Source organism: Peromyscus maniculatus, chromosome 10 (genome assembly GCF_049852395.1).
Source record: "Peromyscus maniculatus bairdii isolate BWxNUB_F1_BW_parent chromosome 10, HU_Pman_BW_mat_3.1, whole genome shotgun sequence".
NCBI classification, from domain to species: Eukaryota; Metazoa; Chordata; class Mammalia; order Rodentia; family Cricetidae; genus Peromyscus; species Peromyscus maniculatus.
Window position 1 is genome coordinate 48,788,060 of NC_134861.1, and position 71,816 is coordinate 48,859,875.

Sequence of the window (71,816 nt, forward strand, 5' to 3'; positions counted from 1 at the left end):
AACAGGAAAAGAAGAGATTTCTTCTGTCACTTAAATGTTCTCAAAAAGTTCTGTGAAGTCCGGAACACACCCTGGTTTCGGAAGATTGGCTTAACTTCCGAGACCTCCACAGCCCATTCTCTAGCATCTAGTCTCAAGCCCATCAGCTTGGCTCCCCAGTGTCTCAGCAGAGGGGCGGAGGGAAAAGATTATTTTCACTCACCATGTAGCCACAAGAGGGCACACTCGCTGGTCGCCTGGAACTGGAAAGGAAGCCCCGGTGGGTCAGTAAAAACTGACAAAAGAAAACTTGGCTTAAAAGGTGTCGACGGATCAACCTCCCCGCGGGCCCCCCCCCCCACACACACACACACCCTGCCCACCCTTCGCTTGCTATAAGCTGAATGCAATCAGCGAACACTTCAGTCTGCTCAGGCACCTTCTTGGGATTCGAGAAGTGCTAGCCTATTAAATCTAGGTCATTTGATGATGGGCATCCCCATATCCCCAGAGTTGCTCCCTACACTTTACAAGGTGAACGTCAGAGCAACAAGATTCAAGATGCCGAGAATAAGGAAAGTTAGAGCTGAGCCCTCACCCGGAACACAGACAATAGAGCCGGAACAACTGTTTACCTCTCCGAGATGCCGGTCTTCATTCCCGATTGTTTCTGAATAATGCCCCATCACCTCCCTTCCCCCGCGTTTGTCTAGATCTTTTCTATTCATATTTGAATTGATCCTCGCTCACTTTCCCTTTTTTATTATTATCATTTTGCCTGGGACTTTGGATCATTACAAGATTGCGGGTAATGACAGACTGTAATTAAGCTTAACACAGATTTTTCTTTTAGGAGAGAGAAGAATCCACCAACTGAAACTCAGATTGCCTGGGCTGTAATTTGTGGCGCTGTCACAAAGGGGTCCTTTTCCGCATGGTGCGCAGCGGTGATGAGCAAGCGCTGGGCCGAGGGTGTGCGCTTCTCTCGCACGCTCTGGAGCGAGCTGCAGGACTCGTAAATAGCTAAGTATAGCTTGAAGCTGATTACAGGCCCGATCCGCCTATTGTGCCTCATCACTTGTCATTGTTGAGGCGGCAATTGCCGCTCGACGTTTCTCTTTGTGGCTGGCTGCAGCCGGTTTCCAGGACAGGAGGAGCCTCGAGCTGGGGAGACTGGTTCTTCCAGCGGGATGGGCGTGGCGGGTGTTGGCAATGAGATTAAGAGCAGGCTCCCAGGCAGGACACCTGTTGCCCCAGAATTGCTGTTTATGCACGATCCCCATCCATGAGGATGGCCGTTGTCGCTGAGACCAGGCTAGCTGTGGAAACGTGGGCAGGCAGTGCAGTTTCTCTGGCTTGGTTTACTCATCTGTAGAAAGGGACCATAATATTTAATCTCTTACTCACAAAGGAGATTTGAAGACCTATGAAATGAGTATAAGAATACCTTAGGAGCAGGTATAGTCCCCTAAACACTTAAGGGTCCACCTTCACATAGGTATATACCCTCAAAACATAGACTAGGCATAGAAACCACCTGTGCACCTTATTGTAAGGAGTGCGTTTGTTCATGCACTCGTGTGGGCGTGGTTTCCGGACATAGCTATCTGTGGTTGTTATCAGTGACCACTGGCATCGCTGGGGCTCTTCCTGTAAATCAGGCACCCTTCTGAGCTCTTCTCCAGTACCAAAGAGAAGCCCCGAACAGGAGTAGTAACAGCCCGGGACAGGGCAATTCTTCATCTTCGGGACCTTCCCTGTTCTGGGTGCTGTGTGACTACCATGGACGGGTCTTTCTGGACCTTCAATATCTCTGCTGAAGTCAGGGAACAGCCTCACCTCCCTGCCCTTTTTAAACCCCCTTCCTGATAGGAGGGAGGATGGGAACTGTAAGGAAGTGGTAGCTGTCTGTGATGAGAATCTGTACCTCTGATGATCCTCGAGGATTGAGATGGCACACTGTACCCCATGAAAATACACAATTAGTGTGTCAATCAAAAATAAAAATATACTTAGAAATGTCCATTCCCATGGGGGGAGGATTAAAATACCCAGCTAAGAGCAAGTTTCCCAAGTACAGGTGGGGTGCCTGGTACAGCCTTGGTGGCCACAGGTGCCACTGAGTGCTGTAGAGGAGGTCACTCTTCCCATCAGGATGTGCTGCAGTATAAGTGGTGATGCTGGGCGTGGGCAAAAGTACTGTATTTGTTATTCTTTTTTTTTTTTCCTCTTTCAAATCAGGATCTCTGGTCCAGGTTAGCCTCAAACTCGCTATGTAGCTGAGGACAACCTTGGGCTTCTGTTCTTTCTGCCTCCAAGCCCCAAGCCCACCCCCAGTGTTAGATTATAGGAATAGACCACCATATTCAGTTTATGAGTGGCTGGGGATCCACCCAGGACCTTGGGCATGCTCTGTGAACACTCTACCAACGGAGTCACATCCCAGTCCATCTGTGTTAGTTACTGTTCTTGCTGCTGTGTGCAACTATCTGGCGAGAAGGAAAGATTTGTTTGGCTCATGTCTTGAAGCCATACTCCACCATGGCATTGAAGGCATGGCTTCAGGGGACACAGAAGGCGTCTTGCTAGATAGGAAGCAAAGAGAGGACAATAAACAGGGCTGACTATGAGCCTCAACCCATTCCGTGGACACTCACTTTCTCTAGCTAGGCTCCGCCTCCTAAATATTCCACCCCACCCCACACCCCTACCCCCTCAAAAAAACAGCACCACCAACTGACAATGAATGTTCAAATGTATAAGCCTGTTTGAGGGGGCATTTTTCCCTCCAAACCATGACAAGTGTCTCATTGCTACTTTGTATAAAATGATGAAAAGCTAATGCCTAAAGAAGACATTTAGATTCATTTCATCTTTTGTTTGTTTATTTGGTTATTCTGGGTTGGGTCTCACTAAGCAGCCCAAGTCAGTCCTCAATTCTGTCCTTCTTTTGGCTTCCCACGTGCTTCCCACCACATCCAGCTTCTTTGTCCTTTTTCACGTAGTTACCACAGCACGTGTTCAAGTGCACCCCTAGCTTGCTTTGGGGTCTGCATTCTGTTTTTATAGGACAGTGCTAGTCTAGACAGTGGGATGTGGTGAGGGGTTTTGAGCCAAAATAGCATCCAGCTGCTATGGCTCGCACACCGCTTTAGTCTCACCAGGATCCTTGCGCTCTTCAGTACTGACAGTCTTGGCTGTGTAGTGGATGGGCTTGTGCTGAACAACTCTTATTCTTAGATTACTCTAATTTTTGTCAACAGAAAGTCTAAGTGGAAATCAACTGGATGGGATGGGGGGCGCCCACAGGGAGGAGTGGTTATTAACGTAAGAAAAAGAAGGTGGTCATAGAGACACACATCTGCAACCCCAGCTCTTAGGATGCTAAGACAGGCAGATGGTGAGTCCCGGACCAGCCTGGACTCTCTGTCTCAAAAATAAAACAAGGGCTAGGCATGTGTCTCAGTGACAAAGAGTTTGCCTACCTGCGGAAGGACCTGTGTTTGAGTCCTGGCACTAAGGAATGGGGGAGGAGACTTAACTGCCAAGGGCATTTTGCCCTGTATTTTTCCTTTCTTTTCTTGCTTAGAATGCAGACACAAAGTCAAGAGGTAGCCTGGCGGTGGTAGTACATGCCTTTAACTCCAGCCCTTGGAATGCAGAAGCAGGTGGATCTCTGTGAGATGAGTTCGAGTCCAGCTGGTCCACAAAGTGAGTTCCAGGACTGCCAGGACTACACACACTCTCTCTGTCTGGAAAAACAAAACAAAGAAACAAAGACGGGTAGAGGTGATGCAGCCTCCTTGGAAACATGAGGGTAGCAGTCACAAAGGGCAGAATGAAGGAAGGAACTGGACTCTTGAGCAGCATCCTCAGGCCAGCATGGTCTATCTGGGGCTCTGGATCATGTGAGCAGAGGGAACATCACCTAGGGTTGGGCCACAGCAGCTGGGTTTCTCTTATGAGCTGCCTGTATTCCTGGCTGATGTCCTCATTTCACACGGAGTCAAGGCAATGAGTGTTTGGTATTTTCAGTTTTTCCCAAGCCTTTGAGCATCCTTGCTTTGCTGGAAAAATTCTGAGGTGAGCCCCCGTGTAGACTAACTCAGAATCTTCCATAGAAGCGGCCAGCCCCACCACCAAGCAGGAAGTTCTGCCAAGCACAGTGCTTAAAATCCTAGAAATGAACACCGGTCCATGCACCCCAAATGCTTCTTAATAAACCCCTTTCTGCTTAGCAGCTGAGTCTGCTCAGTTGCCCGCCCCCATGTTTTAGCCAGGGTTCTCTTCAGAACAGACCAAGGGATGGATACGTGTGTGTGTGTGTGTGTGTGTGTGTGTGTGTGTGTGTGTGTGAGAGAGAGAGAGAGAGAGAGAGAGAGAGAGAGAGAGAGAGAGAGAGAGAGAGAGAGAGAGAGAGAGAATTTATTAAGTGAGCTTTAAAACACTAACAATGGCCAAATTGCACCTGGGATTCTGAGAAGCTGGTACTCAGTCCTTGAGTAGTGGGAGTAGTCCCAGAAAAGCTGTTTCTCACAGTGATGAGCCAGTGTGTGTGTGTGTGTGTGTGTGTGTGTGTGTGTGTGTGTGTGTGTGTGTGTGTGTGTGAGACTGGCAGTCATTCAGCCTACAAGCACAGTACCACAGTAGTCCCAATCTGGCACCGGGAGTCCCAGGAGTTCCTGGAGAGCCACTGATCCCTCTTCCATGATGAAAGCCTAGAGATACTGGTTCTATTGTCAGTGGAGGAATCAGCAGCAGCAGCAGCAACTGGGCAAATTGAGCAAAGAAGAGGATGAGTGTCTGGGTTCTAACCTGAACGTGCCTTCTACAATTGGGGTGGGTCTTCCCACATCAATTAGGACAGTTCATCAGGTGAGGCTCCCTACTCAGGTGATTCTAATTGTGGCAAGTTGACATTAAAACCAACCGTAAGGCCTCTAGAGGTAGTGTGGACCTGTCAGGGACTTGGCTGGGGTCTGGCCACTCTCAGTGTCTTATTAGAATCCAGTTCCACTTAGAATGAAAGACCCATCTTAGTAGAGAATGGCCAGGTAAGGTACCTCCTTGCAGTAGACCTCTGTTACTTGGGTAAATTATGAAGCATCTCCAATGATATCTAACTACCTGTGCCAGAGGAACACACACCTGCTGGACACACACAGGGCATTGACAGATAATCACTTGGCAAACCATTCTTTTCAGCTTACCCTCTGCCTCCAGCCCAAGAACATTTGATAGAATTACACACAGGATTCCAATTCTGGTACCAACAGTCATGTGCCCTGCCGTCTTAGGCAGGTCATTTACCTTCCCTGAGCTTCTGTTTTCTCCTCTCCCAGGCTATTGTCAACAACACAAGAGCTGTGCCCGACGCCTCCATTCCCAGCTTCCTCTGCTGCTTCCCGTCTTGCTATGCACCATCCTTAGGAATTTTCGAGTAAAGCGTCTACCTTTCTGGTTTGCATCAGGCCCTGTAGATTATGTAAGCAATCCTGCTCCTCTATAAAATAGGAATGCTATTTACCTCAAAGATTCACAGTGAGAATTAAGTGAGAAAACATCTTGTATGTGCTTAGCCAAGTAAGTGGGAATGGAATGTTCTCTAGAAACGACAGCTGTTCGCTGCCAGCCGGGTTAATTCTCTCACAGTGTCTTTCCCAGCAGTCAAGCACTGCTCCTCATGGACCTCACTACCCCCAAGGCCAAATACACACTGAAGTGGGGGTGAATCCCACACCCACCGCAGCAGTGGGTAGATGGGAGTCCAGAAGCAACCTTGAAGTCCCTGAGCTGGGACCTCAGTCTGAGGCGCCCAAACACACACCTGTGGAGCTGCCCATGTGACGTGACACCGCAAGTGACCTTTGCTAGCAGACTCTGAGCTAAGGAACCCAGGCCATGGCCATGGGAATAGTAGAAATGCTACAATGTCAATCTGCTCCACCCCCATCCTCCATGAGCTGACTCTGTACAAGAGAATTTGGGGAATAGACACACCTGTCTAGAATGTTCCTTAAGTGCCACGCCCCACCTTCCTCCAGACAGCCATTTCCACAGTAACCAGATGCAGGGGGCCTTTGGCTAACTTTGGGTAGATATAACCAGCTGCATTGTGGATACAGCTCATACGTTATTCTTACATCCTGAGGTTGGTTACCATGCAAGGCACCCTGGGAGTTTGCCCATCCCAGATGTGGGGTAACTAAATATAGGGTGTGGTCGCCCCTGGCCACTAGGGAATGAAAGTTGATGACAAAATACTTCTCTTTCCATCACCTTACTGTGTAGCCTCCAGACTACCATAGTCACTCAGGAGTCCTAGGGACCAGCTGCATCTCAAGCATCAGCACACTGGTCACCTGCCAGCCTTCCCTCAGCAACTACAAATCCTATGGATCAGTAGGACATTCCTAGAATCCAGGCCTGTGCCCCTGTCTCTGCCTGCTCAGAGAGTCCCTCTGTCTCCCCTGAAAGGAAACCCATTTGCTATATAACAGTCAACTACCTCCACACATACTTTATTAAATCATTATTCTGTTAGGGTTTGAATGTAACATATTTCCTGCAGGCTGATGCTCTTGAACATTGGGTCCCCAGCTGGTGGCGATGTTCTGGGAGGTTGCCAAGCCTTCGGAAGGTGAAGTCTAGCTGGAGGAAGTGCATCCCTGGGCATAGGCCATTATAGCCCAGGTCTGTTTCCGGTTCCCACCCTGTTTCATTCAGATGAAAGGCCATGAGGTTTCTCAACTAAGCTCCACCGCCTTGAATGCCTTCCTGCTGTGATGGGCGGAACCCTCACACTGTGAGCCTCACCCTCTAAGTCCACACTCCTTTACATCACTTTCATCAAATGTTCAGTCACAGAGAAATAGAAGTTACTAGAACATGTTCTAACTGTGTTCTAAGGGGCCAAGGGAAATCGTCTATTTCTAAAATGAAACAAATCTTTCTTTCCTTTTCTTTTCTTTTTTTTTTTTTTCGAGACAGGGTTTCTCTGTGCAGTTTTGCGCCTTTCCTGGAACTCACTTGGTAGACCAGGCTGGCCTCGAACTCACAGAGATCCTCCTGCCTCTGCCTCCCAAGTGCTGGGACTAAAGGCGTGCGCCACCACCGCCCGGCAAAACAAATCTTTCTATTTGCATCTACCACAGCCGCAGTCTCCTAAATATCAAAGATGGCTATGAAGTCTCGACACCTTCCTGCGGACTTATCCTGAGAAGAGCTGACCCTGAGGAGGGTCAGGAGCCGCATCTGCCCTTTTGACCCCGTGGGCTATTTGACTCCTTCACTTTGAGTGGCTGGAGTGTGGCCTTGTGCCTGTGCTGTCTAAGGAGTTTTCCAGGTCTCTCTTGACACCGTCTTCCAATCTTCTGCCTTTGCTGGATGCTCATTTTCTCATTCTGGCCTCCCCGCCACTGTTAGATCAGTCACTGCTGGTGGGAATATTAATCTAATAGCTTTTCCTGAGCATGTACACCTGTCAGGGATGGACATGACACTCTCACTGGGAGACACCATGGTCCTGGGAGTAGACGACCATCTGGAACGATGGGATGGGTCAGGGAATAGCTGAGGACAGAAGAGGCCGTTAAACAGATTCCTTACAAACGTCATCCCACAGAGGGGCCAGCCGGAGTAGCTGCTTCCTACCTATCCCCCATTTGGGATGCCTGCTGCTCCCGTTACCACAGATGTACAATGAATGACCCTAAAAGCTTGGAGCTTAAAACCATAAGCATCTGATTTTCTTTCCATGTGTCTGTTGGCCCATAATTTCGGGAGGTACTCAGCTAGGTGTCCAGGTGGTGGATGGAGTTGCAAGAGCAGGAGACTGAAGTGGCCAAGCTGTGACATCTCTTGTCTCACAGAGATGCAGGGTCTCTCTCCAGAGATCTCCCTACTTGAGCTGGCTTGGACCTTCTCATAGCATGGAGTCATCAAGACACTGGCACTTCCCATATGGACACCAAGAGCTCCAGGAGCAAGCAGTCCAGAAAGGAGCTGCCACATCTTTTGTGGTGGACGTTCTTAGAGATGCCCCAGGAGTCTTACTTCCCCAACCTCTACCATGTGTACAACCTTTTGAAGTCTATGGTGCATATAATTCTCTAAAGTCTAGACCGTGCTCAACCCCCAAGGTCCACCCTGTGTGTGTCATCCCCTGATGTCTACATAGAAAACAGGAGGCAGTGTCATGCTTAGTCACCAGAGTGTGACTAACATGCCTTTAGTGATACAACTTTGGATGTCACAGAATCACTTCTGTAGCACTGTATTGGTGACAAGTGAGCCATAGGCCCACCCACCCTTCAATATGGGAAAGCAACGTATTACCACAGCTGGACAGGAGCATCCAGCCTGTGACATCTGCAGAATTGAATTTAAATTTGTGGCCCATTAGAAGTGGAGCTGGATCTCTTCATCCACGCCATCTTAATCTGCACTACAGGTCTCCCATTCTTCACATGGGGCTTCACGGGAAAACCACATGAGCACTTCTCAAGGGTGTCTGCCTGTCCCTTGGTAGAGTCCCCAAGTCACACAGGCAGGATCAACTGTGAAACAAGCTGCTCCAAGCACGCCCCCTGTCCTCCACGTAAAGTCTTCATAGGTAGGAATGTGACAGGCTCAGATCTGAGCCTGGAGGACACCCACTGAAGCTTCTAGAGTCTCATGTCCCAGGACCGTGAGCTGTACCAGGGACACATGGTTGGCAATGGAACTAGAGACCATTTCTTGAGAAAGGAAGTGTTCCGACAATCGGAGTGGGCTAGTAAGCAGGAAAAGAGCATTGGCTCCAAAATCACTGAGCCCCCAGGCTCATACCTCTTTATATGTCATTTACACAAGATGTCTCCCACCTCTGTACTCCTGGGGATTTTCTTGAGCTTGCTCTGTTTTATGTAGCCCGGGTGGGGGGAGGGTTCCTAGTCTTTTCTTGTCCACTGGCTTCTTTTCTGTTAATATTCCTGTTCCTCTCCCCAGTCTCCTGACTCACTTACTGCAGAAACCGTTGTGTATGTCAATGAATTTCCCTCATCCCCTACCTTTCCCACCGTCCCCTGGCTCCACTGGGCAAATGGGAAAGCCTGGGCACTGACTCGTGTGTGTCTCAGCCTCTTATGAAGTGGCTTCCAGCAGAGGTGCATCCAGCCAGTTCTCAGGACTAAGCCTGCTCTTAAAAAGTCCCTTCTGGTCCTCCACTGTTCCAGAGACCCAACAGAAAAACCCATTAGCTATGACACCGGCTCTTGAGTCCTCAGTAAGGAAGGACATTTAGGCCAAGCAGACTGAGCAGGGGCTGAGTTGTCTTCTGCAATACCCCCACCTAGTGGATCTGCTGGAACGCTTCTCCAAAGGGGAGCATGATTCCCAGTTGCCCCAGGGAAAGAAAGGAATAGTTACGGTCAAAGAAAGAGGCCACCGGGCAGCTGGAGTCTATGAGCAGCCTTCCTTGACCTCTTTAGCAAAAGTATAGACTTGACAGCAGGCCCTGTCCAGTTGAGACGTGTTATTCTAGACACCCTCAGTTTCGTTACCGCACTGAAGCTTGACTGGCTGCATCACAGAGCTTTTACAAAGACACAGAGGAGCACACAGCCGTGGGACGGTGAAGAAGAGGAGGGACCACCATGCCTTCTGATCCAGGAGATGGGGGATGAACAGGGAGGGAGGCAGGGGGAGCAGAGAGCAGCTGACTGAGGTCCTGGGTGTTGGAGGCATGCTTGGAGGTCAGGGGAAGGACGAACCAGGGATGCACAGCCTGGGCCGCACCATCTTACACATTCCTAGAGAACTTTCCTCCCCTCCATCCACACACCATACACACATACACACAGCCCCAGTATCCAGGGGGAAATTCCAGTGGGCTCTTTCAATACGGCAACATGAGGGGTTAGCCTCACTGTCAGAACTTCTGGCTCCAGGGAGCTCAGAATGTACACCTGTACCTTGGTGAGGTGAGTGAGGTGAGGTGACCAGCAGGGACTGAGAGGGTGGGGGAGGGGCCTGTCAGGAGAAAAGGCTGCTGCAGGGCCCTTCTTGCGATGGGTCAAGTGGTTGCTATGCAGAAATGTTCCGGTCCAACTGCAACAGCATCGGAGGCCATTGGACCCCCTTCCCAAATGTGCAGCCTCATATCAGCACGGTCCACCCATTCTCTCAGGTCAATCTTCAAATCGGGTGTTTAGAGTAAGAAGAGTGATGATGCTCATTTTGCACAGGAGGAAGCTGAGGTTAGACAGAACCAACTGGGGTCATGAGTCAGGTTAAACAAAGACAGGGCAGAGGACAACCAGGATCCAGAAAGCAGCAGGGTCCCTCCTGCTCCAAGGACCCTGAAGGAGTCCTGGAAAAACTGAAGACGGTGGGAATCTGGAAGACAATGCACTGGTAAGGCTCATTAAAATATCGGCTTAGTTTGGGGTTATTGGGTTAGTCTGAGAATACTGGATTGGCCTACATGTGGTTTCCTTGCTACTTAGTGTTGTAGGGTCCATAAGGAAATATTAGCACAGGCTGGACTTGGTGTAGCAGTAACTGCAGAGCATAAGAGATTGGGGCAGAAGGATTGAGAGAGCTCAGGAGCAGCCTGAGATCCATAGCAAGTTCCTGGCCAGCCTGGGCTACTTAGCAAAACACCATCTCAAAGAAGCAAGCAAGCAAACAGGCCAATCAGGGGAAGATGGGAAACTTAGCTTCTGGCACACTTGAGTGTGCGCCTGATTGACGGCTTAGCCCAGTCTACCCGAGGCACGTCTTGGTTTGAACTTGAAAGTCAGGCCATTCTGGGTCGGAATGCAGCTGAGATGTTTGTTACAAGATCCATGCACTCGTGGGGGCTTCATTTTCTTCACATCAAAGTGAGTAGAACAAGTGTATTTTACGTGTGGCAGAGACCAGCAAACATCTCTTATTATGGGCCAGAGAGTAAATACTGAAGGCTTGAAGTTCACAGGGCCTCACCTGCAGCTGATCCGCTCCACCACCAAGACAGGAAATAGCAGCAGACAATATTGAGTATGCCCTATGTGTGGTGATATTTTAATTGTACTGAAATGTGATTTTATTTGTATGTTAATAAATAAACTTGCCTAGGGGTCAGAGCTAAGAGCAAGCATAGCAGAAACTGGGTGGTGGTGGTGCACACCTTTAATCCCAGCTCTTGGGAGGCAGAGCTAGGCAGATCTCTGTGTGTTCAAGGATACAGCCAGCATGGAGACACATGCCTTTAATCTCAATACCAACCATAGAAGACCTGGAGGTCTGTCCAGACAGGCAGTGATGAGGAGGTCATGTGGTTGGGTTTACAACCAATGAGAAGGCAGAATAGAAAGTCTATAAAAAAGACAAACAGAAGGAAGTAGGTCTCTTGCTGAGGAAGATAGCAGCGGCAGTGAAGGGTAAGGTTTTTAGTTCTTAGCTATCGCTCTGACCTCTTGGGCTTTCATCTTTGCATTGGCTCTGTGTTTCTTATTTAATAAGACGGTTACATCTCCACCTATGTGCCAACAAAACTTTATTTACAAAAGCAGGCAGACAGAAAGCCAGATTTGCCTCAGTGGAGTAGTTTGCCAACCCCCGACTGTGGTAGAGAGCATCTGAAACATCACCCGTCAGGCACAAGTACCACTCCCCCTCGACAATCTAGAGAAGACCATGTGGACAGGGCAGCTCTGCTCCCACCGTCCCTTAGGGACCAGGCTTGCTCTCGGAATGCTGAGGACTATTCCAGAGCAGCAAGGCCGAGGCCAGTGAGGCTGTGGCCGTGTGAAGGGAGGCTGCAGGAGAAGACAGAGACAGCAGTTTTGCAGTGTGGTGGCTCCAGGATGAAAATCACGGAAGCGACATAGAAAGGAGCTGGTACTTGAAGGCCACCGTGGAGGTTTAGTGTCTGTGACTGATGGGAAATGGTAGCTTTGCCCTGAGCCACCTGGACTTGCTTTTTCTCAGGATCCCTCCACTCCGAGTGCAGAACAGACTGCGGGATGGAGTCAGGCAGGCAGCTGGGACCCACAAGGCTGCCAGAGAGGAGATACAGGAAAGACAGCAGTGACTGGGTGGGAAGAAGCAGGCAGATTCGGGACAGATTTTTTTAAATGCTTTTTCTTTTTTCCTTTTTCTGTCGAGAAGGTTCATGATTTTGCTCAGCTTATCAAAAAATTACCAGTCACTCAGCAGTCACATCTAGGATGTGACCAAAGCCCTCCAGAAACATTTCATCTCTGAGTGCCATTGTACAAATAGCTACACACACACACACACACACACACACACACACACACACACACACACACAGGAGCTGCGTGTCCTCTGTTAGGCACTGAAGGATACTGCTTAGCATAGTGTTTGACACACGAGACAACAGAAGTTTGCAGAGAGAGGAAGAGGTAAGGCAGGAATCCCTCTCCACAAATGTAAGAATCTAGGCAAGTACATTGTATAGCAACTCCCCAGAGTCAGCCGTAAAGCAAACCGTGTGTTACTCAAGATGTACACCTTTTACTGCAGGGTCCTATCAGTCAGGAAACGAGTTCCAAGGTAAGATGGAGGTGTGGCACAGCCTAGTCACTTCACCTTAAGGAGCCCCAGCCCCAGCATGGAAGCAGGTGAGGCTACTAAGGGATTCCAGTGGGTATCATGCACTTCACCTTGGGTGATAAAGACAAGACACAAGCAGGAAGTGACCAGGTCACGCCTGGGGAAAAACACATCATCTTGGTTTCCTCCCCAGGCCAGCGAAGGGCTCAAAAAGATCTCAAACCCATATGGCCCCATGACTCTTGGTCAGGCTTGGTCTCTCCCATGTCGCGGCATCAGAAGGAATGGAAGCTAAAGAGGACAAGAGAGTGACGCTGTGGACGGGAGAAATGACCAGTCTCAGGAAGCATCAGTCCTGCCTATCACCAGGCAAGGGCCACATCAAGGTCAGGTAGGACCCTTTTCCATACCACTCTGGGCAAATGTCATGAACTACCTGAGTCTCAACTTCTTCTTCAATCATATTGAAGTTGCTCATGTGAAACTTTACATAAAGTATAAACTGTCCACGCATGTAAGCTAACCGGAGGCCAGCATGGCTCTGCCAGGATGCCCTTGGGGCTTGTTGGGGAGGTGCAGGGCAAGGGTTAAAAGTGTGGACCATGGGGGAGGGTCCCAGGACTTAGATGAGTGAGGGAGAGAGAAAAAGGAAGAAGAGACACGGAAAAACTTCATTTATATTCCAGGGTGGTAGGAAGATGGCTCAGCCTTGCAAGTGTACTCGCTCCCCCAGCTTTAATTCCCAGCACCCAGGTAAAAAGTGGAGCCATGGCCATGCTGGAAAGTGGAGACCGGGGAATCCCCGGGGCTGGGTGGCCAGCCAGTCCTGCCTCACTAGTGAGCTCCACATTAGTGAGCTGTTGTTTGTCAGAAATTTCAATTTTACTTAGCAATCCGCATTGTATCTGGCATCTCTGTTCTCAGGGTGAAATGGTCGTGTTGTGTTCTGGCTACAAAGCTGAGTAAATTCCTTAGCCATTCCAGACCACATCACCCTAAGTTTGCCATTCTTTCACTGTGTGACCTTGGTGAAACCCTCCACCTCTCTATGACTCTACTTCCTCATCTGTAAATGAACAGATGGGGAGCGTCTGCCTCCCAGAAGACTCCTGAGTGAAGGTCAGGTCCACTCTGCTTGGCGCTCAGCACCTAACAAGGGCCCATCCCTCTCTGTACCCCCATGGCCAGAGGCCTGCCAGAGGGATAGTGGGAGCCTACCAGGCCCAGCTCGGCAGCCAGCAGTCCCTCCTGCCCCCCCCACCACCACCCCTACATCAGCTTTGCTGAATCTGCTCTCACTCACTTTCCCTTCCTCGGAGCGGTCAGGACTATAAATCATGGTCTGGGATTCCTGGGCTAGAAGGAGCCTGGGCCAGAACCTACATATGGGAGGTTCTGTTGGGGTTATTTACCGTGACAGAAGATGCAAATGCCTGGCCGTCCGAGGAGGGAGGGAAAGCCACCTCAGCAGTGTGTGCCACCGTAAATGCAGATGGCGAGGCCGTGGGGAGCTGCATTTTCAGTGAGGAGAGCAGACACGCCACTTGGCTGGACATACGCATCACCAGACACTCCTCACTTTCTATGGGAGAAGTGACCAGCTTCTTTCAGGACCCCGGATGACACTGTAGTTCACTGTCCTCAGGACGTTGCGTTGTGAAAATCTGATAGCAGTAAACGGGGGGGGGGGGGGGGGGGGGGGGGGGGAGATTGGTTCCCGTCTCTTTGCCTCGGCCGGGTTCCCATCGCAACCCTGGTCACCCGCACTGCAGACGCGCCCTTCCTTAGCAAACGAGTCTCCTTCCCTAACCTGCTTCAGAGGAAGAAGATCTTCTCCAACAGGGTAAAAATAGATTCCCTGGTCTCTGGGCAGAGCGTGCAAATGGAATCAGGAGATGGGGGCCAGGCTCTCGAGCTTCTCAGGGACACCAGAGTGTTGTCATGTCCTTAGAAGAGGACGTACTTGACAACTGACCTTGTTGGAAAAGGTTTTGCTCTTACCTCATAGGATTCCTTCATGGTGGAAGCCCAGCCGTGAGGACCCTGGCAGCCTCCTTGGGGCCTTGCTCTCTCCAGTTTCTACATGGTGAGCTGAGTGACTTAGGAGCAGGAAACTGGGCATGGAGATGCTTGCCTCAGCCCGGCCTCTCTGGTCTCCTGTACAAAGTAAGAATTTCTGTTAACCCATCAGCAAGTCTGCAGCGGGGCGAGCATTACAAATCCACAGTATGATCCTTCCTGCCCCAAAAGGTGCTGTTCAGGCATTTTCCCTGCTTTTCAAAAGGTGCAGCACTCAGGTGAATATGTGGGTTAGGACAAGGTGATCTCAAATCCCAGGGACTGACAGGGATGCTATTCTCTAAGGTCCAGAGAATGTTGTGTGGTAGCCAGACCTTCGGTTTCAAATGAGTGAGCTTAAGTACGTAGCACAGCAGTAGTCAAGAGGTGGGCAAACATCACCCAATCAGGTGCTTACAACATCCAATAGAGACGACTAGACTTGCCTGATTAAGAGAGAGCAAACGGAGGTGACACATGCCAGCCTGAGTTTAAGTAATTTACAGAAAATGCATATCTCAGTGGTGGGGCATGTATATGTTGGTTCCTAACCCGTCTCAAAGTAATGAGTCCATCTAGCAGTGACTTCACCCTATAAGACAATAAAAAGGGAATATATTACCCTTTGATTTGTTCCAAACTCAACAGTTTCAAAACAATAAGCACTCACCAGGCGGTGGTGGCGCACACCTTTAATCCCAGCACTCAGGAGGCAGAGGCAGGCAGATCTCTGTGAGTTCAAGGTCAGCCTGGTCTCCAAAGCGAGTTCCAGGACAGCCAAGACTACATAGAGAGAAACCATCTCAAACAAACAAAAAGCACTCAAATCTCACATTGTTTGTGAGCTAGGAATCATTCGGTGGCTTCATGGCACAGGGAGGTGATGTTCAAGGTGGCAGCCAGATCTGTGGTCATCCCAAGGCTTGGGAGAGGTTGTCAGGACTATACTAGCTGTTGATGTGAAGCCCCGTTTCTCCCATGGGCTCCTCAACAGACAGCTGGAGGGGCTCACGTAGCAGGCCTTCCTCAGAGAGAGTGATCCAGGAGATGAAAAGACAGTGCATTCTAAGACCTGTTCTTTTGAGAGGCAGAGGAAGGCGGATCACTGCGAGTTCTAGTCCAGCCTGATCCACATAGCACGTTCCAGGCCTGTCAGTGCCGCATCATGAGACCTTGTCTCAAACACAAACAGAAAATGCCTATTATACATGTTTAACCCTTCTGTTACATTTTTACCCTCGAAGTCTCCAAGCACAGCTCACACCCCAGGGTGAGAATTCAGGCCCCACCCCATGATGGGAGGGGCATGGAGACATTGCGAAAATGTTAAGTAGAATGGGATAGAGGGGGGGAAGCAAAGGCCAAGTGACAGCAGAAGTCAATACAGGAGTGTTAGCGGCCTTGGGGCACCCCCGCCCCCACCCCCTTTCACCTGCTGAGGGAGATGGACGTGGAGAAAGGAGAAGAGGTTGGGCATGAACAGTGTTGATGTACAGAGTTCGAAGAGGATGAAAACATGAGAGAGAGCGGGAGGCTTGGGCATGCCGGGATTGGAAGCGGCCCATGGAAGGCTGGACAATGGGCCTTCTTCTGTTGGGGACATGAGGAGAAGGACCAAAGCAGCTTGCCCATTGTGTGGTGTGTGGGCTGTTTCTTTAAGAGTTACACTCTCTTACTCGTCATCATCATCACATACACACACACACACACACACACACACACACACACACACACACACACACACACACGCTGTTTAGACTAGGGCTCTCTGTGTAGACCAGGCTGGCCTCAAACTCAGAGATCTGCCTGCCTCTGCCTCCTGTGGCTGGAATTAAGGCATGTGCCCCAGTGCCCTGCTTTTGTGTCCTTCTTACTACGACTCTTTGTAATCTCAGCACACTCCTAGCACTGGTCACACAGTGGGAACTCAGAATTAGCTAGAGAGAATCCAATGAACAAGAGAATTTCGTGTGACTTAGGATCTGATGTGCGGTATAATGTAAAGGGACCGGAAAGGGTGTAAAATTGAAATTTAAAAACAAATCTTATGGAATGGCCGTGTGTCCAGAATTCATGGAAAATTGAGAGGAAACGAATGTGGAAGAAGCCTTGGCTGGGACAAGCGTCCAGAGTGCAGCCCTTCCCCTGTTTTCATTGGAGCCAAAGGCTACAATGCCCTCTCTGAGCAAACAGGCTTGGCTGGAGTGGCGGCTACCTCACAGCAACCTGGGGCAGGAGACGGGCCTCTGAGCTCTGTGCTATCTTGAGGGGTGAGCGCAATGACGGTCTTGATGCAGTGAGCTAAACTTTCTCCTCCTGCCCTGAGGGAAAGCTGTCCTTTACTTCCTGTCTGGTGGAAGCCTCCTGGACTGGACACCCAGAGGTCTGGACAGGAAGTTCGGGAGCATCTGTAGAAGGCAGCAGTTGCTAGGCTACCTACAGAGGAAGCCTTTCTCCCTGAGCGGCCTCCCTGCCTGGTTTGCTGTCTGATTCCAGGCTGGACCAGAAGCTCACACTTAAGGAGAGACTGCCTGGAGCAGAGGCCAGGAGGTAGGGTTTGTTGGAGGCATTCAGGAACGCCTTGCTACCAATTTGTTGTTGATGTTGTTGTTGTTGTTTTAGTCATTTGTGCCCATTAGACCCTGGTTAGTAAAGGGATGTCCTGTCTGGGAAGCAGGTACAAGCCAATTGACCAGTGAAGCTGACACATTACTTGAGGCTCCAAGTCTTCCCCGACTTCAATTAGTGCTCTGAGAAATGGAGGAAGGAAGTATCCTTGCCTCTCTCGGGTTGCAGCACCTCAAAGAGCTCTTGCTATCCAAGACCAGCCACACCAGGGTGTTAGGATGCGCCTCTAGCTTCATGAGTTTCAGGATTGCAGGCTTGCAGATTTTTACTTCTTTTCTTCACAAACATGAAACAATGACTCAAGAGCAAAATCAGAATGCAAAGGACCAGCCCCTTATCCTGTGTCTACGGGTCAAAAACTCATTTCCTGTGGCCCACAGTGACCTTTCCCCTATGAATCGATTCCCTTATATGCACGGTTCCTGTTGCCCTGGGTCTGAGTGATGGCTGTTGATGGTTGGGGCCAGTCCTGATGAGTGGGGCATCCAATCTAGAAAGACATTTTAGGATGACTTCTCAGTTCCCATAAATTGTGTCCTTGGAGGGCCCCTCAAGGGGTGAGAACAGAATCCATGCCCTGCCTCAAAGCCAGAGAACCAGGCCAAAGTGATGGATATTCTCTTCTGGAGCTCCAGATGACCTGAAGAAGCCACCAGCTGTAGAGTTGAGGACCAACGGGGAAGGGGAAAGACATGGGTGGGCTCTAGATGCTGAAAGAGGCCTCCAGCCAATGGCCAGCAAGGAGGTGGGGATTCCTCCATCACAGTATAATAAACTCTACAAATAATGTGAACAAGCTGGCCCTCCAGGAAGTCTTGGGAGACCTTGAGCAAAGGCACCAGCTACGCCATGCCTGGGCTCCTGCCCCTGGGAATGGGATACAGTTGTAAAAATAGAAAGTCATGTGCCTGGGCAGTCATTAGTTGTCTAATTTTGACCTTAGTGGCTGTTTTTATTGCCCAACTAGTCACACGGCCCTCTATGGTGGATAATTGTACCTACCTGAGCAATTTATAAGGAGCCCATAACACATCAGAGCGCTCTGCACACAGTAGGTATTGCCACAGTTATGTGAATTAGGATCTTGACCTTTCCTTTGTCCAGATAAACCAATGGGTCTTAGGTTAAGGAACACGTGACAAGCATGGGCTGTAGACCTACTATGTGCTGGTTAGATTTTAGACATGCAGAGGACCGAGGTCCCTCCCTCAAGGAATTCAGAAAGATTTAGATACCCCCCCCCCTTCTATCAACACAGATAATCACAAGCTCCTCAGGGATTCCTAGAACTTGTAGGCCAAAAAAAAACAGGTTTCTGGGTCCCCAGATCAAGTAGACATATACTGCCAAGTTCTTCAGTGGTTTTTAGTGGCTTTTAAATGAATTCTTGGTTTCAAGTGAAAAAAAAAAAAAAAAAAAACAAAGGGCCCTCCCATGGCACCCATCTTCCATTTAAACAGCAAGGAAGCCACAAAGGTATTTCCACCCTCCCAAACCACCTCAGCTCTCCGCAGTACCCTTCAGCTGTGACTCAAGTGAACACGTCCATTTTTAAGCAGACCAGAGATCAAAGCTGTGTTAGGCATTTGCTACTTTTTATTCACAGGATTACAGAATATAGAGAATTAAGAGGCATATCATGTGTTGAATCTATTTTCCAAAAAGAGCTAAGTATATCTACAGCTTCAAAACACATCCATCATCGTCTGCCTACTGTAAAACCTACTTCCATATACATATAAAGTATTATTTCACCTAAGTTGTACATTTAAAATACATAAAAACAGTACCAAATGGCATAGTGGCCTATTTTATCACAGTTCTCGTACATTCCTGATAGTCAAGGGATTGGAGAGGGAATGCATAGTTTCCCACTAGAAAGAGGTGGCTGCTGCCACAAGCGATGAGCTAGGGTAAGGGGCAGAGTGCCTGGGCTGAGAGCTCAGTGGCCCGATGATGTCATTGTTATCTGAATCAGCATCACAAAGGATGCTGTTCAATTATTGGCATGCTGTTGATTTGCCTGGTCATTCTACCCTCTGCGAAGGCAACAGAAATTATGATTGCTCTTTTCTTGCCGTTCAAGCTTATTCCCACTCACCCCAGAGCATGTGCTCCACGGCCACCTGCCCTGCCGTTCCTCCCCATGTTTCCACGGTGCCCCAGATGGGAACCACCTTGCTCACAGCACCTGCGGCTTAGACTGCTGATTCTGCTCTAGCGCGCTGTCGAACAAACCCCTGGGCTCTGCCTAATGAGGTAACTTCGTTCCAAAGCTTCACACAAGGACTGATTCTTCTGCAGAAGAATCCAGATGCGGGCTGGAGGTATCCTTTAGGTGGCAGGCAAACAGAAGCCCCTCCCACAGACATTCATCTAGCTCGCATGAAGCGGCCCCCCCCCCCGCCCCCAGCCAGAGAAATTTCCATCATGAGCAGCCCAACTTCCAGTATCTCACACTGATTTCTTTCCTAAAAACATGGCAGCCTCACTCCGCAGGAAGAACACAACACTGTCTCTTTCTGTGAGCTCCCCAAAGGCTGGAGAGGGCCCCAGAGCAGTTCATCATCGCTCCTGCATTTTGGGGCTTTAATTTCTCGCTCACAGAACTCATCTTATCTGGTGAATGTCGTGACAGGAACCAGATGTGTCCAGCCTCAGCATTCCTGCAATGGGATTGTGGGAGGAGACACAGCCATGCCTGCTAGAAATCCTCTCTAGACAACTGAAGCTATCCAACGTTTCTGGAAGGCTTTCTCAAGCCTGGCCGGGCACGTCACACAGTTCTGGGGTGTTTGTTAATTGTTCAATGGTACCGATGATTGAATGTTGTCTGTCAGGCACGTCTTTCCTCCTGGCTCTTCATCCTGCTTTGTACTTTTACTTAATCTACAAGAATTGCTGTCTTCACTGTCATGGCAACAGTGTCTGTCTTTGGGTGGGCACAGCAGCGCATTGGAGAGAGAAAATGCAACACCTGCTGTCCAAGGGGAAGTTCTAGCTTTGCTGCCTAAAACCGGATCATCGCAGGCAGGCCATCCACTTCGGCTCTGTGTCTATTCCCTTCCCTCTGACCTTAGGATAACACCTGCCCTCTGTAAACCAAAGAGCTACATACGACACATGAGAGGAACACAGATGTACAGGGCCAGGAAATAAAGCTTCCGGGATGCGGGCTGCTCTTATCCGCAGCCCAAGGACAAAGTGCTTGTCAGCCCAAAGGTTTATTTTTAGTCTTTGGCGAGATCTACGACTGATCCTACAGAATCTGAGGACTCACCCTCGCTTTCAGGTTATGGCCTGATAGCCACATGACGACTGATTGGATCAGCCTAGGAACCCAGGTGCAGAGACCACCACAGACAAGCAGATGACAGTGTGTGGCCGATGGGAAAGGGAGGGAAGGAGAGGGAAGTCAGGGGGAGAGGGAAGGAGGGAGCCATCCCCCTCAGCTGGACAGTCCTATGCATTTCTCCACCTTGGACTTTGGTCACGGTTGCGTGGGTGGGTTTTGTTATTTTACATCATTACTGGAAGAACGGCTTTTGCAGAAATTGCCTAAAACTTCAGGGATTCTTGGGAGAGAGCAGTAAGATTAATGAAGCAAAGCTCCCCCGCCTTCTGCCAAGAACATCTCTGCTCCTTCGCTATGTTGGCCAGAACAAATATCTCCCAGCACAGCACAGAACTCAGAAGACTGCAGACTCCGGTCTTTAGAAACTTATTTTTAAAGAAAAAGGAAACTTGACTGCAGCTGAGAGGATTGGCAGTCCTCCTATATCCCAGCCCCACCACCTCCTAGGGACCTCTTTTGCTACTCAAATGCTTCATCTGGGTGTGACAAAGCACCCCCCCCCCCAAGCTCAAACCCTGAGTATCTTGACTTTCCAAACTCTAAGCCACAGCCACATCGAGTCCCCAGCATCACTCTGTGAGGGAGCACAGAACAGCTGGTACAAGGCTCTGTGGAGGTAGCACTCTGAGAGGTGCCCCTGTGGGTTCCTCTAGGAGCAGCAGGAAACAAGAGTGTTCTTTCTACCTGGCATCAGTGCTAGCAGCCTGTCTGGGGGACCCATGCATGGAGGCTTGGGGGAGGAGCATGACTCAGTTGTTCTCCAGGGGAAGGAAAAGCAGAAACATCGTACTTTCGGCCTCCAACATGGAGAGCTGGGAACTCTCCATATTGGTCAAATTAAATGAACCAAGAAGACAAAAGGATGCAAAGAAAGAGTAATTTGTGCTTAAAAATTAAAACAGACCGCTCTTTCTATTTGCTTGGCATTTAGCACCGAAGTTCCAAGCAACCACACTCCAGAATGTGATTGACAGGGCTCATTAAAGTCCTTGCTCCCCTGGGCTGGAAACATCAGCCAGGAGAGTGCTGATGATCGTCAAAGCATAGCTCGCCAGTGTGGCGTATTGATCAGTCCCCGCTGCTTACAGGAAAGAACAGACGTGTTCACATTTCTGACAGACCCTCTACCTACATACAGTGTGGTGATGACCATTAAAACCCCACAGCCCACTGCAGTGGGTCTGTGCTACCTTCACAGCTAGAAGAGATACAGTGAGTTACTCTGCAGAACGCTCCCCTAAAAAACATCTGCTTTATATTCTCAAAGAGAACCAGCTACTTAGACAGAAATCCACCGTGGAACCATCTACAAAACCAGACCCCAAGATCTCCCCTGCTGTCCCCCCTGGAGGCCTATTTTGAAATAGGCCACCTGGTCCCAAGCACAGACCTGGTCTATGAGATTAAGTCTATCTGGCTCCAGCTGGTCTCTCCTGATGCTCTACCGGATAACCCACCACAAGCACAAGGCCGTGCTTCTCTTTGCCTAGTGTGCTGGAAGAGGGAGGTGTGCCCCTGCCGACAGCATCCAAGCTGTGATTTTGACTTTTGTATGTGGAGAAACTTCAGTGGGGTCGCACAAACCAGCCACTGTGATAGCGACAACTCGACAAAGCCCTGTTCCAGGAGCAAGGGAGGCAGGCAGGCAGGTTTCTGTTCAATCAACTACTTGAAATATTAAGTTGTCCAGAGGGCAAAGACATGCATCAATCAAAGGGCCCCCTCTGAGTCTCAAAGCGCATCAAGATCTGAGTAAAGTCCCCTCTGACTCCGTAAAATCTCACTTCAAAAGCCCTCCCCAATGCGCATCAGATGGAAACACCTGTTCCATCCCTCTAACGGACAGATGAAAAGCACCATTCCGCCTTTGGCCTGTCTGCCAGTTACCCACCAACTAAAACGATGGGTTCAGAGAAACAAGTGAGCAGCAGAGCACATCAGACACACACGATTGCTCCAGCCACCTCAAGGGTCACCTTTGAACCACACACATACACACACACGCACACATACCCTCTCTCACACACACACACAAAACCCACAAAAAAAAAAAAAAAAAACAGGGGAAACCTCTTTATCTTGCTGCTGGGCCCACAGCCCATGCTGGCCTAGACATGTGTCACCAGAATATTTTCTCTGTGGCAGAGGAAGCAATGTCAAACATTAAGCTGTGAAGACACTCATGAGAAGGATCAATCCAAGTGAGGGCAGAGCCAAGGTTCTGCTCCAAGGAAGGTTCTGGAAGACTGGCCATGCCTTTCAGGAGACTGGGGTGGCTCAAAATAGCGCTGCAGAGTATTCTGAGATGTTCAAACGAACGCTCAGCAAATCTCTTCAGCTCACTTGGGCTTTAACAGTTCTTAGCTGAAAGACTGCTAAGAGGGGACGAGAAGGGTCTGTGGATTTAGTGGGGTGGGGGCTTTGTTGTTGTTGTTGTTGTTTTTAATTTTCACTAAAAGGGCTGGCCCATCTTGCTCTGTGTTCTCCTTTCTTATTGAAAATAAAGTAGCAGCATGTTGCTTGCTAGTTGGTAAGATGCTGTACTCTTTTCTCAGAAATTACAGGCTTTAAGATGTCATATTTAAACAGCAGTATGGGCCTGTCATGCAATCAGCCAAAATAAATGCAATCCCTGGTTAAAATGTGAATCCTAAAAGTTTGAAAATGTCTAACTATTTCCCTAGTGCGTTATGAATCTTAATTTCAGAGCTCCGGGCCTGGCTTATTTTATTTTATTTCTTCTTGGTCCCTCTCTCTCTTGTGAGAGCTAACACTACACACATCTTTGAAACCCCCGCCCCCCAATCACACCTTTCACAAACTTAAATCAACAATGATATGTTCAAAAATCTTTGTCTTCCCTTTGAAACTGGATGCAAAAAAGAAATCTCTCCTGTCGGTGGAGACGGCTGTGAAAGACCGGGGAGCCTGCACATAGATTTCTTTAAACTTTTTAAACTGCTGTTTCTCTTTATCCCACTGGTAGATCTGTGAGAAGGTGTAGTCACTCCCCAGGGCCAGGTAGTGGTTATCTTTGAAGGAGAAGGGCTGCAAGGTCATGGCCCCCCGGGACGGGAGAGCTTGGACCTCCACAAACTGCTTACTGTTCCATCTCATGACCCGAGAGTCCCCGATGAAACGGGTGAGGGAAAGGTAGAGGGTGTTCTGCATCCGGAAGCTCTTCACAGCCAGCACGTCCTCCATGTTGGGGATGTCACCATGGGGGACAAACTTCTTCGAGCTTTTGTTCCACTGCAGGATAATGGGGACCTGGGAGCGGCTAGACAGGATGAGGTGTGACTTCCCATCGATGTCAACAAACTCTGCATCTGTGTCCCGGAACCACTCATGTAGAGACTGGTATGAGTAGAACCCTTTGCTGTTCCACTTGTAAACGGTGGACAGGCCTGCTTTCGAGCTGTCGGCGATGATGAAGAACGTCTCGTCATCAATCTCAAACAGCTCGATGTCATTGGGCTTAGAAATGCGAGACACTTCTATGTCTTGGAATTTGACAAACTTGGTCCAGCTCTCGTCGTATTTGTAAATGTGAGAGCCACCGAAGAGCTGGGCCACCACCACAAAGACCTGGTCATCGATGAGGATGGCCTTGCAGCCTACGATGGACTGGCCTATGACCAAGAGAAAGAGAAGGCATTAGTGTGGATGAAATGAGTGCTAAACCTCCCCACAGACCCTGGGCCAGGTCCTGCTTGCCTGAAGGTACTGTGGTACCATGGAAGACAGCACAGCGGTTCCTCAAAAACTTAAACCTAGACTAGCCAGATGACATTTTACTTGATACAAACCAAAAAGAACTCCAAGCAGGGCCTGGAATAGAAACCTGGTAACAAATTGAGAGATCAAATGTTCATGTATTCCTCAAAGTCATACATAGAAACCTGACCTTGTTAGGTTTCGAACCAATGTTAGGATTGAAACAGTGAGGTTGGTGTCTTAGTTGCGGTTTCTAATGCTGTGATAAAGCATCTTGTGGGGGAAAGGCTTTAGTCTAGCGTACAGCTCCGCATCACAATCCATCACCGAGGGAAGTCAGAATCCACAGCGGAGGGCAGCTTACTGGCTTGATCCTCATGGCTTACTCAGCCTGCTTGTCTTATACCATCCAGGACCACCTAGGGGCGGCACCACTCACCGTGAGTTGAATCCTCTCAATCATCAGTCAAGAAAATGCTGTACAAATGGATGTATAGACACGCCTACAGGACATTTTTATGGATGCATTTCTCAATTAAAGATTCCTTCTTCTTCCAAAGTATGTTTAGGTTAGTGTCACGTTGACAAAAACCAACCAGGACAGTCATCGGGAACATGGGGAAAGGATAAAGAAGAGGGCTTGCAGGTGGAGTCTGAGACAGCCACGCAGACCACGTAAGATGGAAGCCAGGGCTCTGGGAAAAACCAACAAAGCCAGTCTTGGCCAGATTGCACAGAGGCCCTCTTTGGGGGAGTGTACTAGCTGGTTTTATGTAAATTTGGCACAAGCTAGAGTCATCAGAGAGGAGGGAGTCTCAATTAAGAAAATGCCTCCCTAAGATCTGGCTGTACTCAAGCCTGTAGGGCATTTTCTTAATTAGTGATCAATGGAGGAGGGCCCAGCCCATTGTGGGTGGAGCCATCCCTGGGCTGGTGGTCCTAGATTCTGTGAGCAGGCTGAGCAAAACCATGGCGAGCAAGCCAGTAAGCACAATCCTCCATGACCTCTGCATTAGCTCCTGCCTGCTGGTTCCTGCCCTGACAGAGCTGTCCTGACTTCCTTTGATGATGAACAGTGATGTGGAGGCATAGGCTGAATTAAACGCTTTCCTCCCCAAGTTGCTTTGGTCATGGTGTTTCATTCATCACCGCAATAGAAACCGTAAGACAGGGAGTATACAGCACTGCCCTTTCCCCTGTTAAACTTGTTGACTGTATTGGCTTCAGCTATTTTGGAGAAGGGGGTCACCCCAAGCCACCCCAGGAGTGGCTAACTGGAGAAGTAGTAGGTCAAGGATTGGAAGCCCAAATGTGGAGGTGGCTGGCTGCCACGGCTTGGCTGGGCCTGTCCTCCATTCTAGAGAGTATACTTTACTTTCACTTATCTTCCCATTAAAAAAATCAAAAGACTGCTCACGCTCCGGTGCCCCAGTGTGAGTTCCTCTCCCTTAGTAGCACAGGAATGGAGACTGCTGCCATGGCAGGGGCTGGAGGCCATTCAGGAGCAGGGCTTCTCCATCTCTAACAATCTTGAGGGATGGTACCAGGAAGTAGGGTTTGGGGAAGTGACTAGGTCACTCAGGACTAGAATTACCCTTACAAAAGAAACCCTAGGGATCTGCTTCTGCACTTCTACCATGAGGAGACTGAGGCAGAATGTGACTGGACCTGGGAGACTAGGGAAATGTCTCTGGGTGTGACTGCAAGGACCTGAGGTCAAATCCCCAGGTCCTGGAATTCCTGTGTTCCTATAGCAAGATGGGAGGTGGAGAAGGAGAAGTCTACTTGGTGTAGGAGAAGAAGAAGGAGACAGGAGATGTCTACATGGTGTAGGAGGAGAAGGAAAAGTCTACTTGGTACAGGAGAAGGAGTAGGAGACAGGATAAGCTAGCTTGACGTAGACAAACAACAAAAGAGAATCCATCTCAGACATGAAGGAAGGCGAGGACTGATACCAAAGGTTGTCTTCTGACTCCAACAGATGTGATGTGGTACATGTGCCTGCACACACACACACACACACACACACACACACACACACACACACATCACATCACATCACATCACACCACATCACACACAGCCATGAACGGTGATGTTGCATCAGACATTAAATATGCCGATATCTTGATCTTGGATGTCTCAGACTCCAGAACTTGCAAAATAAATTTCTGTTGTTTATAACCCTTCCTGTAATAGCAGCACCAAAATGTACCAAGACAGTCCTATTGAAAACATCATTATACACAACAGCTGGAAGGTGGATGCAATCCACACTCCCACAGAGAGACAAAGAGATAAACCAGCTGTGGTCCATGAACACCAGGAATAGTATTCAACCTCTAAGAAGAAGGAAAGCCTGCTGCATACTGCAACATGGACTGGCCTCGAGGACATTCTGCTAAGTGAGTGAAGCCAGCCCTGAAAGGAAAAAGCTGTCAGTCTACCTGCAGGGAGGGGGTCACAGGCATAAAGACTGGACATTAAGGGTTGTGGAGAGGGATGAGCTGCTGTTTAGTGGGTGCATTGTGAGAGAGATGTGAAGATGGGTCACACACAATACCAGTGTGCCTAACACCACAGCACAGTGCGTAAGAAGCGGTCAGGATGGTGAGTTTTGCATTGTGTGTCTCCACGATGGGGTCCTCGGGGTCTCTGGAGATGTCAAAGGGTGTGCAAGACTGTTGAGAGCAGAACTTAGTGTGTGGTGCTGGTACACGGGGGTGTCATTACAGGATAAGTGAAGTAACCATCCTGACAATCATGAGATGCCTCCCACCCACTGAATGCCCGTCCACAGTTCAGAAAAGCCTATGGAATTTACAGTGGTCTGAGACCCAGCTCGGGTGCCACAAAGGACCCTACTCCGGCTCTGCTCTGGGTCACCACTGGCATTCTCTCCCCCACTGAAGAAGGCCACCCAGCAAGCTAGAGGACCACTAAGATCTCAAAGAACACTGGCCCCCCTCTCGAGATCATTACAAGTTTTGTCTTTCTTTTAATTTTCTCGGTAATTTGACCAAAGTGAATTTGGTCTGCAAATTACAAGGATAATGACCCAATTTCTGTCCTGCAGATTAGCTTTGGGGACAAAGGGAATCAGTGGCTTCCAAAAAGGTATTTACTTTTCTCTTTTGTTGGACTTCCTGGAACCTGACCCCTTGCCTGTGTTTAAAACAAAACTCTTGTATTGTTCTTCTGAGTTGCTTATTCACCAAGGCAAAATCTGGAAATAATAACAGGTAAAACTTAGAAAGTGAGTTCTTGTAACCAGGCACTGTCCTAAGCACTTTTGCATACTACTCACTCTTTCCAATCAACGCTGGAGACATGTATGACTCTTACCATCGAGTTCATTTTTACAGAAGGGCTCAGCCATTTCTATAAAGTCACACAGCCAGTATGTAGGAGTACCTGGGTTTTAAATCTAGGCTACCTATACTCCATCACCAAAGTGCCAAAAAACACATACATAAAATCTATGTATGATGCAACCAAAAAAAAAAAAAACCCTTGATATATTTCTTTCATCTCTAATCTATATATCAATGTCTATAAATAGCTATATATGCTTCTTTAAAAACATTGGGGCTATACTATATACATGCTTTCTAAAACCTACTTTTATATGTATGTACATGTGTATCTGTGTGTGTATGTGTGTACATGTACATTCAGAGACCAGAAGACAAGCCTGGGTATCATGTCTCATAGCAAGTTCAAGGCATCCACCTGTCTCTGCCTACTCAATGCTGACATGATAAGCAGAAGGCACCACATCTGACTTTTTTTTTAATGTGGGTCCTGGGGATCAAACTCTGGTCCTCATCCTTGCCAGCAACACTTTCCTGACTGAGTAGTCTCCCCAGTCCTAGAACCCACTGTTTTCACTGAAACCTTATGTTATCAGCCATTTTCTACAACTGGATTTAAAACAACAACAACAACAACTATACAATAGGTCTGGAGAGATGGCTCAGAATTGAAGAGCATTTGATGTTTTTCCAGAGGACCCAGGTTTGGTTCCAAGCATCCACATGGCAGCCATCTGTAACTCGACTCCCAAGGGATTCTATGCCATCCTCTGGGACTTGTGGTCACCAGGAATGCAAGTGGTGTACATATATACAGGGAGGCAAAACATCCACACAAATAAAGTTTAATAAAACTACAAAAAGAAAAAACACAATACTATACAATATTAGATGGCATACATGCACCAAATCCTATTTAACTAATCCTCTACTGTTGGACGAGGCAGTTCTTTCTAGTTTTTCATTATTGATAAATGACATGTTTCCTTTCACATATTGTTAAATAAACATGCTTTGAAACCATCTGGCAGTGTTCTCAACTGGGAGAAGCTGCTAGGATAAATGCTGGGTGTCTTTTTAAGGCTTTAGGGCATGAACTGCCAAAGTACTCAAGAACTCCCACCCTACAGATGGCAATTTCTAAGTCAAGCTTCCTTTCCCGCTTGGGCAGAGGTCCCTATGCTGGGGTACAGGGGGTGGGGGGTGGGGTTAGAAGTCTGTCTGTCCTGGAGAAGGACCTCAACCCCACTGTTCAGATGACTAGCCTGTGGGTGCGTCAGCAGCAACAGAGAGAGAGAAGGAAAGAGAGAGAGAGAGAGAGAGAGAGAGAGAGAGAGAGAGAGAGAGAGAGAGAGAGAGAGAGAGAAAGAGAGAGAGAATATGCTCATCATCTGTCTGTTTGTCCATTAGTATAGGTGCAAAGATTACAGGTTGGAACATGCAGAAGTCACAAAACAATAAAAATACAAAAAAGCAAGAAAGCTGAAGAGTGACGAATAGAAGAAGGAGGAGGAGAGGAAGCAGCAGGCATTGGTGTGAACATGACCACGGGGTTTCTCACCTGGAGACAGAGGAACACCTTACCCGAGAACCTGGGTGCCTCTCTGATTCCTTAGAGACCCCATCTAACAGACACAGACTGAGAACACATGGAGAAGCTCCTGCTGACTCTAGAGTCACACCAGGACAAAGCAAAGTGATGAATGAGAAAGGCCCAGCCCAAGGAGGGGAGAACCATCCACGCTCTCCCTCACTCTCATTCAAGGCTAGCGGCTCCACGTGTGGCTTTGCCTGTCCACCCACACCAGGAGACTTTCACACCAAGCTAAACTTCAGCTACCAAGAGACAGGCAAACACTTCCCTGCCTGAACAATTCATTCTTAGACAATCTCTGCCAGTTCTGGGGTTCCCTGTGCCTATATGTAAGTCTTAGAAATCTTAACTAAAGTCAGAAAGTTGGGGGTCTCTGGTGGAAGGGGAGTGGGTCCCATTTCATCTGTAGTGGACAAGGCTGCCATTGGCCTTGGGCTCTGCCCATTGCAGAGGTTACCCATTACATCCTCACCAGACTGCCAAGTCCAATACTACACAAATCCCATCGAAAAGAGAAGCCATAAAGTTCCCACTGCACAAATGACAGAAGCAGATGAGCATCAATGAACTTGCCCAAAGACTCTGTCCCCACCCACTAGAACACAGCTGGCTCAGAGGAAGTGCCCAAGTAATCCTTATCGATGGATGAACGCACGGAGCAGGAAGGATTTGAAGTCACCACCAGTTAAAAAAGAAAATCCCTGACCAAGCGAATAGAATCTCTGGGTGAGATGGAGACCTACCATTCCATCTCGGCTGGGTCAATCAACTTGGCTAAGGAGCACCTCTAAGGAGGAAGGATCCCCTTAAGCCACGCTAAAGAGTTAGGTGGAGCAATTAGTCCTTTAATGAGATTTTTCTTTCCCAGAATCCCCATCTCTAGTACAGAAGCTTACAGACCCAGACCACAGCCAGGTAGGTTCCTAAGTCTGTCTGATTTTCTGAATTATTCAGGTAAGTGTTTACCTTTTCCATTTCTCCTCTTTTCTAAGCCTGCTTCCCTTAACACTTTGGGCTTCTCCCTGCTTCCTTACTCTCTCTAAAGGTTCCATCCCCACCATGTGGCTGCTCGTTCACCTGTGTCTAACTGTACCAGCTTAAATGGCCTGGCTTTTTCCTTCTCGTCCCCATTTACCCCTGCCAGGCAGCTGCTGGGGTTTAGTGCTTGTGTGCCCTGTACATTTCCTTTCAATACTAATAAAATTACCTTTGTTATTACATTTGCATTCATTCTTAAGACCTTATATTTATGAGACTAAGAACCCTAAAGGGGGACCCCAGTTTCCCCTCTATTGCCAGCCGCAGTGAGTGGCAAGGACAGGTAGACAACACCATCATCAACCTGGGACAGGGACACACAACACATAGAGACAGGTTCTGTCCCTGAATGAATAGAGCAGGCCACTTGTAAAGCTGTGCTGACGGCACGATGCACAGGCAGAAGCCAGCGCACACATCCTCCACCACGCGCCAAGCCCCAAACCATGGAGCGAACTCCCACCAGGATAGTAGGATCCCCTTACAGCCAAGGTTCTCCATGCAGAGCTACGCTGAGTCTGTGCTTCCAAGCCCTGCTCCCTGGACAGTAAGCTCCACGCTAGAAGGCCAGGTGGCTGTGGCAGCAGCTAGCTCATCTGAGATGGCATCTCCTGGGCATCAGGACTCATGATTAGACTCATTAGTAGCCTGTCCCCCAGGAGTGAAACGCCACTGTTTCTGACGACCTATGTCCCAGCCTTTGCTGTGTAGCCACTTGTGCCTGAGAAATGCCTAGGATCTTCCCAACCCAGAATTTCTACCCTGGTACACTCCGGAGAAACAGTTCAATGCCTCCCGGAGCCTGAGCAGGAAATCTCTCAGAGGACAATGATCGGGCTTCCAGAGTGCTGTTTGTACAGCCAGTATCAGTTACACTTGAAAGGCTGGGAAGATTGAAGAATTGTTTTGATCTTAATTTTTATCCATTTACTTAAAGAGCAAGCAGATCGTTCATTTTTAGTATCACTAAAGCCCTGGGAACCCACAGCAGCAGCACTGAAAGAAGCCACGGCCTGGATTTATGATTGGTCCATTCTCATTGCTATGCTTTTACTAAGTGTGAGCAGTGATCAAGACCCAGCAAGGGAGCAAGCAATGGGGGGAAGGGTGATTGTGTGCATGTGTGTGTGTGTATGTGTATGTGTGTGTATATGTGTGTGTGCACTCGTGCGTGCGTGCGTGCGTGCGTGCATTTGTGTGTGTGCATGTGTGTGCGTGTATGTGTGTGTGCGCGTGCGTGCATGCATGCATGTGTGTGTGTGTATGTGTGTGCGTGCACGCGCATGTGCGTGCGTGTGTGTGTGTGTGTGTGTGTGTGTGTGTGTGTGTGTGCATGTGCTGGTACATTAGTGAATCAGTTTAACAAAAACAAAAACAAAGCCGTGCGTGGCTTAGCTCGGGTAGACAGGCTGCCTTAGCTATGCAGAACCATGGGAGTCCCATGTGACTTCTTACCATGGAAGGAAGATGTTTTTCCACCTTTCTCATGGAGTCCCCACCTCCTCTTTCCCAATGGGATCACCATCAGTGGGAAATTACCACCTGAAGTTCTGCTGTTGCCACCAATAGCTGACCATATGGAGAACACCTTAGATGACCGGTGTCACACAGCCAGTGTGGGCTGGAATGTGGTCCCCGCCTGTCCTCAAAGCTAGGGCTTCAAGCCTTCCCTGGATTGTAACGGGGGATGTTTCTTTTCACAACGCACCTGTGATGTTGTCATAACTCCGGAAATTCATTTCTATGTGGTCCCACTCCAACACCATGCAGTTCTCCATGCTGGGCTGAGCGATGGCCACGTACACGTCGTTCTTGGAGTTGAATGTGTCGACCGACACTGACTGGTACGGCAGAGTCTGGTGAACGACGAAATCTGAGAGGGTGTTGAATAACAACTATTAGTTCATAAAAAAAAAAAAAACCCTTGTGAGAATTCCAACGGCCATTCTCTCTGCTTTGCGTCATCAGCGCAGGCTACCGGGGAAGGAACGGGCGGGTGGGGACCAGGCAACTCCACACTGCCCTGTGCCACATTTTGCTCTGGAAATTCTGCAAAATGGGACCGTCAGGCCAGTGGAGTTATTGATAATGCTGCTTCCCAGACGCAGTGTCGCAAGTTACCAACAAGGCCTCCACTGTCTAAGTGAATGTGGCAGACTTGGCTATCAGAAAAGCAGGGCAGAAAGAATGCTTCGGGAAATTCATGAAGCTGGCATGCAAATTCTTCTCCGACAGGGCATGCTGTGTTCTAGTAAGTTCTGAGAATGCTACATTTCTAGCCCTCTCAGAGCAGTCCCTTTGGGAAAGCAGCTGGCTTAATATGGCTTGATGTACCACTTCTCAAACTCACAGGAAACAGGGATCCTGTGGTCACCTGTCATTTATACCCAGTTCCACACAACCCTATCGGGAAACAGCACCTCTGCAGGCCATAGTGAGTACTACACCTCCAAACAGGAATGGAGAAGGGGGGGATACTTTCTGCAGGGGTCTCAGAAGGGGTCTTATGAAGGACCCCTGGGGAAATTGGGGGGACCTAAATGAGCTCCCTGGACATTGGACTTGGTGTGCAGTGCCTAGGGTCTGAGCATCACAACAGAGCAGGAGGAAGGCAATGAACTTTACGGTAACACATTCAGCACAGTGGCATGGGGACTGAGTGTTCCTCATCCACACTGAGTCCACAAGCGACCACTAATTCTCTGTGGAAGTTTAGGTATGGCACAGAATTGCCAAGGGACAGAGGGGGCATGCCCACAGAGCTAACATAGCATGTATACAGGGGAAGTAGAAATCTGGAGAAGAGAGAATGTCTTTAACACACACACACACACACACACACACACACACAGAGCAGGGCATGTGGCACATGTGTCTAATCCCAGGCCTCAGGAGGCAGATTTCTGTGAGTCCAAGGTCAAGCTGGTCTACATAGCAAGCTCCAGGCCAGCTAGGGACATACAGTGAGAGCCTGTCTCAAAAAAAAAAAAAAAAAAACACCCACAACAAATGGTTTAAAAAAACAGAGATTAAGCATTCTTCTGGCCAGAAATGCTCCAACATGTGCAGTCCCTTGGTTATGCATCCAGGAGGAGATCGTGGGTTTTGCCCAGCTCTTCCTCACCCAATCCTTAACCATCCTCATTCAAAGTTCATATCACCAGCAATGCTGTGTTTACATCTTAACCACATGACTCCAAACAACAGCATCAGAGTCCAATTTGGAGACGTTGCCCTATCAAAGATGTCACGTGAGCCATGCATCCAGGGAACCCGATCAATAGAAGAGGCAGGAAAGGTAACAGCTGGACAAGAGTCAAGGTGGCAAGTATGGGGCAGGATGAGAGGGGTCAGTAAAGACAGGCGGCAGGAGAAAGTCAGGGCTCAGGGGACAAGGACTGTGTGAGGCCCTAGGAAGAGCACTGTGCCTGGAAGCGAATGGCCTGAAGCTAACCCCTGCCCTTAAGACCTAAGGTTAGTCACTTCCAGGTCTCGGTTTATTTGTCCTAAGATGAGGTAAGGAGGCTGCCCCTCCAACTCTGTGGCAGGGACAGATCAGATCACAGCAGGTGAAACTGCCTACCTCAGAGCTCACTCCAAACACAGGCTGTCCCACCTCCGTGTCTATATCCTGGCCATCTTGGCAGAGAGGGTGTCTATTTTAATAACATTTTTGCCGAGTAGATTCTTGATGTTCTAACCTTGGGGGAAATGGCATGACCTCTGTCTGCCTTCCTATGCATGGGGGCTTATGTGTACATCTGTACATGTCTGCATGCACACGAGAAGCCCTTAGCCCAACACAAAAGGGAGTTCCATACACCTTCATTTTAGGAGGTGGCCCTCCCTCATTTGCGGTACACAATTAAGTGCTTAATACATTTTTTTGTAACTTAGTGGGTGGACATAGCCTTAACCCAAGCCTGTTGTGAAGACTGTGGGTGACAGACAAGGAAGCTGAGTACAGCAGGCAGATTCTATGAGAATGGGGAGAGGAGTTGTGTCACTGAGAACTGAGAGGGGGATGCTTCTGTAGCCCAACAGACAGAAGGTGAGCAAGGGGAGGTGGAGGGACATATGGTTCTAGTGGACAAGGCGCCCCCCCCCCCATCCAGCAGAAAGCAAAGAGTCCAGGAGAGGCCAGCCTTGGAGGTCAGGCCGATCAAGCTTCCCTGTGATTGAAGGTGGGAGATAGCGCCTCCATTTTAAAGGGAGCCCATGCCATTCAGCAAGGATTTTACTTCTGCAAGTAGACAGTAGCAAGCCACCTGCCGAAGGCTTAGGGAAGATGCCCAGTAGCCTCTAGCCAGCTCCTGACACGTACCCGCGACCATCACCACCAAGAAAGAACTACCAAGCTAGTCAGAAGGCAACGAAGCATGTGTTCAAGGCCGCTTATGTTCAAGGCGGGTGAACAGGAAGGAAGGAGGCAGCCCCTTCCTGCACGCTCCCTTTTGTGGGCTCTAAAACATCAAGGAATGCAGCTCTTGTCGTTTCAGCAGAGATAGTGATACACTCCTCTGCATTAGGCCGCTTTCCTTTCATCGTGGAGGCCAAGGCTCTAAACTCCCGCTGATGTCTTCGGCTCCCATATCTGCCGGCTCCCACTGCTCGCCCAGATGTGCTCTCAAGTCTCAGAAACGTAAGCCTCTGAGGTAGAATGTGTATGCCTTAAAGTAGAAGATCTCCACTTTTACTGAGGAATACTGCAATATAGAAAGGCTACCAGAATAGAGAGATGGCTCAGCGCTTAGGACTTGCTGCTCTTGCAGAGGACCCAAGTTCAATCCCCAGTAACCATGTGAAGATACTGTAACTCTGCCTGTAACTCCAGCTCCAAGAGATAATACACCCTCTTCCGGCCTCCACAGGCCCTGAGTATGCACAAAGTCATAGGCATAGACACAATTAAAAATAAAAATAGTTCTACTAGAATACAGAACATGTTATACAAATCAAGCTTCCACGGCTCTGTTTTAATTTATTTTTCCAAATTAAATTCATCGTTTCATAATATTTCCTATACGCTGACTATCTGGCATGACACAGACTGTTAATCACGTAAATGACTAATCCTTCATAGAAGACAGCCCTACTCCCACCACCAAAGGAAGAGGAAGAAAGGGCCGAGGGACGGGGACTGAGACCGGCATCTATACATTGTGGAGAAAGGCACTAGACAAATTTGCATACCTTCTCCTCCCCACACCTGAACCGGACTCTCACCAAGCCAAAGGCACGGTCATTGTAGAGAGACCTCAAAGGACACACAGACTGAAGTGACATCAATTTACTAGCGTTAAAATATTAATGGTACATTCCGCCATGAGAGCCACCGACCGCTTCCATTCACATCAGATCAGGTTCATGATGTCAGTGGGTCTCTTACAATTTCGGCCTTTCTCCCACTGGAATCCACAGATTTTTACATAGCTATTTATAGAGGTTGCAGGAAATAAATTATACATGATGCCGGGCCTATGGGGAGAGAGAGTGCACATTAATGCATTATTTCTCTTTGCATTTTCATCAGCCCGAACAAGGGAGGCTAACAGGACAATTAGGATGCAAAACTCACTCCCTCTAAGGAATTTAGTGAATTATCCACCTAACATGGGATCATCGGTGGGTAACAGGAATCTCTGCCTGGTTAAAAATAGACTTGAAGGGGAGGGTGTGGAAGAATTGTGATTAATCTGAAGAGCTGAGGCAGCCTGGTGGTGGCTGCCTGCTCTTTACTCCCCTCTGTGGAGGGACAGCATGGTAACAATGCCTTCCTCTCCTGGGCCAAACAGGGAGAGATTGAGCTAAGAAAAAGATGGCTTCCTCCAAAGTAAGGAAGCCATGAAGTGACCCTGGGCTCTCTCTCTCTCTCAGTGAGTCTTGCTCTCCATCCTCCAGGCATCCTCTCACCAAATGTCCCCTGGCCTTTGGTAAAGCACCAGAGGCCAGGACTTGATATGAGCTGAAGACAGACACGTCAATAACCTCACAATTTATTGACCCCACACTTATGTGGCAGGGACAGTATCTGGGGACAGGTCATCTTATTGTGTCATCACCCCCATGGACAAAAATTGTGGAGCAGAGCCAGGGTGTTCATAGCTTAAGGCAACTGAAAAGAACAGTCAGTTCCTTCCTTCCTGAAAGCTCCGTTTAGACTTTGGAAGGAGTAGGAACCTTGTTAGCAAAGACAAAGAAACCCAAGAGATGGCCCAAATGTGTTAGAGGGCTCACACTGTCCCCATGGATTCTGGGACTCAGGTCCTGGCTGCTGCAGTTCCAAGCCATCTGCTTTCCAATGACAGTTCTCAGTCCCAGGACACAATTAGAACCATCCACAAGGTCCTGAGGTCAGACATCCTATTTTCTTGTATAAATGATGCTCTGTTCCCAGAGCATTCTACAAACCTGTGTCATCTTCTCAGAGATGGACACTGTGACCAGATGTGAACAGAATGATGGGAAATGCCAATCTCACTGTGGGGTTTAGAGAACTCTCTAGAAAAGAAGTGAAGGCCAAGAGGAGTCTCAGAAAGTTACAGTCCAGCACCTAATGTCAAATGGCCTTGAATGACACCTTTTTGTACAAATGCCATTGACCATGACCTCTGATTTATTGCACTGGCCTGATAGCACAACAGATAACCTCTTCGTGGCCAGGTTGAGTAAAAGGCACCTGCCAATCACACAGCTGAATACACCCCAGCTCTGTGGTTCAAGATAAGGCTACTTTGTTGAAACTTCCAGTTTCCCAAGCAGAACGTGTGAGTTTCTGCAAGCATACATGTGCACATGCACACGAACACCTGGGATTCATATCTACTTGGTGGGTTTTGGCTTGTTTGAAATGGAGCAGTCGATTTGGGCCTACATATGGTGCCTTGTTCTTGGGATTTTTATGTCTTCAGTGTTTCTTTAGCTGTTTTCTGAGTTCTCGACATGCCTTCAGGCTTTGTAGATAGCAACTCCTAGCCTCACCGTTTATTTCCACAAACATCTAGAAAGCCGGCTGCACACTGTGGATTGATCTTCTCTCCTTGAAAATCCGGCTTCAGAAGCACCGGAAACCTGTTTGAGCTTTTCAAACAGAGGTACCCCCTGCCCTCTACCTGCGGGGACCTGGAGGTAGTCGGCATTTTAATTTTATTCTGTAACCTCAAAAATGTGGAACTGGAAACCCTGGGGCGGGTTCTGAGAAAAACAAAGTCACTTTACCTTTACAGTTTTCCCTCAATGTGAATGTTTTTCTTCAGTAACCGCTTGTCAACTTACATATTCTACTTTACCACAGGCTATAATTTTCCTAGTTATCTCTCCCTACTTGAAATGGAAAATAACTTATAGATATAAAAATCTGGTATTAAATTTATAATAAGTATCATCTGACTGGAGAAAAAAAAAAGCCAGTCATAGCAAAAATATCCAGACTTTTCTGTGCCGACTTCCCATGAAAGGCAGGCCAATTTAAAGAGGGTCTCGCACCAAATTCTCAAGTCTGTATTTCAGTCTTCAAAGACAGACAGACAGATGGGCAAGCTGGAGAGCTAGCTCAGTCAGGAAGGTATTTTCTGCATATGCAGACTTAAGTTTTCTTCCCCAAAACCTACATAAAAAAGCTCGACATGGTGAGGTGCACACGTAAGCTCGGTGCTGGGGAGGCAGAGCCAGGCGGACTGCGGGGCTCACTGGCTATCCAGGCCAGCTGAATCAGCAGGATTCAGACCAAGAAACGCTGCCTCAAAAAGCAATCCTGAAGAATGGCACCCAAGTTTCACCTCTGGCATCCACATACCCATGCATGCACACGCATGAACATGCACACACACTCAGAAACACACATAATCAGAGGGGGAAAAAAGAACACTGAAGTACTTGCTTGGATTTTGTTTGCAAAGAATCAAAATTAAACAGGCTTGGTTAAAAAAAAAAAAAACCTGTAATACCCAGCCCTTGGGAGGTTGAAGCAGAGCAATGCCTTCAAATTCAAGGCCAGCCTATTCAACATAACAAGAATTAGGCCAGCCTGAGCTACATAGCAATACTGTTTCAAGGTGCACATGTGGGGGGGGGTGAAGAAAAAAAAAGAAATTAAAATAAGAGCCAGTGCAGCTAACAAAATCCTTTCTAACTGTTGAGATATTTTCCTAACCAAATTGATTCATTTCTTAGACATTTTACATGATTTTGTGTGTGTGTCCACATGCACACAAGTGTGAGCAGAAGACAATTGGTAGGAATCAATTCTCTTCTTCCCACATAGGTCCCAGGCATTGAACTCAGGTTACCAAACTTGGTGGCAAGTACCTTTACTCAGTGAGCCACCTTGCCAGCCCTGATTCACTTCTCTTAAAATCCTTACACTTTCTCTAAAATGGCTTTGATAGAAAATGTCTACGGTCACTTTCCCTCATAGGCAGCTGGCGGTCTACCAGGAAAAGAATGAATTGTTCTACCCGTCCGTCTTTGAGGAGAGAGGTTCTGCCTACCTGTGGTGGTACACTCGTAGTCAAAGCTGGTCACATCATTGAGCTTCTTCTCCTGGTATTCTGGTGGACCGATACACAGCACATCAGACACAGTGGAATTGGTCATCTTCAGCCATAGATACAACCATTTGGCTTTGCAGTCACATTCAAATTTATTACCCCTTAAATCTCTGAAACACAAAATACAAACACACGCACAGGGAAACAGACATGTTTGGTATGTTTTGAGTATAATATGAAACACTGGGGTTATTCATAGCCCGATACATCTAAAACAATCCAATTATGGAATTTCTTTAAAATAACTGTGTCTCATGCATATTATTTCTTGTACTTGTTGTTATCTTTATTGAGTATTCCTTGATGCAGTGATTTAACTGAATGGCATACAGAGAGTTCTCAGAGATGAGACGTCATCCCTCTTAAAATTGTCTCAGTTCAATGTTGGAGGTGGGAAGGGATGGGAGAACATCCCAATATGGGTTCCCATAAATAAAAACAAGATGTAATAGGAAGACAGTATTCACAAACACAACTGGAACATTCCAGGCCTTGTTAAACTGCACCCAGTACAATATGCTACAGTCACAATGCTTCTAGTGAATCTTGAGAAGGCAAAGCAGATGGAAAGACTACCCAGGCACCACCCATCCAGCAAGCCTAACTTGATATTGGACACAGGATACATTATCTAACAGCTGAATTCAACACAAGATAATACACATGCTGTTTCTCAGGGTGTACTACTCTGTGAGAGAACTAGCTAGTCGAGAGCAAAGGGATTTGAAAGCCAACTGACTGGAGCCTGTGACCAGTACACCCAAACTTCATTTGCATTACTTACAGTTCAATAAGAGAATCTAGATCACTAAAGACGTCCCTTGGAAGTGCTTTAATGTGGTTGTTGGCCAAAGAACTAGAAAAAGAAAGTCACATTTTAATGTGGTTACTCCCTTCCCACCGTTCATTCTGAAGTCCATTTAAGTACATCTAATGATTCAAGGAGAGCTCTGAGTGGCTTTGTCAACACCGAAAGACTCAACCTCCATGACACAAAGACAACTGGATTTCAATGGAAGCCTTTTTGTTTTGAAAGTAAGCACTTTATTAAGCTCTTTATGCACAGCTATCAAACTGCAAATGACTTCTCTGCTTCTTAGACTAAAAACCAAGGTTCCAGGCCAGGCCTTGTGGAGCAACACCTTTAATTCCAGCCCTTAGGAGGCAGAAGCAGGTGGATCTCTATGAGCTTGAGGCCAGCCTAGTGTATGTAGTGAGTTCCAGGCCAGCCAGTCCTAGATCTAGTGAGACTGTGTCTTGAAAAAAAAGGGGTGGGGGGCATGCCAAGGTTCCATAGTCTAGGAACCTCCTCAGTATGTGAAACTTCACCATCCACTCCTCTAACCCAGCCACATATCGATGGCTCCTTGAACTTCATTGGAAGATGGTCATTTGCAAGTATGTTTTAATTATTTGTTTGCTTCTTGACTGGGTACCTTCTTGACACAAAAGCAGCAGAGATTGCTGCCTGTCCATGGTGTAGTCCCACCTCCAGAACAGTGAAAACACTCAGAAAGTTGGGAAATCTTTGCAGATAAAGAAGATGGATATGCTATTCTAGAAAATGAATGAATGAATGAATGAATGAATGAATGAATGAGGCAATAATATGAGACTAACAATGGAAGATGTACAACTTTTTCCCAAGAAGTTCTCTTACAGTCCACCAAAGGATATTTGATGGTCCGTGTTTCTGAAATGGACTCAGTGAATACTCTCTGACCCACTAGGATAATAATAATGAAATCTCAGTGAAGCGGCATATTTAGTGAATAACTGATTAGGATTGATTTCAGCCTTTCATTAACCAAGGCTGATGAGAAAGAAGTCATTTCCCTGTTTCTTCTTAGTGTTGGACAGGTTTCTGAGATGCCAGTCCACTCCCACCTCCAGCTACAGCAGACTATTCTGCAGAGCATCAACTCCTATCCATTCAGGATTCTGCAGTGCCCCGTTACCAGCCTGCTGAGGATGGAAGCCCACAGTGCAGTGTCCTTACAGGAGGATGTTGAGTGTGGAAACAATGTACATCAAGTCTGTGCTTTCCCCAGATACCACCCACGAATGTAAATTGGCCAAGCAATGGATGCCTTCTTCTAGAGTCTTCTTCAACTCGTGAGTATAAATGGCAACATGTCTAAGCGATAAACATGTAGATAGTTTATAAAACAGGTATGAAGTGAGTCATACCTGGCCATAGCATGGTCATGGCTCATCCCAGAAGGACAGTTAAATAAATGAGTACTTCTTTTTACAGTCAGCAGGGTATAGTAGAAAGTTTAAGCTCCTTTTCACTCCAAACATTCTTCCTTCAAATACTGACTGAGAATGGGGAGGCCAACAGTTTCTGCTTATTCCCTTCCCACTCAGGCAACCATAAATGGATTAGAATACCATTTCATGTGCTATTTTACCTTGCTTTTCTTAATGAGGTACTTGCACATTTTTGGATGTGTTGGGAAATAAGCTGATTATATAATCACACTGAACATACACTGGGGTAACTTTTTGGAAATGTAAAAAAAAAAAGGGGGGGGTGTTTGTTTTGATTTGGAAAGCAAAGCAAAAAGAAATTAGCTAAATATCAGTTAGTTATTTAATTAAACTACGTGGCTACCTGGACGCTGCTGCACTGAAACGGTGATAATATAATTAGATTCGGAATGGCTAAAGCAAGCAAACAAACAAATAAACAAGAATATTTAGCAATTGCTCCAACTTGCAAGTTAGGCTTCAGAAGGCAGCCCTCTTTTCATGAGCTATCCGCCCTACCCATGCAGAGTGCTTAACATTTGCATCTTCCTTTCCATTTCATTTCGTCTACAAACCCAGAGCACTTACTTCATTTCTCCAACTATTTAATAGCTTCCTGTCCCCTGGGTTCTATAAGACCGCTGGAAAACAAATGTCCTAGATTTTAGTTACAGATTGGCATGGCTCCCTCCATGCTTTGGAACCCAACTCGTGTTTTAATATGAATGTGGGTATCTAAGTGTTGGGAAAGTTCACAAAAGGCCAACATGAAACATTTCATTTAAGTGAGAAGATTCTGGGCAGGGACCTCCCTAAGGAAGTGAGTGAATTTTGGAGCTGAGGCTTTCTCTGTATGAGACGTTTAAAAGGGAGATAAGAGCAGTGCCAACTATAAACAATGTGTAGGTTCTGCCTGTAGCATGTGCCTAATATCAATGGTCCTCCTTCCCAGCTTTTGGGACCCATTTATCTGCCTCAGCTGTTCCTCTCCAGATGGAACTCCATCCTTTCAGCAGTCTCTGTCTGGATACTCAAATGGTCAAGAAAATATATCAATATAGAGAGAAAAATCAAGACCTTTTTAATGACTGGAAGGATGGGATGGTATTGTCATGGATGAGGAAGATGATGATGATGATGATGATGATGATGCCAGCCATTTTCTTGACATTGGCATTTACTATGGGAAGTAGGCCTTTGGTCTTTGCAGCCAAACATCGTAAATGTATTACGTATATCAACTGTCCACAGTCAGTACAACCATCATTATCTTGAGAATGAGGACACCAAGGACCAGAAAAGCTAAGTAATATCATTAAGGGATGACCTGGAGTTTTGAACCCAAGCCTGAAACCTCAGTCCGTGGGAGGTAAGGGCTCTGGCATACAGGCCGACTCTGAAAGAAGTCTGCACTTCCATAGAAAAACAAACCCGAGAACAATAATGTCAACAGGACACACATTCTCTGGCATGCACTGTGCTGACATGTATGCTCCAGTCCCCCATGGTTGTTCCCTGTCCCCTTCCCCTCCAGCCCTGGGCTCAGGTGGGCTTCTGCTTGGCAGCCCAAGAACCCAGGCTCACTGTGTACACTGGCAGATGCCTTTACCAGGATCATTATGGCTTAATGAGAAGACTCTTTTAAATGACTATGTTCCTACACTACCGTCAGGGTTGCACTCAAAGGTACCATCATCCCTGCCCAGCCCCCAGAGTCAGTGCCCTCTGATTTCCTCAATTCTCTTTTTTTATCATAGACAAAGTGACTATGGATATAGGACCCATCATCTTCCTCAGACAAAAATTATCTATTATGCAAATGAAGCCCAAGTCTTGGCTCCTACCATGACAATGTCTGGTTTTACATTTTCAGAAACACAGTCATTATTTTTTTTTCCAATCTTATCAACTTCTCTAAGTGTATGTGCATGTTTTATTCTGATATGCCGATCAATTCAGATCAATTCCTTTTTCTCCCTTTGGTCTCTGGCAAGCGAGTAAGGAATGGAGAGCTTAGCTGAAACTACAGATTACTCTAACAGAACAGAAAAAGTGACTTTCACCCTAATGGGAGGACACACGATGTCTCTATGCCACTTTCCCCTCCTCTACCCGATGTCCTTCACTGAGTCTCTCAAGCGTCAGTTCCCAGTTCTGTAGAATGGAGACTCACAGATTATCATGAAAGACAGAGAAGACCTTTGGGTACCAGGCCGGCCTGGCACCTGGCACCAAGTGGGTAGAAGAACCATGCTTCTATCCCGCCTCCTCCATGCACAAGGCCTTCAGAGCACTGAGGGTTTCCTACTTCACATGGAGTTATGTGGGTCCCCCTGGTGACACAGGATGGTGGAGACCAGTGTGCAAGTTGGTCACCCCAATGAGTAGTGTCTGACAGTGACGGAGCCTCTTGGGCAATCTCAAAATGAGTTTCCTTTGAGAGGTGTTGTGAATACAGAAACGTCAAGGAAAAACAATTCTGTGTGTGTGCATGTGTGGGTGCGTGTGTGGGTGCGTGTGTGTGTGTGTGTGTGTGTGTGTGTGTGTGTGTGTGTGTTCATGTATACACATGTGACCACAGGAGCCATCCACCTTATTTTTTGAGATAAAGTTTCTCCCTGGGACCTGGGGCTCACTGCTTCAGAGAGGCTGGCTGGCCAGCAAACCTCAGCAATCCTCCTGCCTCTGCCTCCCCAGCACTGAGGTCACAAGTATGCACCCCCATGCCTGTCTTTTTACATGGGTTTGGGGGAGCAAACCAAGGGCCTCATGCGTGCATGGCCAGCCCTTTGCAGACTCAGCCATCTCCCCAGCACCTACACCGGATCTCGGGGGACTTACAGGTGAGTCAGGTCACGGAGACCCCGAAAGGCGTTTCTTGAAATGGTTTCTATTTTGTTCCCTTCGATGAACCTAAGGAGAGAAGCGACATAAGATGACCACATTCCCTCTCCTCAGTATCTCTAGCAGACCATAGAGTGTGCTTGGGCAGTAAAACTGGAAAGCACTCATGAAGTGTCGGCACTCCCAACTTAGCAGCAAGCTCTGCTCAACCCCACGAGGGAGCCAGGCATGTGAGCAAGAACACACAGGCATGCCAGCCTCTCTGCTCCTTCCAGATCAGCTTGATGTCTCCAGATTCAGAGCTGGCAACAGGGGCGATAGCATCTTGGCTTTGAGGAAGGGAGAAGCATGTACCGCATGGAAGCCAGAAATTCTCCCATCACTGCAACACTGGAAAGCTTCCAGGCATTTTTCCCTGCTCTTCTCCCATTGCCCTCTGCCTGGCTATCCATACACTTTTGTCAATACCATAGTCCCTAGAGGGGAGCCCATTGGGTTACATCTCTGTGTTTTAGTTTTTGCTAGGACGAGTTCCATTAAGCCTGGCTTCCAGCAACCTTGAGCTCATCCTGTCCTCCACAGCCTCATCTCTGGACAAAGGGTGACATGGCAGGGATGTTCTCAAGCTCTGAAGGATGCTAGAAAGCAGACAGGAGAGTCCAGGGAGCAGGGCTGGCTTTCTTTGTGCTGAGATGGTACAGGACTTACACAGAGACCCTGTCCGTCACAACGACACTGGCCATGCTACAAACTCTCAGGATATGACACGAAAACACTGTAACTGTTCCCAAGGGCCAAAAAGCTAAGTCAAAAGCTAACACGTCTTTGATGAGATGGTCCAAGGGAAAGGCTGTGCCACATCTGTGACACAACTGATGAGTTAGTTCTCACAGAGAGAACTCTCTGATGCCTGTTTTTAAAAACTCTGGTGTCTGTGTAGTCCTAGATTTTAGCATACCCTGATAAGCTAACTTTCTCTCTGATGCCCTGGGCAGACATGAACTCCCCATCAGAGAAAATCCCAGGTACCCCACAGCTATTCATGGGCTTTTGGCAGACCCCGGTGGCTTCAATCCTGCAGCTGTGACACTCTCTCCACATCAAATACATGCCCAAAATACCGGATTATGACAGGGTTCTCCAGAGAAAGAATTCCTGGGGAGACACCGTTCCCTGAGACCTCACACCAGCAGAGAGCGTTTTCTACCTGGGATGTGTCTGGAATTCCAACATCTACCTGTTCACCTCAGATAAGACAGCAGGAACAAGGCTTTGCAAATCCTCTGAATGCTAAGCAAGAAAATCCCAACTGATAGCAGGATTAGCATTATTACAGACTCACCAGACACAAGGCTGGGACAACTTAAGGGGAAGGGAAAGACTTGAATGTAATAAAGGCTAAAATAAGAACCACAGCCAAGCTCGAGGTTAGAGGGGAAATGGTAAGTCTGAAGAGGGGGGATAACCCCCTCTCCTGTTTTTTTGTTCTTTTGGTTTGGGTTGGGTTTTCACTTTTAGGAAAAGGAAAATCTAATCAGACCCTCAGCAGAACTCACAGGAGATAGAGCCAATGGGATATGGGACAGCTGGATACAAACCAGACAGTTTACCCTCAAAAAGGGAAACTTTGTTTAAAAATAAGTAGCCCTGAGAACGGTCCAGCTCTATTTCTGGCCCCTCAGCAAATCCATGCCTAGTTATGGAGGTAAAAATATCCAACGCAATCTCCAGTCGCACTTACTACATGACAAATTAAATGTCAGCAGAGAATGAATGAGTGCCTCCTCTCCTGAGCTTTGTCCCCAGCCTCCTCCTGCCCCAGCATGCCGGAGAGTAAGTCAGCTCACAGGCCAGTGCTGGCGTGAGAAGGGGGCTTTCTGCAGTCCTCTCCTCTCCACAGGACACAACGTTAGAAAGCCCCTGGAGGAAACAAACTCTGAGCGACACTTACAGGTATTCGAGATGAAAAAGGCCAGCAAAGGCATCATCCCGGATCACCGTGAAGGAGTTAGAATTCAGCAATCTGAAAACAAGACAGGTTTTAGTAGAGGCGGAGAGGTCAGTCACGAGGTGAAGCCGTTTCTTTTTCTTTTGTTGGGTGCTGATCTGTGGGCCAAGGAAGGCTCTTCCCAGCCTAAGGACAACCCCTTAGGTTCCCAACTGTCCTCACCACTGTGATGGGGACAGTGAGGAAGGGATCCCTTGCTGGCTGAATCTTCTGCTATCTCTCCAATACTACCTCTCTGTCCCCATCTTGGAAAATATGGACCTTGGGAAATATGAACTGATGGCCACTATTCAAAACCAGTTTTCTGCTAGGCACAATTGCATAGCCAATGAATATGTCATGATGCCCAAGAAACCATGGAATCATAGACTTACAGGAATTTAGCCCAACTGTATTCTAGAGATATTTGAGCCCAAGGAAGAGAAGAGAGTTGACTGAAGTCACACAGAGGAGGCAAAAAAGAAAAAATCCAGTCTACCATGCTATACATTTTCATGAGAAAGAAACATTTTTAAAGGGTTAAGAAATCTCTAGAAGATTATCACTATGTAGTTTCCTATTTGAGTAGCCAGGTAAATATTTTTTTGTAAAATATTTATAGAAACCACCTAAGTTTATTTGGCTAAATAATATCTAAGCTGTATTTCTATTCTGAAAGAACTGAGATTTAAAGTTGTGTTTTGTTTGTTTGTTTGTTTGTTTGTTGTATGACATGTCGGCGGGGCACAAGTGTGCCACAACACTTATGTAAGGCCAGAGGCTAATTTCCTTCCACCATACAGGCCCCAGGGATCACACTCAGGTCATTAGGTGTGGTGGCAAGCACCTTTGCCTACTGACTCATCTTGCTGGCATACAAACTGAGATTTTCAGTGGTAAGTTTCATGTTACAGTAGGTATAAAACATATCAAGAACAAAACTATCAGTGGCAATTTATGGAAGGTGGTTAGTGATTTGTGTCTCTGTCTTTTTTCTGTAGTGCACTGCTTGCTGTACTTATAGTCTCCCTAAGTCCAAGAAATATGACAGAGTCTATGCTATGTCCTCACGACTACCTGCTGATTTTTGATTTTGCTTATGTGATGTTAAGGATGGGACCTAGAGCTTCCTGCATGGTAGCAATGCTCTACCACTGAGCTACACACCCTCCATACACAAACCCCAGCCAAGTGAATTACTTTCACAAAGTGATTTTGGGATGTTTATTGTCATTATCAAACACCAGCTGACTTTGGTTTCAGGGCCCTGTGTGGGCACTCATCACAGTGACTTGGGCGTGGTTCACTAAGAGGACCTGGGACAAACATAGTTTTGGGCTGTGGGCTTGGATCCTCACTCCATGGATCAAGGTAAGGCATTTACCTTTTCTGAGCATCCATTTCTTCATCTCTCAGATGGGGAAACAAAAGTACCTTTCCCGAAGAGATGTCAGGCCAGTGAGATAAAAGCATGCCCACCTACAATGCCAAGTATGCTGCCTGCCTGCACATGTGTGAGACAAACTGGAAATGCTCCTATCTGAAGGGTAATATCAAGATTTTTAAAGGTAAGTTTCTTTTGATGGAGTGAGATGTTTGGGGGAACTATTCACTGAGGTGAAACTCAATGCAGCCACCTCCCACTTGCCTGATCTGTGAGTGGGATACACACAAAGCCCCAGGGGAAAAGTGGGTGGAAACTCAGGGGATGAACTGGATCAGGACACTGGTTCAATGTGGACACCACAGGACAAGCTAAGAGCCAGCAGGGGTGACTCGGGTAGCTGTTGTATTATAGGAAGACCCACACTAACGAGGCAGAGACCACCCTTCAAGGACCACACTGTGGGGACCCCATTTTGCAGAGAATGTCCCATACTCACAGCAGCTGCAGGGAAGGCAGATGGGAAAACATTCGGTCCTTGATTTCCAAAAACGTTCCATTGACTAGGCTCCTATAAGCAAGAGAGGGACAGAGGGAAGCCCAGGTTGCTTTCAGGAAATGCCAAGCCACGTGGGCACTCGGCCTCATCCTCCAACTGAGCTTCACACTCTTCCTCTGCAGGGTGAAGCATCTGTGTCTGGCCATCATCCTCCCAGGGAACAAGATGAGAAGGGGCGAGCTGCTTTCCCATGCACTTGACCAATAGGGAGCCTTGTCTGGCTAATAGGATCCTGTACCATCAGCCTGGCTCCTCGTACAGACATTAGTTCTGTCTGCTTAAAATAATCCCCTCGCCTCCTTCACTTCCTTCACTACGGGAGGCCTCTGCCGAAGATGGATAATTACTTCACCTTTGCCCAAGATACTGTTTGTGCAGACACAAAGTTAATGTTGGCCCCCAAAACTCTGGGGTAGGATTAAGCATTCCCCCTGGAAGCACATGTCTCTGAAAAGACACTCAGAGCACTTCTGATTAAACGCACTGTGAACGCCTTGGGGAAAACTCAGAAACACCTGAACTTGCCCACGAAGGAAGAGGCAACGCCATCTGCCAGATAAATGGTCAACCCGGGATAGAAGCTTGGTTGTCTCTGCCTCAGGGTCTCCTAGCCTTTCTGGCCACAGCAGGACTTCCATACATTATTGAGTTAACATGCAGAACACCTCAGCTTTGATCATATCCGAGGGGCTTAACAAGAGAAATTCTAGACTCCTCCATGTGATCTAATTTAGCAATAGGAAGAGTCAAACAGGCCTACTGTTCCCCACAGCTATTATACTCTTCCAACTTTTTGCAGATGTAAACAGGGCCCGGGATCCTCTCCATCCCTGGACCATGACGCTGTTTTGCCTTGGAGAAGAGGCACGAGAATGATGACAGGCAGGGAAAGGCACAAGCAACGTTATCCCCAGGACTCCCTCCCTCACCCTCAGGATTCCCTCCGCTACAACTGTGGGGGCGGGGGAAGGGGGTCCCCAGCATCTTACCCTGGAACAATGGACTACCCTAGCAGGAAATGTCTCAGCAATATAGCCCCCCTAAGGTCCCTTCCATAGCAACCTTTTTGCCAGTGTGACTGTGTGAGACCTAGTTGAAAGCACTTAACAAGTGGACAGAGGACCCTTTCCGATTAGTTCTGCCCAGTGCTGGTAAGACAACCCACTATGGGGAAAGGTGGTGAAAGACAGGCCCTCTTGAACTCAAGGCAAGAAGTCGGGTGTCTTCCTACCCTAGGGGCTCAGCTGGACACCTCATTACCGCAAGACACTTTGAAGCCACGTGGAGCAGCCCCTCCACTTCCAGAGGCTGCGTGCCTTTGCCCAGGCTAGCCTCTTCCCAGCCTGTAGTGTGGAGAGGTCCGGAGGGGGCCAACTTCACAGCACCTCTGAGGCTGGTTGCCATGAGGCCTCACCCATTCCTAGTTAGTCCACTCAATCCGGGCACAATCAGCTGCTCTCCAGTCACACACACACCCACCCACCCAACCACACAACAGAACCACTCAAAACTTTAAGGCACCCAAACGATCGTGGCGGGGCGCGATATACAGGCTGTGGACTCTGGTGCAGAGACCCTACCCCACTGTGGGCCCTGAGTCTGCAGTAACATCAGCTCCCCCAGGTAGATCTGATGCAGGTGGACGCGGGCCACAATGAGAAACTGTCACGTGGACCTACTGGATTCCCGCACTCTGGGGTTCTGAGTCCCCCTAACCTCCCCGCGGCACAGACTCCACCCACGCCCCGTGGTGCGCCCCCAACTCAAACGCAAAGAAAGGGATTAGGGAGCAGGGTCAGGTGGCGCTGCCCCAGCACCAGCCGCAACTCCCTGGTGGCGGCCGGCGCAGGGCAGGGCAGGGCAGGGCAGGGCAGGGCAGGGCGGGGCGGGGGTGGAGGGGTCCCACTCACAGGGAGCTGATGTCGCCAGGCACGATTCTGGGCACCCAGGAGGAGCCCACGCAGATGATGGACTCCTTGGTACAGCTGCAAGTGGCGGGGCAGCGCGCCAACCGCCTCACCTGCGCGCTCGGCGGGATGAGGCACGCGGCGCTCAGCAGCAGCAACCCCAGCGCCCCGCCGCCTCTCCGCAGCGCCATGCCCGGTCCCCCGGTCCCCGCCCGGGCCCGGACCCCCGCTGCCGCCACCGCCCCGCGCCGCGCGCTCGGACCCGGCGCCGCTGCAGACGCGGGTGTCGCTTCCCCGATCGGCCGGCGGCGCTGCTGGCGAGGACGCGGGCGCCGCGGGTGTGGGAGGCCGAGCCGCAGCCGAGCAGCATGCTGGCCGCCACCCCCACTCGGCGCCCCCCCACCCGCGCCCGGGCTGCTGGGCGGCCGCCGCACCCGCCTCACCCGCGCTGGCCTGACATCAGCACCCGCGCCCGCCGCGGGCCGGGACCAATGAATAATGCACGCGGGGGCCCTCCCCGCGGGGGAGGGGGAGGGAAAAGTTGGATGACCTTGGGGGAGGGGCCGGCCGAAGCGCAGACCCCTTGGGATCCCGGCTGAGCCTAGCAGGAGCCGGGACCCGCAATCCTTCTGCGGGCTGCAAAGAATTTCAGGGACACTGGACTCCTTTCTGCGGGGTCAAAATGTGAGCTTGCTTCCCCGGAAAAAAAAAAAGTAGGAGCAGAAAGGTCTGGAGGCCCCCTACCCCTTAGAAAAGTAGGGGTGGGGAGAACTAGCTTGACCTGGGAGAGGGGTCTCTGCCCTGAGTGCTCGGAAGAGGCCAGACCTTTGAGCATACTTAAGCATTGATTTTTGAAGAGGACCTAAGTGAATGTGGCAAAGGGGCTCGGCGGGCAGCCTTGGCTGGCAGTCCACATGACTGTGGGGTCTGAGTCTCCACCGCACCTGAGCTCACTGAAGCTTGCCACTTTGCATTGCCCAGGGAAAGTAGGATCGCAGAACAGCTACAGCCTGGCATCTCCTGCCACGCTGGGCCTCGGTGGGGGGGGGGGGGGTTGGAGATCCTGCAAAAGTTTCCCCTGGCTCAGCACCGTAGCCTACGCCCCATCCCCCGGATTAAATGATAGGGACACGGCTTGTAAAGAGAGTTTGATACACCAAGCACTGCGCCTTTCATCTCCTAACCCTTAGCAGATCCTATCCACCCTCCAGAATTTACCGAGGAGAAAACTGAAGCCCGGAAGGCCTCGGTAGCAGTCGGGTCTGGTATAAGGGTCAGCGCCAAAAAGGAAGACTGGAGCCTGAGATGGGAAGTTGTAACCGACCCCAGGGAACCTCTTTTCTACTCTGGAATCTGTCTCGAGGAATTTGAATGTTATCACAAGGCAGTGTGCTGCCGGGGAAACGGAGGAAAAGGCCAAGGCAGAACGAAACGTTGTAGATGCCCCCACCCCCACCGCCGCAACTGCTCAGAGCCGGGACCTTGCCCGGCAGGCTGGGAACCTAGGCAAACCCTTCTGATGTTGTTAGCATGCTCCTGAAACAGGCACAGCCAATGCAGAAGATCGTCAATACTGTCACTTATTCCTGAGTCATTTTAGCACCCTTCACAAGGGAAATGCCGAGCCATCCACCATGGGAAAGAAGAGAGACACAGTCCCTAGGAGCAGGGAACCTCAGTCAAGCTGGGCAGACAGCCCAAAGGGAGAACTTTCCCAGGGTTCCATGGATGTGTAGACTGGCCAAAGGGTTCAGGAGTGGAAAGTGGGCTGTTAGTAGGGGACTTGGTGGGAGGAGTTAAACACTTGTCTCCGTTACTTTTCTTGTTGCTATGGTAAAATACCCTGGCAGAAACAGTTTAAGGGAGAAAGCATTTATTTGGGCTCACATCCAAGGGTAGTCCATCATGTCAGGGATGTTCTGGTAGTAGGGGCCTCAGGCGTCTGATCCCGTTGCCTCTGACGCTAGAAAGTGGAGAACGGTGGATGCCCATTCGTGGCTGGCTTCCTTCTTTTTTACCCAGTCCAGGACCCAAGCCTAGGAAATGGCACCACCTTATATCTTGGTGGATCTGCCTGCTTTGGTTCACCTAATCAAGATTATCCTGCACAGGCATACCAAGAGGCTAATCTAATCCAAATAATCCCTCAAAGGTGTGCTTGAAGGCATGTCTCCTAGGTGATTCCAGGAGTTAACACTCAACAGTAACCATCCGAGAAGTCGCTGAAGTCACCAACAACAAGCAGTGATGTGAACTGCTCATCATCAGTCTCTCTCTCTCTCTCTCTCTCTCTCTCTCTCTCTCTCTCTCTCTCTCTCTCTCTCTCTCTCACACACACACACACACACACACACACCTTGGTGAAAGGATCTTTCCATTTTCTGGGTGGGAAAGCTGAGCTCAGAGGCATTTTCCACTTACCAAGCTCACTAAGCACCCAGCCAGAAAGATTATACTCCAGAACTAGCTGTTGAGGTCTGAGGAGGGGAGCAGATGCCAGGGCTGCACAAAAGGTGATCCCACTCCCACCAGCACTGTCCCCTGTTCCTGAAAGGGCCACGGGCATGAGCAAATGCAGAGGCATGTGTCTAGGCCTGGCCCCTTCTCTTACAGGCAGCCTTCTTAGTCACACCACTCCATCACCAGATGTTTTCTTTTCTCACCTGTACCACAAGGCTATTCATCATTACCACTGTCATCAATGCCTCCAAGGATCTTAGTTCCTATTCTATTACTGTGAAGAGACACCATGACCAAGGCAGCTTATAGAAGAGTTTATTGGGTGCTTAAAATTTCAGAGCATGAGTTTAAGACCATCACAGTAGGGAGTATGGCATCAGGCAGGCAGGCAGGCAGGCAAGCATGGTGCTGGAGCAGTAGCTGAGAGCTTACATCCTGATATGCTAGTAGGAGGCAGAGAGAGAGTGCTATAATTGGGAAATGGCATGAGTCTTGAAATCTCAAAGCCCACCCTCAGGGACACTTCTTCAACATGGCCACACCTCCTAATCCTTCCCAAACAGTTCCACCAAGCATTCAAATTTGCAACCTATGTGGGCCATTCTCATTCAAACCACCACGCCATGCTAGAGCAGAGTGCAGGGGGAGCCTGGAGGAGTAGGGCTGGCAGAGCTGTTATTTGTTGAGGCTCTGGTGGAGACACTAAGCGAGTGCTTGTAAATTATAAGGCACAGTTTATAAATTAAGACATAAAAATGGAAATGCAGATTACTTTGGTTTGGTTCCAAGATCTTCAGCAGTTTGGAAAAAAAGAAGAAGAAGGAGAACGTAATAGACAATCAGAGAGACACAATCTGTTTCCAGGAACTAGTAAGAGTTTGTGAAAATGTAAATGTCCTCATTCAGATGGACATTTGTCCCAGAGAGGCCTGGTGATATGAATGTCCAGTCCTGCAGTTCATGAAGTGGTGTGACTCCTGTGCCTTCCTCTGGGGCCCAATGGTCTGTACCTTACATTACCGCACATGCTTGAAGCTCAGCACTGTGTCCATTCATGCCCCTCCATTCAACCACCAGCCAGCACTGACTGGGAGCTCGCTAGAAGGTAGCAGTCAGTGATAAAGCCATGCCAGGAGAGACACACTTCCTACCTCAGTTGGAGACAGACAATAAATAAAAGAGTGTACAAGGGAATATGCAATTACAAATGGAGGAAGAGATGGGGGGAGACCAAGCTCAGGGATGGAGACCGGGAGGAAACAGAAGATGCAGCAGTGTGAAGACCCAGGACTGAGAAGAGCGGAGTGCTTTTACAACCCACACTCAGTGTGTCCAGAGCACAGAGAATGGGGATGGAGTGAGCTCTGGAAAGTAGGAGCAGACAAGTGATGCAGGACTCTGCAGGCCAAAGCAAGGAGGCTGACTGTCCTTCTCAACGCCAGAGGGAGGCACCAATGGACTTGAATCGGATGAGTGACATGATGTCATATACTTTCATAGCTGATTCTGACTGGCAAGCCAGCCCTGGAAAGCGACAAGGGCAGCTGGACTCCACCTCTGGCAGGGAAGGTGGAGAGTGGCGTAGTCTCGAGAGTCATCCTGAAGGAAGGGTCAGCAGAACTCTCTGCTGGGTTAGACTCGGGTGGGGAGTCAAACGAAATGTCAGGGTTGCCTCTCAGGATTTGGCTAGAGCCGATGGGTGGTGGATGGCGGTGCCACGTCTCAAGATGACAACATCTGGAAAAGAGGGGGATTTGGTGAGAGAGTAGTGTCAACAGTTTAGTGTCAGGAACATTGAGGTTTAAACGTCCAAGAGGCACCCAAGGAATGAGCATACTGAGCGGGTCTTTAGACACCCAATCACAATGGTCACGGGGAGTTGTGGGCGGTGGTCTTCACACCCTTTTCGAAGCCTCAGTTCTTTCTAAGTTCTCGGTGTACTGTTGGTTAATTGCATAAATGAGACACATTTCAGAAGTACATTAGAGAAAAGACATCTCTCAGATGTAATTCAGCCAGGAACAATGCATATTACAGAGAACTGTGGAGCTAAGAATACTGCAGTTGGGGGTGTATTTTTAGATCACAAGTAATCTTCAAATCCAAAACCGACTATAATAAGTCTTGTGAGAATCCCAGAGACCTCCTCATATTGTCACTCTCCCTTCCCAACTTGCCAACCAAAGGCTGCCCGTAGCCTCGCCCGATCTTCCCCCACAGAACCACAAGCCACCCCAACACCTAATGTTCCTGGCTCCCAACCCTTCTGAAAAAGGAGCTGGAGAGAGAAGCTGCCCATTCAACCCTCAGAGGCACTTGGTTTGAATGACTGCTCCTTGATGATCCCTCGGGACTGGCCTCTCTCCCGCCATACACACAGAGTTTGCCAATCCCAGGTTGACCACATCACCCCAATCTGCCACTCTGGTGTTTGGCTGCTCATCAAACAGAGAAGCTATTTCTAGCTTTTGCTCAATGGGCCTCCCAAGCTGGAATTCACTCTTAGCTGCCCCTTGATTTCAATCAAATCCCAAAGGGCTGCCTGTGGGTGTCTGTCTTATCCCTATTCAAAGGACCCCAGCACAGTGACAATAGCTCTTAGTGACTTTTGTCACCTCCCCCTCACCACCCAAATGGAATACTATGTGAAGGGACTCTGGCCAGCCCGAGCATGGCAAACATGGCTCTGGCAGGCCTTGCCCTTCTCCCCAATTCCCTCTGTCTTGCTAAAATCCATTAGATCACATTCCTAAAGCTAGCTGCCAAGGTCTATTCCCTTCTTTGGCCACTTACTCCTCCTGAGGCTGACTACCAAGGTTCAGCTATCAAAGTATAAAAGTCCACCAATCAAAAGACCCCTTTGGTTCACCTAATTAACATGCCTAATTAAAATTAAACACTTGATCCTAACATGGTGTTTTCCCTTGTACCTTTATAAACCGCCATTTTTCTATGGGCCACATCTGTCTCCTCTCTATCCATAGACAGCGCTTTGTGTCCCATGCCCCCACTCGCTGGACAAATACCCCTGCCCTACTCCCTTGTCCCCTTTCTCCCCTCTCCCTTGTTCCCTTCCCCTTCTCCCTCTTCCTCTATCTCCTGTCTTTGTCCCTTATCCCTGCCCTCTCTCCCTCCGGAACAAATACATCTCCTTTGTGTTGAGAACTAGGTCTTGGGGGTCCTGAGCTCATCAGGATCACTTCACTATGGATCTGTTAGCCTGCACGAGCAGTCACGTGTTCTCACGACAACAGATTTTGTATCACAAAGAATCACACCTCTTTGACAACATGGCTCACTTGAGGAACATCTTCATCTTCCGTTGCAGATGTCCTATCAACTACATTGTGTAGCAGGAATCTTAAAGGGTCTTATTAATAAAAACAAACCCAGGGCCTGGTATTGGGGTGAATGCTGGAAGATCAGAGAAGCAGAACAAGCCACAGCTTCCTCACCTCACCAATTCCTCAGATGATCCTGTTTCCTCAGACTGGAAGCATCTGTGTCCTCATCCAAATAGATCTCAGTTGAACTGCTGCTCTAAAGCCTAAAAGCTTATCCAGCTCTAGTTCCTGGTCCTCACACCTTAAATACCTTTCTGCTTTCTCCCATCACTTTCTGGGATTAAAGGCGTGTGTCACCATGCCTGACTGTTCCCAGTGTGGCTTTGAACTCACAGAGATCCAGATGGATCTTTGCCTCTGGAATGCTAGGATTAAAGGCATGTGCTACCACTGCCTAACCTCTATGTTTAATATTATGGCTGTTCTGTTCCCTGACCCCAGATAAGTTTATTGGGGTGCATAATATATCAACCATAATATTGTTCTAGAACATTCCATTCTCCCAGCCACACAGACCAAGTAATCGGGCTGTGGTGGTTAGTATTAAATGTCAACTCCACACATGGGAGGCAGGTCTCTGGGTACATTCATAAAGGATTGTTTGGATAAGGTTAGTTTCTGAGAATGTCTGAGAGGAATTGCTTTGATATGCTAATTGAAGGGGAAAGACCCACCCACTTTGAGCAGGACCATTCCCTAGGCAGAGGATCCCAGCACTGGGAGGTGGAGGCAGCAGGTCTCTGTGAGGTCAAGGACATCCACAGCTGCATAGTGAGACTCTGCTTCAAAAACAACAACAGCAATAATAATAATAAACAAAATTTAAAGAAAGAGGAGAGAAAGTGAACTGAGCAGTCTTCTTCCTGTGGAGATGGTGTTCAGCTGCTCAAGTCCCCTCGAGCTCCTGACCATGATGGACCAAGCCTTGAACTGTGAGCCCAAACAAACTCTTTCTCCTTTAAGTTGCTTTTGTGGGGGGTGTTTCATCACAGCAACAGAAAAAGAAGCCAAACATAGATCTCACAAGACCCTTCATCGAGCACATTCATGAAACATGAGGGAGCACTCTCTTTCCCACAGGCGAGGGAGTTTTTGTGGCTGGGAGTCTGAGAATTCAGACTTCCAGAGCAAAACCCCACCTGCGAGAGGGCTGCTGGTTCATTTTAGGGATTGCAGATCAAGCAACTCATTCAACTGCTCCGTTATATGAGACAATAGACATCCCCCTTTGTTTAAGTAGTGTGAGTCTGGGTTTAATTCCACAGCAATCGAATGGGTCCACGTCTCCCCTTCAGCCACCACCAGTGGCAGAGAACAATGTGCAGGGACAGTGAGAGGAAACCCAGAAGTGCCCAAAACAAAAGCCAACGCAGCTTCCTTTTCTGTGTTGCCATCCCATTTTGTCATGTGTTTGTTTGGTAGTGTTTGGTACATATGTGTGCAAGTGTACGTATGTGTGTGAGAGTGAGGTGGGGCCAGAGGTCAACCTGGGGAACATTCACAAGTAAGTTTCCACCTTGTATTTTGAGACAGCATCATCTTCCACTGAACTGCAGTTCACTAATTTAGCTGAACTAGCTGACCAGGACACCCCTGGGGACCCTCCTGTCTCCACGTCCCCAGGACTGGGATATTGGGACATTGTGCCCAGATTTTTACAGTGCTTCCCAGGCATCAAATTCGACTCCTTATGCTTACAGGCAATCACAGCCTTGCTGACTAAGCCATCCCTCTAGCCCTCTGCCCCAGTGTCTTGATATCCTTTGTGATGCACCCGTTTATCAAAGAAATTTTGATCATATGGCAGTTCTATTTTTACCAAAGCTACACATTTATGTTTAATGTAGAACTATTTACAGTTGCTAAATTATTGGACCAACAACCTGCATGTCCATCAACAGATGAATGGGTAAAGAAAATGTGGTCCAGAGATAGTGGAGTTTTATGCAGTATAAAGAAGAACTAAGTTGGGGCTGGAAAGATGGTTCAGTGGTTAAAAGCACTGGCTGCCCTTGCAGAAGACCCAGCTTCAGTTCCCAGCACCCACAGGCAGCTCACAACCAGCTGTGACTCCAGTTCCGGGGGATTTGTTGTCTTCTTCAGGTCTTGAAAGGTACTGCATGCATATGGTATGCGCACCTACATGCAAGTAAAACACTCATAAACACAGAACAAAATCTTTGGAAGTACAATGAAATTGCATCACTTGAGGAAAATCAAAGGGAACAGAGATCATCATATCAAATGCAGTAAGCCTGACTCAGGAAGACAAATGCCACATGTTTTTTCTTACATGCGGAATATGTATATACATGCATATATAGAATGTATATATTGCTTATACATACATATATAATGTATATTTGAGAAAATAAGGACTGGTAGGATGGAGGGGAGAAATAGAATAGTGAGTGGTGAATATCAGCAAAGTGTCTGATGCACATGTACTGAAACATCATAAAGATGCCCATCACCTCTACAATCAATGCATGCTACTATTTTTAAATTTTACTTAGAAAAAAGAAATGTGTGCACTCAGCAGTGCCCTCCCCCTTCTCTTGAACAGCTTTGCTGGAGCTTTAGCTGTTCTGCTGGTTTTTCTCAGGGAGCCTTTGTCGGTTTATTCTTTTCTGCCTTGGTTTCCCGTGCTTTGACCCTACATTAACTCTCTATTCTATCGGGGATTGCTGTATTCTCTACACTTACCTGTTTTCTTCTACTCATTCTGGAATTCTGCACTTTTAAAAATGACTCCACTGCTTAGAGTCACTTTATTATACAAGTCACTTTATGTTTAACTTGCTTTATATGCATATTTTTTTCCTTCTTTTTGTTGTTGTTTGTTTGTTTTTTGAGACAGGGTTTCTCTCTGTGTAGCTCTGGTTGTCCTGGATCTCGCTCTGTAAGACCAGGCTGGCCTTGAACTCACAGATACCTGTTTGCCTCTGCCTCCCAAGTGCTAGGATTAAAGGCGTGTGCTACCACTGCCCAGAGACTTACTTTATATTTACAAACCAGATGCCCTTAGTTATGTTTCTAGGTCTAGGATAACACGTTAAATAGAGTTGAGTTACACAGGATGGAAGCATACCTGTGAGGTCATATACAGTGGGTCTATGATCATGTCACCTAAAATAAGCACAGTATTCTGCATGAAAAGTATTCAGTCTCAAATCCACATGACTGCTTTATGGGATTATCTCTGCTCTTCTTAGTGAACATTCTCAGGAGAAATTTTACTTTATTAGAATGAGTGTGAAGTAGAGAGTTGACTTAGATTTATAATAACGGGCCTGCAAATAGCCTCTAAGCTCCTCTCTTATCCTAAATCAAAATGAATCTCGTGCTTTACATTCTGGTCTTTCATCTTATCAAGATTCATATTTTTGGAGTAGACTTTGGTCTCTCCTTATTTTTAACCTATGCTAAATCAAATCTGAAACTTAACGATGTTTCTGTTCCACAGCATCTGAGCTAGTCTCTGATCACATGCTCTTGATCAGCTGGCCCAGCCCACCAACAAAACGTGCTCTGAGAGAATCATCTGAAAGGCTCCCACATGAACCCAAAGACTGCCTGTTTATTAGACTACCTCATGTTCAAACCTGAAATGCCCCCTAAAGGCTCCCGCTATGACACTTTAGTCTCCAGTCTGTAGAACTATTTAGAAAGCTGTGGAACCTTTAGGAGATGGGCATTGGCTAGCAGAAGCAAATCACTATGGATGGGCCTTGAAAGGCTGTAAAATGACCCACTTCTGGCCTCCTTTTTCTGCTTTCCTGGTCTACCAAAATGTTAGGAGCCTGGCCCCATATCCTACACCCTGCCATAGATGCAGCTACCCCAGACCCCACCATAGACGGATCTGCTCCACAGTCAGACCTTTCCCACTCTGGTGAACTGAAATCCCTCTGAAACCATAGACCATCATGAACCTTTCCTTCTTTGAGTATTTTGTCACAGAGGCAGGAAAAGTATCTAATACAAAAATGGTACCAGGAGTGGGGTCATTGCTGTGATAAATCTGACTATGTGGCTAGTAGTCTTTATAAATGGTTTGCAGGAGGAAATGTTTGGAAATGGAGACTAGAGAAGCCTTAGCACGCTATGATCAGAACTCAATAGGCAATTTGTGGTAAGTGTTCAAAAGACTGGAATTGATTGGCAGGAAGAAACAGAACTCTCAGCCTTCAGCTAAGAGCCATGGTGAGGATGGGAGAAGGACACTCTTTTTATTTTATTTATTTATTTATTTATTTATTTATTTATTTATTTATTTATTTACTTACTTATTTATTTATTTATTGAGTAGAACCAAAACTTATTCTAAGCCACAGTCATCCTAGGGTCCCCCCTGCCATATAGCCTCCCTGGTTCTGTGGGTTGCAGTCTGATTGTTCTTTGCTTTATATCTAGAATCCACTTATGAGTGAGTATATACCATGTTTGTGAAGGACACTCTTTAAGTAGAAATGGACCCAGTTTTCCACTGCTCCATGTAAGTCCAGCTATGAACAATTCCACCTGACTTCACTTATGCCTTATGGAAAGAATTCCTCAGAAGAGATAGGCAAAGCTTATTTCTGGTACCCGCCCCCACACTTTCCTTTTCTGAGCACTTCAGAATGTAGTACTATAATCCCAGATACTAAAAAGCATGGAAGATGGCTTCAGAGTTCATAGTTTGAACCCCAGTTCCACTGTTGGTGTCCAAGATCTTGACTTTCTGCTCTGCAGGTGGGAGAGGACAGTGCGTGGCCTCTTGTCCTTAGGAGGAGAAGGAAACTCCTTACATGGAGGACAAGGTAACTCAGCAGTTAGTGAGTTGGTCTCCGCTTGTTTCTTAAGAGCCATAAATTATCCCAGATGAAGATACTACGATGGGTGTGCTGGCTAGTTTTATGTCAACTTGACATAAGCTAGTCATCTCAGAGGAGGGAATATCGGTTAAGAAATTGCCTCCATAAAATCAGGCTGCAGTCAAGTGTGTAGGGCACTTTTTAATTTGGGATTGATTTTGAAGAACCCAGCCCATTGTGAGTGGCGCCATTTCAGGGCTGGTGGTCCTGGGTTCTATAAGAAACAGGCTGAGCAAGCCATGAGGAGCAAGCCAGTAAAGAGCATCCCTCCATAGCCTGCACATCAGCCCCTGCCTCCAGATTTCTGCCCTGCTTGAGTTCCTGTCCTGACTTCCTTCATTAATGAACAGTGACATGGAAGTGTGAGCCAAATAAACCCTTTCCTCCCCAAGTTGCTTTCGGTCATGGTGTTTCCTCACAGCAATTGTAACCCTAAGACAATGGGTAAATAGGTATAGGTGTTGGTTGATATAAGTCTAGACACAGATAATTTTCCTCTAGAAGCTTCAAATATCCCCCTGGAAATAAAATTCCCTTGAGTCAGAAAAGCCCTCTGGGAGCTCAGAGGTATCTTAGTTCTTCCTCGTCCCTTTATTTCTACAGCTTCAAGAGATGGAATCTGTGTGTCCAGCTGAAGAGCAAAGGGACTCATCAGCTCCTTTCTGAGTGACTTCTGTGGGCCTGGCTCTGTACAAGACTCTGAAATCCACCATAGACAAGGTGGTGTCTGCTGCCTCCAGACTGCCTCCAGGTGTCAGTGAATCGAGTGGACCTTGAACTCTTCAGTTAACAGTCACCCCACTCTCAGGCAATGGGGCTCAAGGAGTTCAGTCAGAGAGCAAGATGGTAGGGTGCTGATCACCCCTCACCCCACAATTGTCCTTATGCCAGGGCAACACCAGACCTACCGCTGCACAGAGGTACATGCCACCCCTTGAACAGCCTCTTTGTTCTCTGTATTTCAATGACCTTGGAGCTTAGAATTTATGAGGCTACTAAAGTCATATAACTTGGCAGGGTAGCCCATGATCCATCATTTACGGAAGGGCAAAGGGTTGTTTCTATTGAACCTGTACATGGCATATAAGAGCAGTCACTTCAAGGAGCAGATAGTTATAAATCCCACGTTTGTCCTCAGCAGGTCATCATAGCTCATGCCCCATTGAGGCTTGCCTTCTGTTACACAGAGAGTTTTGAGAGTGTCTGTTCAAAGCATGCAGCATTGTTGAGATATTTCCCTTATTCTACTCACTTTGAAGAAGAGAAATGGCCCTTAAGGGCACAATGACAGTATCTGACAGTCACACCAAGAGTTCACAGTTTATAACACCTTTTTACCCCTCTTATCTCAGCAGCAGCTCATGATAATCCTGGGACAGAGGAAGTAACCTAGACAAGGCAAGTAGCCTGTCCAAGAGCAGACAAGTAGTGTCCCTGTGGCAAACACTGTACTGATGGAGTTCTCCTCCATCAGCTGAGCTGCTGAGGCATGTGTAGGTGAGGGAGACGTGTTCTAATGCTTCCACACTTCAGAGAAGGCAGAAACCTGGCCATTCCTTCCTCCTCACCCCAACTATTTTGAGGGCATCTTTGGTGTTCAAATTTGTCCAACAGCAAGATGAAATATGAACATTTTTAAGCCCCTCAGAGAGTAAGTCCTGGCAACTCAGACACATGGGAACTACAAGATGACCATGCCCAAAATATCCCAGGAGGTCCCAGTTGACTGTTGAGGAAATGTCAGAATGAATGCTCTTGATAAACTCTCTCCATGTAACTAAGATGGAGATGTAACTCCATCTGGGTTGAAGAGAAAAAAGAAAGAAAGAGGAAGGAAGGAAGGAAGGAAGGAAGGAAGGAAGGAAGGAAGGAAGGAAGGAGGGAGGGAGGGAGGGAGGGAGGGAGGGAGGGAGGGAGGGAGGGAGGGAGGGAGGGAAGGAGAGAAGGAAGGAAGGAAGGAAGGAAGGAAGGAAGGAAGGAAGGAAGGAAGGAAGGAAGGAAGGAAACTTTCAGGAAGCAAAAGAGGATTGCTGAATGTTGAAAAGAGTAGAAACGAAAAGATGTGTTCACCCTTGGAGATCATTCTTGAGGGCTCTAGACCAGAAAAGAGCCAGCTGGAAAGCTTCCCCGGCTGCCCTCCACAGCCCTCGGGGTTCTGGTGCGGCCTCTGCAGCTCCCGGGGGTGCCATCCCAGACAGGACTATTTATTTTTATTTTTTATCCTCTGATAGAAATAATAGGATTCATCAATAATGTCTTGGTTTTAGGCTCATTTGGGAAATCCAAAAATGTGCCACAAAAATAGCATACTCTGATCGATTTTACTATAATATTTTGGACAATGTAATTACAGTTGGATTCCCCAGAAAGAGTTTTAGTGTCCTTTCTGGGCTAAGGACAGGCCACTGGAAAAAGAATCTGATGGCCTTCAGATGGCTAAAAATTGATGATGCTGGATCAATGGGGTACTCTTGGTTTTTCTTTCTTTTTTTCGTGTGTGTGTGTGTGTGTGTGTGTGTGTGTGTGTGTGTGTGTGTGTGTGTGTGTTTAAGTCAGAGGAGTCAGTTCTCTCCTTATACCATGTGGGTTCCAGGGGTCAAATTCAGGTCATCTGGCTTGGCAGCAAATGTCTTTAGCCATTGAGCCATCCTGCCAGCCCACAGCATGACGCCCTGTGATTTCACCTGCTACAGTGTGTGGTGGCACAGGAGTTCCATCTGTCTTTGGGTTCACTGTAGGCTCTCTTGGACCCCTGGCATGCAGTGGGTGCTGTCTGGCATTGCTTGAAGGTACAGCCTAGTCTGGAGTGAGAGGAGAAGGCCCACTGGGAGATGGAAGATACAGAGGGAAAGGCAGAAGGAATCTGGACAGGGGAGCATCTCTATGGTAGGGCAGGCAGGAGGACAAAGTCTCTGCCAGCCCACCAGAGACCTGGAGACAGAGATGTCACAGGGAGGAGTCTCACATGGGTCAGGTGGAAACGGCTGGGCCTTGTACCACCACCTAGCTCAGTCACAGTCTGGGGTTCTTTGGATGAAGAAGGACCTCAGCTTGCAAGCTGAGGAGGATCCCATAAACAAGCAGCTGGAGGCTGTCAGCTAAATGCAGGGCTAGTCCCTTTGTGAGGAGCCATCTGAAGTACCAGTCTCTGGTTCTGCTGCCAAGGGCCAGAGGCATCTGGGTTGGGCCAGGGAACATACAGAGAGGACCTTAGTGGATACTGCTGCACAGTAGTATCTAGGCCTTTCTAACTGAAAGAGACATTAACCGTAACTCTTCACAGGAACAGCACACTCTATAGGACTCGGTGATGCTCACTCCTACAGACTATTTGTAGTCGTTGCTGTTAGCTGTTCCATAGGAATTGATAACACAGGTCAATAACGATGGAAAAGAAGGCCTGGGGTATAGCTCAGTGGTAGAGTGTTTTCTGGGCAGACCCACATTCACGTAGTTGTAGAAAGTGTAGGCACCAGGTCCTGACTGGTCACAGGCTGAAGATTCAACTTCATCTACAATCTTTACCATGTAACAGGGATAAACTGAGAATAGACCTGGTTAAGGTCACCACTGAGGAAGCTACAGAGGACACCATGCCCAGTGAAAAAGGCTACTCCGGATCAAGGAGGCCATGCCCAGCTGAGTCTTAGCCAAGGAGGACCCTGAACCAGCTGCTGGCCTTTTGGTAAATCAGCTGAAAGCCTCAGAGTCTTGAGTCCCCATGAGGGGTCCCCAGCCCCAGTGATCCCATAGCTGTTAGCCATGCCTGGGGACTCTGGAGGAGGAGGGATAGGAAAGAAGAGCTACCTGCAGGGGCAGTGTGACAGAGGGCAGCTCCCAGGGCCACTGAGAGCTGAGCCCAAGAAAGTTGGGACCGTGGAGCCACAAACTGGCTGGCACAAGAGCAAGATGCCCGCTGGGAGAGTAAGCACAAGATCAGAGCTGATTCTCCCATCCACAAGTCTCATCCCTACCCTTCCTTCTCAGTGAAGTTCTGAGCACAGGTCGGGTGTTTGATTCTGAGCACAAACCTTTCCGTACCCGAGTCAAGTGGACCACGCTGGGGTACACGCTCGGCATGGCTTCCTGCTTCTCCAGGACAGCACATTCTGTCCTGCCTGTGGACACGCTTCCCAGAGCCAGGTGAGAGGAACCCTGTGGCCTCAGAGATAATTAGTTTGTGATCCAGCAGTTTTAGGAAATGACTCACCGGCTCCTCCCCTGACAGGTGAAGGACTCTCAGGAGATGGAGGAATGAGAGAGTGTGTGTGTTTGGGGCTTCCTTTCTGTCACTCGGTGACTGTCCCCAACAGTCTCCAGCTAAAGAGGACATTGAGGATTCAGGGATGAATTTATCAGTGGGTGGATGGAGATGCTGGTAAGATCCCACCACTCTGACAAAGCTTGTGCCCATTCAGTTGCAGGGACTGTGGCCCCACGTGATTCCAGTTCGACGCTCATGGCCTGTCTCTCACCTTCACTGAGCCATGGCTCACCCCTCACCTTATTCACACTATCTCTCAGGAGAGTCTCCTGATTTTAAACAGGCCAATCCTGTCCCTGCTGCCTTCTGAAATGTTCCTGCCCTCCCTTCCATGCATGCACACAGCTTTTTGTTCCTAAGCAGTTCTCATACTTGGCATATTTGTTTGCACATTATTTGCATGGTGTTCATTTTCTCATGAGAACATGACCTGCCTGGAAGCAGAGTCCTTACTGTCTTGTTCTCTGCTCAGTCCTGAAGGCCCGGGATAGCCCGTAGTGGACAGTGAAAGGATGTATGGATGGCACTGAGGCTGCCCCATCACCCAGCACATCCCATGGTGTATCACTGCCCTGACTATTTATTGGATGAATAAATGAAAGAAGAAGGTCAGGACTCATGCTCATCACAACAATCCCCAATGCGACCAAGGAAGGTTTCCTGAACAGCATTGGGACAGCAGGCCTTTGAAGAAATTGCCAAAGAGGAAGAGCCACATGGCAAGAAGCCAAGGAGAACCATGAATGGGCTCTCTAGACCCCTGGGGTCATTCAGAAATCTGGTCTAAGAAAGGTAGGAGGAAGGAAGGGATGGGAAGAAGGAGGAAGTGAGGGAGGGGGAAATTGTGCAGATAGAACAGGCTTATCTCTAAGTGGTCCTGAACTACTTACATCTATGAATCATTAAGTCAGACTTACTCTGGACTTGCTGCTGTCCATATTTCCCATAAGCTGATGATTTTCTTCGAGTTCTTCTTTACACTTCTGCAGTCAAAGTTCTTCCCTACAGCGCCCCTCATCAGCCAGGGGTGGGATTGCAGGGAGTCATTTACCCCATAGATTCCAGATCTCATCCATCAAGTTGACAACTGAGGTTAACCACCACAGTTGTTACATAACTTTGGTCAATCTATGCATGTGCAGGTCGTACATCCCATAATTTTAAGCATAGGTATACTTCATCACGCATACATAGGAGATTGTAAATATGTTTTTTTTTTCTTCTGACAGGTCACTTCAAGGCCTGGCATTCTTTACACTGGTCCCAGGGAACTAGAAATCCTCAATCCTGTGGTCCAACATCATCTTAATGAGTTACATCAATGGTGATTCTATTTCCTCCCAGTCGCATCCTAATGCTGTGTGTTAGACCTTTGACGTGTGAATTTTGAGGAGACCCAAGTCAATGCAGATATTTACAAGATGTTTTCACTTCAGCTTCTGATCAATATAAAAATATTGAGCTATTTTTTTTTCATATTAAAACTCTGAAACACAGAGTTGAATTTTACACTGAGGCGTCTCCTTGGTGGTATGTTTTGCAGTTCATAACAGTTTACACTCACAGCACTAAATTTTCCTCAGCTACATTTCATCTATGCTTACTATTTAACACATTTCTAGCTGAAAAAGAAGCATATGCCCAAGGTTTTCAAAACATACTTTAAAGTTGTCCAGTGATTGAACCGAGTAGCTAATGAGCCCTCTCCTGTCACTATTCTGCATGAGAGCACACGGTGTTCTTTACCCTTACAGGCTGCTGCCATGCCCTTGAACTTCCTCCAGAGCCACAAGCGAGATCAACTGCTGGTTTTTACTACATGCCTGGTCGCAGGGATTTTGTTATAGCAACTAATAGTCTACAGCAGACGTTTAGGGGAGGGAAACTGTTATCTTAGCACGTGGACCAGCAGGTCTGAAGACACTGGCACCTTCCCTAGCAGAACCTGGAGGCCAAGTCTCATAGACTCTCTCACTAGTCTTCACTGCCTTCTCTGTGATAAGGAAGTTGGGGCTCAGAGAGGTTCAACAACTTGCCCAGGTCACACAGCATACTGGGTTCAGAGCTGGCATAGTCCTTCAGCAGAGGCCTGCTTTAGGAATGCTGGAGGCGGCTCTGTTCTTTGCAGTGACTTCTAGTTGTTCTTTCTATCTCCCCTGGAGCTTTGGTCTGCTGTTCTAATTCCCCTAGATCTCATATCTCATAGGAAACATAAATACGATGCAGTGGATACAGGCTCTCATGTGGCTTCACAGATGGTTCTGGACCCTAGTATTTTAATGGCTCTCTGATGTAGAGGGATACTAGCCTCCAGTTTAGCTTTCTTCCCAGTTCACAGGGTGTCCAGCTGTACTGGGCGAACGTAAGCACCTTCTAGGGTCCTGAGAAAGCCTTTGTTCTGAACCAGCCTGAGGCTTTGGAGTGTCTAATTCTGCTCCCTACCTTAGAATTGGTTGAACCTGCATGGACCATTTGCCCGGAGGAAGGGGAACAATAGCAGTGAGATTTCTGGTGCTATTGCTCCATGGTTGGAGTTCAAGCATGTACAATTTTAAATTAGGAAGTGATAATCATGTTGCAATGTAAAGTGCGCCTCTTCAAACTCCAAGCTGGAGAGACCACAGTGCATTCAATCCGTTGTTCAGTTCAATCATTCCATAGGCATTGACTGAGCACCTAATTTATGCCAGGCTCTGTACCAGGCCCTGGGGCTGTAGAAGGGGTGAGGAAGTTGGTGTTCGTGGAGACCCCTCTTCCAGTTTTGGAGACTGACTGGTCTACATATGGCGAGAAGTGTCCCGAAGGGCATATGAGGAGATGGACGGCATTTAAGGAGCTGAGTAAGTGCAGGGAAGGTTGGAAAAGTCATTCTGAACAGAGGGGACAGAAGGCAGAAAGGCCTTGGGGCAGACAAGGGCTTGGTGTGTGCAAGGACAGACAGAAGGCCGGGGCAGCCAGCCCTGACTGCGGAAGTCGGCAGGCTGACGTCAGAGCAGTCGGGGGGGGGGGGGGGGGGGGGGGGAGGGGAGGGTGGAGGGGAGCTTCCAGGGCACAGGGAACGGTTCGGAGTACAGTGGGAGTGACTGGAGGAAGACGGAAGGTTGACAAGCCAGGGCATGCAGCTACCAAAGGGCTTGCTGTGCAGAAGACAGACCAAGGGAGCAAGGGGAAGCAGGGAGGTCCAGCTCGAGAAGGGTCCTGGGGAAAATGTCACACAGGCTTGGAGTAGTCCCAGTTCTAGATGTAGGCTGTCATCTGTACTTCCAAGAGTTTCAAACCACACTTAGCCTCATCATTTAGTAGACACCGATCTTGGAGGTAGCTAACCTGTGGATAAGCAGATGCAACACACAGACGTTAGGCTAAGAGCTATAGCAGACCGGTAAAAGCATAGTAGCCACTGCAGTGGAGAGTTTAGATGTTCATCGAGTTCTTATCCAGGACTAAGCCTGAGCTAACGAGGTTGTGCCATCCCATTTGAACTCTAGCTCAACTCTCTCGGGTGTGTACTAATGTCCTTCTGAGCATATGTAGCCAATCAGATCGAGTGAGGAAGTAATGGACCAGGATGTGGATCCAGACCTATATGGCTCTCACCTAACATCAGAGAGATGCTCTTCGAGGTCCCCTTTGGGGTTTGGTTTTGTGTTTTCCCATGTTATCATCACAAGTGGGTTTCAGGCTCTATGGAGAAGACAGCAAATGCATCCAAGAGAAAGAAGCCTATTCCTTTCCTATGACTCTCCCGGGAGACCAGCACCCACTCATGGTGAGTTTTAGTAACACCTGTCCAGTGAAGGACGGAAGGAAGGAAGGAAGGAAGGAAGGAAGGAAGGAAGGAAGGAAGGAAGGAAGGAAGGAAGGAAGGGAAGGAGGCAGGAAGGAAGAAGCCCAAGCCATTCAGTCGTTGCCCACCCAGAAACTGCTTTGTCTCTTTGCCCACAACGCCTTGCTCATGAGCAGAACAAGTGGGGAGCTGGCCTGGGAGTGAATGAGATAAACAGTAAACCATGGCACGTCATGAATAAATTATCAGCGAGCTGAGGTGTTCTCAGCTGACAGGGGGCCAAACTGTTGTTTGTTGAAACAATGGCAAGAACAGCAGTTCAAATACTTGATTCAAGAGTTTGGCTCAAACCATACCAACCTGGACGAATTTGACCTGCAAAGATTTGGCGGCTTCAGCTTCCAATCTGGCTAACCAGGCTTCTTTAACAGGGTTTGAGAACCAAACGTGAACCAAACAAAGGTCACGGGAACCACTCTCCCAACAGAGGTTCCATGCAGTTAAATTCATTACTGTATCGTGATTGCCGCTGTTATTAGACCATTAACGCTGGGTGTTAAGGAGTCTGGCTACCTCTGATTTTCTTTCTTCTTTTCATTTCCTTTTCCCCAGAATGGAGAAAGAAGACAGGAATGGGCTGTTGGAGCCATGGGACTCTGCCATTAATTGGGCTGTGGAAACTCGTGCACAAACCTGAGCTATTATGACGGGAAATACCCTTTCCCTTCCCACTTCATTTATCTGAATCGAGTTGGCTGCCTTTCATGAGGACACTCAAATAATCCGGTAAGACATTTCTCATCACTAACAAATGCCACCCTAGTGATGCCAAAGCAAAGCGAGTGCCTACAGGTTAGAAGGGGCGTTTGTCAGAGCCTGGCATGATTACCTTCTGAGGACTGGGTAAACGCCGTTCTGTGAGTGAAAAGCCAGCTTCCACACCAGATTGCTGTAGCATCACTAAGTACAGCTGCTTTCCCAGTTCCATGCTGGAGAACAAAACACCCAGGGCTTATGTGTGCTAGGGAAGCACCCTACACTGAGATAGGAGTGGATGAGAAGGTAAAAAGAGGCCAAGTTGGCTGGAATAAGTCATGCTGATGTTTGGCCCTCGTGTTTGAAGTAGGAGAGGCATTCCCGTGTTTTCATGATATTCTGACAACTCCCCAACCCAGAGCATTGGCTCGACTTTACCATGTTATCTTGCTGCCCAGAGCAGAAGACTACGGTCGGGTCAGTCTTCTTCTCCCTCTCCTGAAGGCTTCTGTGGACTCAGTAGGAGAATCTATGTCTCCTCCTTCCTTTGCATGTTGTATAGGCTTCCACGTGCCACGGCTGGGGGCCCTTTCTCCATCTTCAAAGCCCATCACTGTCACTACCTCCTCTGTTTATATTGTACCTCTCCTCCATAATCTGTGCTCCTCCTGGCTCCTGTTTCCAAGGCCCCAGTGAACTACTGAGTCCCCCGAGTGATCCAGATTCACCTCTCCATCTCAGAAGCCTTCATTTACTCTCATATAGAAAGTGCCATGTGCCGCACATGGTAACCTATTCCCAGTTCTAGGGTTTAGGGTATGGGCATGTTGGCCTGTCTGCCTCAGAAAGGGAACCAGAAGGAGGTTAGTGGGGAAGGGTGGCTGGGCAATGCCCTGAATGCCCCCCACCCACCTCTACAACAGCTTTTCCTGAAGTACATCTTAGTGAAGGAAGGCTCCAGGTCCTGGTGGCTTTGTCCTTGGTCCATCCCTCGCCTGCTTTGTTGTTGCTTTGTTGTTTTGTTTTGTTTTATTTTGTTTTGTTTTGTTTTGTTTTGTTTTGTTTCGTTTTGTTTTGTTTGGCTCTGTCCAAAGTATCGGTCTCTTGAACTGCCCTGTCAAGGAGCTGTGGCCTGTGGTTAGCCAGTAAGAGGGACTGGAAGGAGGGGGATGACAAAGAGCGAGCTGGCATTCCACGCTCCTCTCACCTCAGGTTACGGCCAACTGTTCCATGAAATCCATCACACCACCAAGTCACACCTACCATGGCCCCCACCTCCTGGAGGGAGCTCTGACCCCTGGGCTCTGGTAATGCCACCTCTCCTCCTGGGAATTGTCATGGATTCCTGCTGCTGCTAGCTTCTGGACAACCTCTCTGTGGCCCTTGACATCTCAGGCCCCTATCACTGGCATGACCAATTGCTTCATTAAATTCCCTCTCTACACAAACCTGAAGTGGTTTGTTTTCCTGGCTGGATTCTGATTGATTAAGTTGGTAAGAAATTAAATAAGCTTCAGATAAAAATAGACACTTATTTCATGATACTCTCACCACTCAAATTAAGTTCTGAAATTCTTCTTTCTCTGGGATTTGTCTCAGCACCAGGTTTTTAAGCCAGACAAAAAGGTTCCCAACCAGTCTGCCAGCTTTCTAGACTTGTCACAAGTGACCACAATGTGGGCACTTAAAATCACAGAAATGTATTCTCAGCTCTGGAGGCTAGATGCTGAAAACCAAGGTGTCTGCAAAGCTGTCTTCCCTCCGCCTGCCTCTTGTGTGCAGCTTGGGTCCTGGAACCCTGACTAGGGACTGCCAGGGAATGAAGCTGGGGTCTGCAGGGGCCATGCACACTCTGATGGAGCAGCACCTGCTACTGCAATGACCCAGAACCTCGGCGTGTTTATTACAGGTGAAGGGTTAGCTAGTCTTGGTAGGAAGCCTCTAGGAAGAGGATACCGCAGTTGCTAGTTTTTGCACACACTGATGGTGACAGTCTGGAAACACTCATATAGATAGAAGGCCATGTCAGTTCAGACTCTGACCCATATGGGGGGAGGGCTTTGCCAATTTCCCACGGGTCCAAGGTGTCGGTCCCTGTCGTGACTATACCCATGTCAGCAATACGTGTTCACTCAGGACTCTACTCACTCAGGACTTCCTCTGCTCCTACACTAGAGAGCTCTGAAAGAAAGAGCTTGTGGCCTCTTCCAGCACCTGGAGCTATAAACATCCCTTGGCTTGAGGCTGCATCCCTCTGGTCTCTACTCCCATCCTAATGGGCTTCTCCCCTTTGCTGTCTCAGATCTCTCTGTGCCTCTCTTCAGGGGCCTTACTTGTCATTTACTTGGATTTAAAGCCCTTCAGGGTAACCCAGGATGATCCCACTGGAATACCCCTAACTTAGTCACATCTACAGATACCCTTTTACTAAATAAGGCCACAGACCCCAAACACTAATACACAGACACGGGGGCGGCGAGAAGGCTCATGGGTAAAGGTGCTTGTTGCTAAGCCTGAAGACCTGAGCTAGGTCCCCACAGGCAACCTGGAGGAGGAGAGAACCCATTTCTACAAGTTGTTCTTTAAACCCCCCCCCACACACACACACACACGCACATAGACACATAATAAACACAT

General features: G+C 48.1%; 1 protein-coding gene across 1 annotated transcript; it reads right to left on the bottom strand.

Moving 5' to 3' along the window:
• Positions 1-18,784: 18,784 nt before the first annotated feature.
• Positions 18,785-49,940, bottom strand: Lgi2 (leucine rich repeat LGI family member 2). Its single transcript, XM_015995018.3, has 8 exons — positions 49,713-49,940; positions 47,743-47,814; positions 45,824-45,895; positions 43,870-43,941; positions 39,560-39,631; positions 38,716-38,885; positions 31,935-32,099; positions 18,785-24,195 (listed from the first exon to the last, which is right to left on the bottom strand). The coding sequence occupies exons 1-8, from the start codon at positions 49,898-49,900 to the stop codon at positions 23,378-23,380; spliced, it is 1,629 nt and encodes a 542-aa protein (XP_015850504.3). The 5' UTR covers positions 49,901-49,940; the 3' UTR covers positions 18,785-23,377.
• Positions 49,941-71,816: the final 21,876 nt, after the last annotated feature.

Coding starts and splice junctions, on each gene's coding strand:
- Lgi2 (XM_015995018.3), bottom strand. CDS start 49,900: ATGGCGCTGCGGAGAGGCGGCGGGGCGCTGGGGTTGCTGCTGCTGAGC. Junction 32,100..38,715: donor CTACGAGTGTACCACCACAG/GTAGGCAGAACC, acceptor ACACCCTCTCAG/ATTTCGTCGTTCACCAGACT. Junction 24,196..31,934: donor GAGTTATGACAACATCACAG/GTGCGTTGTGAA, acceptor TCTTGGTCATAG/GCCAGTCCATCGTAGGCTGC.